We start from the raw sequence: 72,089 nt of genomic DNA, 5'->3' as shown, positions 1-72,089 counted from the left end.
CATACATATATACATACCTCATTCCATTCGAATTATACATTAGTTAATTCTTATATATGCATGCATCATATATATATATATATATATATATATATATATATGCACACTTTCCTCCATAATTATTTTGAGATTCACTCTAGTATTCTACACTAGCACAGGGGCACACTAGCATTCATTTGTGGGGTACATACTTTCTTGATTATTGAATTGGTTATATCCCAATTGGGCTAGTAGTGCATTGAAAGCTTTCATTCTTGATAAAGGTGGATAATAACCCCTTTTCACTAAGTAGCCGGGATTCTAACCTCATCAAGCACTGAATTTCTCGCACCGAAAGGTAGAGGGCCCAAACTCTAGGTTAATAATTGAACTTGCTTAAAAAAAATCAAAAAATAAAATAAAAAGTTGTTGCAAAGGTAAATAAAAAAGTGAGGACTTCTCCCAAAAGTTGAGAAGTGGGAAATGAAAAGATAGAGGTTGTTTTAATTTGTAGCCTAGTTGATTTGAGCTTGTAAGTCCTTAGGGGTGTTTAAACACCTAGTGCCCTAAAGTTGTCTGGTTTGGGAGTCATTGACCTAACGCTCGACCTCATGGATCGCTAGAAAGCTTAATAGATCAACACATTGCACTATGCTTCTATCTTTGATTTAAAAAAAAAAAAAAAAAAAATCAAGTGAAAAGAATAAGCGCACCTAGTTGAGTAAGCTTTAATAAAAGGTCCACTCGTTGTCTTGGTGATCGGTACTAGATTTGTATGCTAATTTGAGGGTAAGGATGTGATCATTTCTTAAGTTAGCTTAGATAGCAACATATTTGATACCGGTCCACTCAAAAAGGATTCTAGAGTTGTTTTGATTTACATGATCATTTTCTTGATGTGTGGAGGACCATACTTGTTTGCTTAATGTTGAGACCTTGGGAGATTGCATGGATATGGTTAAAAAATTGCATACTTGAGGTAGTTTTCTCCCAATGCTTGTTTGCAATATTGGTGCCTCTTTTGTGAGAATGAGCTTAATGTTTGTGGGTATCATTTATGGAAACCCTCATGAGACTTCACTCATCCACTAGGGGTAACCTAGGGGTTTAAAAGGCTTATTGTATGTGCTAAATGCAATCGTGTTCCCTACAAAAGTGGCGTTATCCATTTATTGTTTTCTAGATCATAGTTATATAGATGTTCATTTCATTCATTTACTTTGTAGTTCATTGCTAGGGACTAACAATATTTAAGTTTGGGGGTGTGATAAGCGCTGAAAAGTGCGCATTTAAACCCCTTAAGATCGAGTATTTCAGGACATTTATCTATCTTTTTTTCCCGTTTTAGACTAATTTCATGTTATTTCCCTTTTCAAGCGCTTATCCCCAAAATAAGTCAATTCATCCAAATTAGAGTATAAAAGAAGCAATCTAAAGCTAAATAGAATAATGGAGCAAAGTGGTGGAAAACAGCAAGCTTCGATCGATCAGACATATTTTCGATCGATCCTACAGTGATTGATCCAGCCCTGCCAAGATGGATCAAACCCCTTGTCCTTATCCTTAAGAATTTCCATCTTCGATCGATCCAACTTTCCTTCAGATCGATCGAACTTTCTTGATCTTATCCCCACCTACCACTTTTGTCTTTTTCCCAAAATATCCCAAAAATATCTCAGATCTATCGTATTCCAAAAAGGCGCTACCAAGGATTTATCAATCTGGTCATACTTCGATGGATCTGGCCACAGTTCAATCGATCTTATCTGAATTCGATCAATCGAACCTCCTCAAGTCGAAATAAAACAAAGTCCAGCTCATTAAAAGATGGCTCGTGGTGTAATCATTGAAAGGACCCTGGTGCACGAGTGTGATACCACTCGGATCCAAGACACGGGTTGATCAGGCCCAGGCCCAAACCCGAGGGAATATCAAACAATTAATACTTTAAAACGAACACAGATGATAAAATGAAATAAGAATAAATATTAAAAGCTGAAATGAATACTAATATAGAATCCTAAACTGATAAAACTTAATAAAATCCCAATAATCTAAAACCTCCAATAGATTAAACAACTCGGGAATCCATCTCTAGTGGGCCCCTAATAATAATCCAAACTGAAATAAAAACAACTGAAAGAAACATCTAACGACAAGCTATGGAGAGAGTCCTACGTAGTCGGTGGAATGAAAGTTTGTATCTGCTCTGCACGACCAACACGACCAACCTCTAACCCTGGAACTGGCGAGCACCTAAAAAATAAGAGAGTGGGTCAGGCCCACATGCAAGTCCTAATCTAACTGCAATTCATACAGTGACCCGATACGCAGATACACCCTAGATACCCTCAACATATCTATTTAGTCCATAAGTATATATATATCCACACTAAGGACATTCACTGGACTACAATAGGGGCCTCAACCTAAATAGAAGGCATCATGCGAAAACGCACCCAAAGGTGGGCATGAGTACCTAGACCTAACAGGATACACCTACCTACTATATCCAGCTACGCATCCACTGCATATACACACCCTAACCAACGACTCTGAGACTCAAGCTCATATCGTGGTACAATAATCATATATCTAAAATCCGTCCAAATCCATAGTATGTCATTCAATTATTTATTGAGGAGACATATAAAACACCGTCCAGATAAGCACTCAACTTATTCAGCTGATGTGACTTAACTACAACCAATTAATCCTGGAAGTCATTCAACTTAGTCAGTTAATTTGACTTAAACACCTTGATGGATTCAATATTTTACAATCCATCATTTCCGTCCGGTAGGTTAAGTCTTAGCGTTTTGAGCTAAACCGTCCATAATATGCCACAATCCCATACCGGTGCATACAATCCTCCATATCTATGTAAATTACAACATATAAATCATAACTGAGTAATTTACAATCCCAACCAGTATCCAAATAATTGCATAAAAGGGTTTCGTTATTCTAGCAATTAAAATTCAATAATAATCCATGTAATTGTAGAAAATGTTTACTATTTCAACAATTAACATCCCAAAGCATGTATAGACCAAAATAAATATATAGAGGACCCTACCATGCATTTAAAATAGGTTTTTATAAACATCCTACATCCCATTATATTGCTAAAATTTAGTTAGGCAATTAATCCATCTTTCATCCGTTAACAGTATAGAAAATTAGTAATTTTATACCGTTTATCCCGTTGACTAGAAGTAAGCTTTAATCAATTAAAGGTCTTAATAATACCTAAGATTAACTTTTTAATCATACTGTGAAGTCCCAGACTCAGTCCAAATAGTCCCCAACTCCTACAGTCTCAAAAATTATTCGTAAAAACAAAGTTCAGAAACTATATGTGAGTGAGAGCCTTCTCCAGATTTTGGAGCAGGCTCTAGAAACACTTGGAGCCACCTCCTAGGAGGGTAGAGCCGGCTCTACCTCTCCTAGATCCGGCTCTACAATGGGGGGAGCCGGCTCTTTGCATTCCAGAGCCGGCTCTTTGCATTCCAGAGCCAGCTCTCTCCTCCTCCGAGAGCCTTCTTCACCTTGTTACTCCTGCGACTTTCTGCAATGTTTCCGGCCATTCTCAACCGGTAAATTTGGTTTTAAACTATTCCTACAATGCCCTAACTATGTCCAGTATAATCCCCAAGATGTGTTTATAGCAGTTGAAACCAGAAACAGAGGCTACAAGTTCTACAGATTTTACATGCTTTAAAAAACACAATGATATCAAATATGCACAAACTGTAATTGTACAAATTTTAACACATACAGATCATCGATATAGCATCAATTATACATATAAATCCCAGTTAATGTTTAATTAAACTCTAGAGGCTATCTAGGTGCACAAAACACAGGCAAAAGAAAGGAGGAAGAAAAGAACTTGTCTGTGCAGAACTTGCTTGTTCCGGCAACACGAACCACTGTCCAGCCTCTTCTGGTTCTAGGTAGTCCACCACCACACCTCCTTGGTCCTCCCTATTCTTCCCTTGACAGACCCTAAATGCTCTGTTCTTACAAAACCCCTCTCTGTTTTCACTCTATAACCTTGAGACGCGAACAGAACTTTTGTATTATAAAACCCTAAATCAACACACTGTTCTATATAGAGAGAGAGACGTAAATAAACCCTATTCCTTGTATGTGTAGAGATAAAGCCCTAATACTAATCCTTGTCGACCCACAACAAAACCTACATTTTAAAACAGTGTCGGCTACACACGTGAATTCCATTATACAGTTAAAACTATAACCTAATTTAATAAATAAAACATTTAACTTAATCCAATTAAAATAAACCATGAAATTAAAATAATTAATCAAATGATAATTAACTAAAATAATCAACCAATTAAAATAAAATAATTGCTCAATTAATCAATTAAAGCAAAACAAAATCCAATTTAAATAACCATTAAATAAATACACAATTAATGCAACCCAACAAGCAACCAAATACTCAATTAAATAAAATAAAAATGCAATTAAACAATTTAAATAAATACCAGGACTACCCTTTTAAAATTAGGGGTATTACAACGAGACCTGACCATTGGGTGTGACACTTGAGCTACCTATATAAGGATTTTGAGCCATTCTTACATCATATTATCATATCTCATAGAATATCATATCATCATATACTATCTTGGAGAGGAGGCTAGAGATTAGAGAGACATACACTATTTGGGAGTTCTTCCATTCATCTAGGGTTTCCATCAAGAAGAAGATCATTCCTACCATAGAAATGGCCCTTGAGGGTTGGATGACTACATCAATGAGTGGCTAAACATCCTTATAGAAATGGCCCTTGAGGGTTGGATGCTTAGGGCTAAAGTTAGCCCTAAGCATGCCTTCTAGACCTTGATGTGTTGTATTTTGAGGGGATTTGTGTTGTAATCTAGTTTTGACACTTGATTTATATATGAATCTTGTTTTTACAACGATTTGTGTTGATTAATACTTCCAATTGATCATTTCATTCTATCCATATGTCTATATATGCTATAATAGATGTTCATGTGTTTATTTCTTGATTTTGTGATATTGATGCATGTCTATGTGTATTGATGCTATGAACCTAGAGATTATCAAGGCATAGTGCTTAAATAGAATACTCTTATGATTTGTTTGATGGTTCATACTCATTTCTTGATAGATTGCGCCTCTATCTTAGTTTAATTAGATTAATTTTCATGTCCTTAGCTTAGATGTAGTGTAGTTGCTTTACTTTCTTAGATGTGAGGACAATCCATACTTGTTGTTTGATATTCCATACTTATGAATGCAAGTAGCATAATTCTCTAACTTGGTAGTGTGTTGATTGTGAGCTTAAAGGAAGGACTAATGACTTAGTTTGATATAGTGTGTTATTCACTAGGTAGTTTAAACAATGTATACTTAATTAGTCAATCCATACTTGTTGATTCAATCAATCACACCTCTTTATATTGCAACACATATTTCCCCTCATTCATTACATATTGAGTATCTAGAATGGTGATATTTAGTGGGGAACTCTGGATCCCAAGACCTCTCTCTCTTGTTCTCTACCCTTTATTTATTTTAATTACTTTGTATTGAATCTATTTACATTCTAGTTTAATTAACCAAACAAACCATCTTTTGATCACTCAACCTACTAGTCTGACCTTGTTTCCATTTTAAACATTGCCCCCAATCCCTTGGGACGATCCCTACTCACCCTAGCTATATTAGTAATTAGAGGTAGTACTGGCACTTTACAAATTTAAACTTGGCCACACTTTCATTGCAATTTGGGGTGTTACGACCTTGGACGCCACCAAATATTATACCCAAAATCCATTTAAGTGATTACAACACTTAAAATAAAATTAATTAAGCAAATTAATTAATTGTCTCTAAATTTTCAAACATCTCCAAATGTGCTCAATTTAACATAGGTTAAAGAACATACCAAGGCCCACTTTAATGTCGCATTACAAGTTGATTTCATACTTGTTACAACTATGTGAATTAATCTTTCACAAAAGATAAATATTAAATAAAATTTGCAATTCTTATTCAAATGCACCCAATTTAATATATGTTGATAAACATACCAATGCCCAATTTACTAGCATGCCACAATTTAATTCCAAGTTATACACAACCATATGAATTAAATCTTAAACATAGAAAATAATTAAATTAAATTCTAAAAGTTGTACAAAGGCATGCTCACAAGTTATATATGCTTATAAAACAATCAATATAACTCCAATATAAACCTATAACATCTCCTACCTCAATTTGAGATGAAAATCTCAAAAGCAACCAAAATGAAACCGCTCTGAATCCGACGAAACTTTGGGGTTTTGTCGGGGACAACAAGGTGATCATTAAGCCCCAAGGGAGTCCTACCAAAATCCTAACTTGGCCTCAAACCCGAACTCAAAAAATGGTCAAAAATGGATTCTAATAAGGGGGAAAGGAAAATCTCATCAAGACCTACAATAAACGCTAAGGCACTACAACGAAGAGAGAATGGTGGCAGCCCAAGGCTACCATGGATGACCGGCCAAGAGAGGGAGGAAGATGATGAAAAAGTGATTTTTCACTTTAAGACATTCTATTTATAGCAAAACCCTAAAAGTGCCCCGAAAAAGTCCCACCAGGTCCGGAAAAGTGGAATTTGAGCAAACGCACTCAAATGGCAAAACTCCGTGAATGAAAAAGAACCAAAATGAGAAAATATGAACAACAGAAGAATCGGCGTCAAAAACCGAGTCCCAAACAGAGAGTTATGCCTTAAAGAAGTTTGGCGGCAACCGGGGCCGAAAACCCAAAAACTGTAGGGTTCGACCGCAAGACAATTCTAAGAGTACACGACTCAACAAAATGTGAAAATGAATCCCGTACGAGGATCCAGGACCAAAACGAGGTATTTTTGCAATAACTTTCATTAATTGCACAATGGCCCATCCAAAAAGGATTAACTACACTAATGACCTGGAATGAAAATATCATCAAAAAAAATTTTCTTAAAAACCGCTAAAATAAAATATCTCCAAAAGATATTTACAAAAAACACCTCAAGAAATAGAAATATTTTTGAAGAATTTTGCATCCATGCCCCTATGGACACCGGGAGCAACCAGAGTACTTTCCTACAAAAGTAAAGATACGTATTTCGTGAAAACCACTTAGGATGAAGGTACATGAAGTCGAAAACCAACTCCGAACATAAAAAGTGAGGTTATGCCAACAAAGTGACAAACGGGGAAAAGACGAAAAGTGAATAGTGTTAAAAAAATGAAAAATGTGGGAATGACGCGGTCCTTTAAGGAAGTTGTCGATCCAAAGGAAAGAGTTTCAGAAACCATTTCCGAGCACTCAGGACGACACTAAGTGACGAGAAACCGAACTCAGAAAAGAAATTTCAACGAAAAAAATTGATCCATAAAATTCTAAGGAAAAAAGAAAAGAAGGAAATGACCGGGTCATTACAACCTACCCTCCTTAAAGAGATTTCGTCCCCGAAATTAGGAACATTCCCAGAAGAACCGAACAAGGACCAAACACAAGGTCACACCAAGGAACAGATTCTAAAGTACCCAAGTACAATTCCAAGGTCTCAAGATCAACGAAGAGACACGAAACCACAAACCATGAGACACCTCTCCAACAAATTGACATACTAACCCAATGTCAATTACCCAAAGGAGATCAAGGTAACTACACATCGAAACAAGGAACACAACCAAAAGCAACATGGTGGTATAAACAGTGACTAGAACCCGCCCACAACGTACTCAAGGTGTGGTAGCATCGACAGCATCAAGTGCCCGCCCACACTCACATTACTAGCTAGGTAATGCAAGGTAGCGTCGACGGCAACTAGCACTCACCCACACATAACCTGTACGGTAGCATGACAATATAAAGCCCTAATTCGTCACAGCCCCCAACAAGCTTACCCGTGAAACCTATCGATACAAATGACATCAATGTCAAATGATCATTACCAAAAGCAATACGGAAACCAGGCATTTTGTGAGAGTTGTGATATGGTCCAAAAATGTCCGGCCGGACCATTTTGGCCAATCCCAAAACTCTGATAATAATTTCATAGGCACCGCTACGCTTAAGGCCTTAAATCCTCAATATTGGAAAAACTGACAATCCCAAGTCTCAAAACACCGTTGTCAACCACACTAGTCATGAATCCAAAGCCTGACAAGTCTATACCCTCAAGCCAAAGGATCGGACTTTAAAAATCAAACAACATCATCATCGCCCTTGTCACAACGACTCCCAACAAGACATTGCACCCAAAATCCTCCATGTCATCCTAAAGCTAACCTACTACAAGGCTACGCCTAGGAATCTAGACATTAGATCAAGCCCACACACAATCCCGACAACCAAGGTCATACAACCCCCAGCACAGTACGGAATGATGAAAAGGAATAAACTAATAAAACAATTAGTCATGAAACATATAAGTATATATATATATATATATATATATGCATGCATACATTCACAAATATACTAAGAAATATCGAAATGGAAACACAATATATATGTATAAGTATATATCCACAAGTATACTAAGCAGTACTAAATTCATAGTAGACAAGTATACAGGCTCAAGTATACTAAACCAAAACGAACTGAAATATACAACGTGCAAGCACACTAAGTCCAAGTATACTAAACGTAAATGAAAATCCACGCACCGAATAACCAAACACATAGTGTACAAAGGCAATCAAATATGCTACCTATCACATAGGGGTCAAGCATCAATGACACACTACACATCACCTATGACGCTAGCATGATAAGCAGATATAGTAAATGAAAAACACATCATCTATATCATCACATAACTACTAATAGTCACATTCCCTAACATTTTTCTAAGGCATGCTCAAAACAACAAGGCATATAAACATGTAGGAATGACTATGCAAATAACAATCCCGCAAAATCATAAGCAAGAAGGGATGAAATGCCTCTCAAAAGGACAAACTCACCGAAAGTAAATCCCAAAAACTCGAATGAGTTAAATCTCTCATCGCAAGGAAATGAATCATCTCCTAGAATGAACACTAAAGTCCCTGAAATAAAAGTCTACAAGTCTTTCCCAAGGCTAGCTCAACACAAGGTGGAATCATAACGTAAACAACGATGTAATGGATAGTTCCAACATTAACCATTAAGAGACCCCAACAAGAGAACTCAACTCAAGATGCCAATGAGTTCGATGAGAACTCTACAGGATCCAATCGAAACCCTAAACACAAAATCCCAAGTCTCCAAGGACGAGGGAGAGTAATTAATTACACCAATTCAATTAATTACATGAAACCACTCACACCCCAACCTTAGCTCATAAGAGCTGTCCAAGGCAAAACAAGAAGAATCCTAGGTCAACACATCTATCAAATCTCCAACCATCACTCTAAAAAGAAGAAACACGAGGACCTCGCCATTGAGGCTCACGAAAATAAAACTCCCAATCCCTAAGGAAGAACTTGAGTCAACCTGACCTATCATCCCATGACGCTAGAAACAAGACCCCAATGACGTCATCACATCAAGGTCACCACGAAACTCCAAGAGATGATGCCCTAGCATCAATCTGAACTAACCAAACTGGGACAACCAGTAATTCCTAAACAAGACACAAAAATAAACAGTTAACACGTAACATAGCAATGAATTACATACTTACACAAGTAGTAAAGAATCACATAAGGCATGTCAATGTATGCATCAAACAATCATGCTAAGAATAACAAGCACATGCAATACGCCAAAGCAAATAAGCATAACCCACATGCTAAGCAGACAAGCGTAAATCAACATGCTAAAACAGATGAGCATATACAATGTACTAAGGCCAACAAGCATATACAGTATGTTAAGGCAGGCAAGCACATACAATATACTAAAGCAACAACCATATATATCATGCTGAGACAGTTAAAATAAACTTCTAAACATACGTCCATATAAGCACGTAAATATGTTATCAAGAAGTAACTAAACATATAAAGCATGCCAAAATAAGCATGATATGCACCCAAAACCCGTCATCCTAAGGTTTTCGAACCTAGGAGCTCTGATACTACCTGTGACGACCCTGGATTTTTACAAACCCAGTATGTCCTGTGATGATCTGAAACGGGTCCAAACTACGGAAGCTAAACAGAAACATGGCCTCTAGAGATGTATACCATCCCTAAGACACAAAAGTGACTTCCTGAGGAGTCCCAAGACTCAACGGAAGTAAGAAGAAAACGAAGATTTTAAAACCCTACCGAAAATGGACCAAGGGTAAAATGGTCATTTCACCCAGAAATGGATGCTACCGTACACACCATTGGAAAGATAACAAAAAATTAATAAATTTAGACTGAAGAATCATTTGATTCGGAGTCCGGACGGAAGAGATATCAAAATAGAACAAAACGGCGTCCTCCGATTAAGAGATATCACGAACCTATCTCACTAAAATTGTCATAACTCTCACTATAGTTGGAGTTTTTATGTGTAGTTGGTACCATTGGAAATCTAACTTCAAGATCTTGAATTTAGGCTCAAGAATGACCTGATTTGGATCATAAATGAAGGAGATATGACCCTCTGAAGTTGACTTAAAAAATCTGTCCAAGAATTTGAAAAGAAACCAAACTTCAGGGAGGATCAGAAGGCTGACAAATAGTACCAGCAAGCTGAAACCCCATCATTAGCTAGCTGATTACAAGGATCAGACAGCCGAAATGCCCTGTCAAGTATGCAAACTCACTACAATTGGTCTCAAAGCTTTGTCAGCTAGCTGATGGCTCTCTGACACATCTACTGCAGCAGAAAAAACTGCTGCAATGGGTGTGAAAGGTGCCCGGTCCGTCTCTAAGGTTTACATGCTTTTGACATGATTTGAACAAATTTCAAAACATTCCCTAGGCTCATACAAGCAACCAAACATGCCCAAACAAAGAAGAACTTAAAATGATACCCCAATGCATGAATTTTTCATAAAAATTCATAAAATCACCCAAAAATAGTTCCAAAGTTGAAACTTAAGAGTTTTGTGAAATTTGGATATGCACAAAAACATAAAAAGACATTTAAGACGCTTCCCAATGGTCCGCGGCCTCGAAATACCCCCAATGCAAAATATGACTTCTCAAACCTCAATTTTGCATAAAATTGCCTTAAAATGAAATAAATGAAACCAAACTGTAAAACCTAAACAAAATGGTGTTTGGCCCTTGGCCACACCTCATACATGACTAATGAGACCCTATGCAAGAAAAAGAATGGAATTCCCACACCCAATACAAATATGGTGAAGCAATAACTTAACATATTCCATTATTTCCGTAATAAACCTTGAAAGTGAAAATGCATAGAATACAAGTTAGATATCATTGGCCTATGGCCTCATCTCGTACATGTCAAATACCTTGAAAGTAGTGTACTTATGTACACATTACATCTATGGAATCAGGGATACAAGTTTAGATATACAAGGCTACAAAAATGACATTTCATGCTAACATTTGCATGAAATGGAAACTTAAAAACTACAAGTCATCCAAGGAATGATGAGCATCACTAACCAAGTCTTCATACCTGAAAATTGTCCCTGGTAACTTTGGGGTGAGTAACATAAAGCTACTCGTAGGAGATGAGCATGCATAGACCTAATAACCTACAAGGTTATTACATTAATGTGAAACAATTCAAAAGGGGTCATACCACTTAACGTCTATGTCATAAGTGAGACTTAGGGATCATCCTAAGCTACTCATGCAATTTAATGAACTACGGCATACAAGTACACATGCTCAAGAACACTAAACCGTATTAAAACATTATACACGACATACAAACATACATGTTCAAGTACCTTAAATCATGTTAAACAAGATAAACAATATCTAGCATACGTACACAAGTATTCGATATATGTAGAGCACTCATAAATCAAGTATACAACCATAAGTATACTAAGCTAAACGAAATACACATAAGACAATTATACACGGCACAAGTATACTAAATGAAATTTAAACTCACGAAGCAAGTATACAAGTTCAAGTATAATAAATAAGATTCAAATACCCAAAGTAAGCATCAATTCTCAAGTTATAAGTAATCCATGATTAACAACTTGAAATTAAATACGAAATCAAATAGTAGAAAGACTATGACATGCGGTCACTAGACCAATCAAGTATTTTCGGGTAATTATGACTTACAAGGTACCACCTAGTATGCACTTATGACTTAGAAGACTCTTGTCTCCGTACTAAATCCAAACCCTAGCCATCACATAAATTATGTCCTCGCAAGCTTTCCAAAATCAATAAGTTAAACTTATACAAAATCAAAAAGCAAGCTACCACATTTCATGCACAAGTAAGGTTGAATCCACACAAACCATGTCCTAGAATTCAAGTCTAAATAGCATATGACATGTCATGTCCTCAATATGCAATTTATACACAAAGTAAAAATATTTTACAACAATTGAGCCACTTTACCATCCTAAGCCACAAGTATTAAATAAGTTTCAAATTAATAATAAGTTTTCAAGGTAATCAATTGTAATATTCTAACAAGCTATATACTTACACAAGATATGCTTAAACAAGTTATGCAAGTCAATGATATTCTATATCATGGTAAGTCCAATTACCATTTCAAGAGGCCCCAAGTACTAATTTTACATCTAATTAGTAATATGCTCATAAGGTAATTAATTTCACTACATTTCAAGGGATTTTCAACCTAACATGAAAAGTCTCTAAATTTCAAATCAATCCCAAATAAACTCAAATTAATATATGTTAAAGGACATAACATGGTCTTCACATATGTTATACCCAAAATCTATTTAAGTGATTACAACACTTAAAATAAAATTAATTAAGCAAATTAATTAATTTTCTCTAAATTTTCAAACATCTCCAAATGTCCTCAATTTAACATAAGTTAAAGAATATACCAAGGCCCACTTTAATATCACATTACAAGTTGATTTCATGCTTATTACAACTATGTTAATTAATCTTTCATTAAAGATAAATATTAAATAAAATTTGCAATTCTTATTCAAATGCTCCCAATTTAATATATGTTGATAAACATACCAAGTCCTAATTTACTAGCAGACCACAATTTAATTCCAAATTATACACAACCATATGAATTAAATCTTAAACATAAAAAATAATTAAATTAAATTCTAAAACTTGTACAAAGGCATGCTCACAAGTTATATATGCTTATAAAACAATCAATATAACTCCAATATAAACCTATGACATCCCCTACCTCAATTTGAGATGAAAATTTCAAAAGCCACCAAAATAAAACCGCTCCAAATCCGACGAAACTTCGGGGTTTTGTCGAGGACAATAAGGTGATTATTAAACCCCAAGGGAGTCCTACCAAAATCCTAACTTGGCCTCAAACCTGAACTCAAAAAATGACCAAAAATGGAATCTAATAAGGGGGAAAGGAAGATTTCATCAAGACCTACAATAAACGCTAAGGCACTACAACGTTTTTCAAGAAGGAAGTGGCCGGAAAAGAAGAGAGAAGGGTGGCAGCCCAAGGCTGCCATGGATGGCCGACCAAGAGAGGGAGGAAGATGATGAAAAAGTGATTTTTCACTTTAAGACATTCTATTTATAGCAAAACCCTAAAAGTGCTCTGAAAGGGTCCCGCCAGGTCTGGAAAAGTTAAATTTGAGCAGACGCGCTCAAACGGTAAAACTCCGTGAACAAAAAAGAACCAAAATGAGAAAATATGAATAACAGAAGAAACGGCGTCAAAAATTGAGTCCCGAGCAGAGAAATATGCCCCAAACAAGTTCGGCGGCAACTAAGGCCGAAAATTCAAAAACTGTAGGGTTCGACCACAAGATAATTCTAAGAGTACACGACTTGACGAAATGTAAAAATGAATCCCATATGAGGATCCAGACTCAAAACGAGGCATTTTTGCAATTACTTTCATTAATTGCACAATGGCCCCTCCAAAAATGATTAACAGCACTAATGACCCAGAATGAAAATATCTTTCAAAAATATTTTCTTAAAAACCCCTGAAATAAAATATTTTTAAAAGATATTTATGAAAAATACCCCAAGAAACAAAAATATTTCTAAAAAACTTTGCATCCATACCCCTATGGACACGGGGAGCAACCAAAGTACTTTCCTACAAAAGTAAAGATACGTATTTCATGAAAACCACTTAAGATGAAGGTACATGAAGTCAAAAATCAACTCTAAACACGAAAAGTGAGGTTATGCCAACAAAATGACAAACAAGGAAAAGAGGAAAAGTGAATAGTGTCAAAAAAATGAAAAATGTAGGAATGACGCGGTCCTTTAAGGAAGTTGTCAATCCAAATGAAAGAGTCTCAGAAACCATTTCTGAGCATTCGAGACGACACTAAGTGGCGAGAAACCGAACTCAGAAAAGAAATTTCAACGAAAAAAATTGATTCGTAAAATTCTGAGGAAAAAGGAAAGGAAGGAAATAACCGGGTCATTACAACAACCATATACAATTTAGTCATGTTTTAGACAAAGAGACCCCGTTAGATTTGATAAAGTTAACAAAGACGCCCCAATGGCCGTGAATTGACATTATTGTCCTTTAACACATTCAATTACTAATTCATCCAATACAATTCTTTTTTATTGACCAAAATACCCTAGAAACTCTACTCATACCAGTTCACACCCACCACCACCACCATTTCACAGCCCTACCATAGCCATCACCACCTCCACCACCATGGTGCTTGAAATAAAGCCATCAAATATCACAAAATACAAAATAGAAAGTGCAAAGATCAATTCCTAGTCTCTCTTTGTATAATATACACACATATATGTGTATTTATAACCTGTAATTCATCTTCTTCCCCAAATCCACTTCCCCCAAATTCTTGTAATCTATCTTCTTCCTATATATGTGTGTATATAGATTGTGATTAATTGAACCACCATGTTCTTCTCACCAGAGCGGCGGAGCCTCAGCATCGGGTCTTTGCCTAGAACTTCTCTAACCATTAACGTTGTCGGTATGATGGTCGCCTTCGTCGAAGCTTCCACTGGTCGTCGTCGCTGTCGTCGGGAATCGCGGTTGGATCACAAGCTTTTGTTTGGTGGTGGGTTAGCGTCGATGCGATGGTGGCGGCTGTTGTTGGCGTCGGTGTGATGGTGGTGGCAGTGAATGAGAAGTGGTGGCAGTATACGGAGGGAGAGGCGGCAGCTGTTGTTGGCGTCGGTGCGATGGCGGCGACTGTGGATGAGAAGTGATGGCTGCGGCTGTGGTTAAGAAGGGCAGCGACAACATGTTAATCAAGAGGCGGCGGCGACGACTCAAGACGCAAAGGCGACGACGACAACGGATCAAGATGGCGGCAGTGGCGGATGTGGATGGGGCGGTGGCAGAGGTGGAGGAAGGAGGCTTTAAGATTGGTTATATGTATATATATTTATATATGATGTATATATTTGAAATTGGTTATATGTATATATATTTATATAGGATGGTACTGATATAATAGTGAATATATATAAGGGCAAATTTGACTTTTCATGAGTTTTGATATTTTACCATAAAAATGAATTAAACATTGAAGGGCAATTTCGTCTTTTCAAATGTTTTAAGGGCTTGTTTGGATCAAAAATTCTCACAAGCAGTGTCTTTGTTCAAAAAATGGCTAAGTTATATATGAATGTTAATATGACAAACCTCAGAACGTGTCGTTGTAATTAACCCAATAATTTTTTATTTTTTACATACAATTATAACGAATTCATAATCAATTTCTTTGTCTTCGTAAACAACGGGAACTCTTAATGCACAAACCAATGAAATACATTAGCTTGAATATATAATTTACTTAAACTTTTTTCTCTTCAAGAAATGTAAAAGAATTAATTAAATATAGTTTTCTTTTATATATTTCAAGTATGAACGGCATGTTGTAGCTTCCCTAAATAAATAAATTAAAATAAAAAACTTGGTTCCACTTTGATGTACTGGATCAAAAAAAAAAAAAAAAAAGAAAAGGTAATTTATCATTACTCTATTATAGACCAAACTTAAAAATATAAGGTTATATTATTTTTATTTTGTTTTATTTGTCGACATATTATTCATAATTTCTAATTTTAATTTCTTATTTTTTTTGAAAAAATTATACAACCTGCTTAGCACATGGCTTTTTGGCTTTTGATAGTGTTGTGTATACATGTGTGTATATAATATATATATATATACACACACACACATACGTGTGTGTGTATTTACTAAAGTACAACCAGATGAGAGAGGCCGCCAACTCATGTAAAAAAGTTGAGCTACCTACCAGATCCTGCCCCATCTGTAACCACTCCACTTTTCTTACCAACTTTGTCAAACATCCTCTTCCTTCCCTCCACGAGTACTACTCCTCGTCACTCAAAAAGGATCCACTCTCATGGCTACTCCTCCTCCTTTCTCTCTCTACTTTCTCTCTCTTCCCATCCCCACATATATACCATACCCTCTTTGGCTCTTTGCCAACTTATTACTTCAATCAAATCTCTCTCTTATATATCTTTCTCTCTGTATATCAAGCACAGACAAAGCCACTTCCCAGATTTTCTCTCTCTCTCTTCTCTCTTCTCTCTCTAACATATATCCACAAAATAAAAATGGGACGTACACCTTGCTGTGATAAAACTCACACCAACAAAGGTGCATGGACCAAAGAAGAAGATGAGCGCCTCATCAACTACATCCATGCTCACGGCCAAGGCTGCTGGCGTTCCCTCCCAAAAGCCGCCGGTAACCACCACTCTACACATCTAGATCCGCATGTCTCTCTATACATACATAAATATATGTATATATATATACACACACACACATAAATATTCACTCTTCTTCTCAAAGCTTGGTGGCTTGTAAGAATAAAAATAAATTTTTTAAAAAAAAGGGAATTGACATATTCATATTCCTATGTAATTAGGGTATTACCCAATGATCTAGTTGGCATGTTTTTCCTTCCCCTAGTTTGTCAGAAATATATATATATATATAAGGCCAGATTGATGACTTAGTTTATTCTCTCCAATACTTTTTATTCTTGTTTTAGGATTGCTTCGATGTGGCAAGAGTTGCAGACTCAGGTGGATAAATTACCTCCGGCCGGACCTCAAGAGAGGGAATTTCGCCCAAGAGGAAGATGAGCTCATCATCAAACTTCACAGACTGTTCGGAAACAAGTATACTATAATTTTCTTCTTTTTGTTTGAATTTTTGAGGCTATGTTTTTTTATAGAGCGGAATGAGAAAAACTGTGATTCATGTAGCCGATTCCAAATAGATAGAAAAATGATTTCTTGAGTTTGAGTTGAGTACGTTGAATTTTCATACTTAATTTTCTCTCTATTTGGAAGCTGAGAAAACGTTAAAAAGTGGAATTTTTTTATATTTGAAATTTCAGATTAAGCCAATTAATCTACCATAAGAGTGCATTATTATTGGAGGAAAACACCTTGAATAAATTGGTTCATGTGTTTTTAAATTCCAAATTAATTAACCAAGCAATTAAATTAACTGGGATTGATTAGTGCTAATCTTATTGAATACCTAACAATCCAAATTCATAATTAAGATTGTAATTAAACTATATATGTTTCTAAGAGTTTTTTTATTAGCAACCAAATTGAAAGTAACAGAAACGAATTTTTGTCTTAATTACTTTTCTGAAGTTCATATATTTATATTTTTGTCAGATGGTCTTTAATAGCTGGAAGATTGCCGGGAAGAACAGACAATGAGATCAAGAACTACTGGAACACTCACATCAAGCGCAAGCTCGTGAAAGAAAACAGATGCAACAGTGGCACAACGGAGGATTTACAGCCGCAAAACAATCAAGATCAGCTAAACTACAAAGCACTCGACCTCAAGCTGTCCATAGGACTCATTCCATTTCAATCCGAGACTCGGAGTTCGTCTGCAAACTCATCAACTGAGTCAAAACTATAGAAAAAAAAAACTTTCATACAAGTTCCTTGTGGCGAAGCCATCAGAGACACTGGTAGTGGTGGGGGGCCGCCACAACGGCGGCGATTTTGTTTCCGGCTGCAGTGTGTTTGTGATGTTCGTAGTGCCAACATGGTAGCATGTCAATGTACGTACAAAATATGGATAATTGGATAAGCTTAATTGGAAGATTAAGGATTGCCTTGAAATGGAAAATTTGCCTACTCAACAGTCTCAACTAGGTTCTTATATTTATATTTCTTCTTCTTCTTCTTCTTTTCTTTTTTTTTTTTGTGTCTAATAAATTGTGGTTAATTTAAATTGTGCTGTTGTCTGAGTTGGAATTTGTAACCATTTTTAGTGGAGGATGATGAAATGTAATTTTGAACTTTTGAACCTTTGAATAATATTTAGGGTTAATTTCATTGATATCCCTCAAGTTTGATTAAATATCACATTGAAATATTTTTAAAAAATTACTATTAGTTAAGTCCAATTTTACTTTTCTGTAACGACCCAGATTTTCTTTAACCCGGTGGGTAAGTGATGAACCGAGGATTGACCCGATAACGGATCCGAAATGCGGAAGCGAAAGGTGAAACAACGGTTTCTAGAGATACAATGCGTCTCTAAGACACCAATGTGACCCTCAATGAGGTCACGGAACCCAAAGGAAAACAAATGCGGAAGTGTCGTTTCAAAAACGAACAAAAAGGAACCTAGGGGCATTTTGGACCTTTCACATCAGTTTTATTTTCTTCTTTTGACATGGTCGCTTAGAAAACATGATTTTAGGGGGGGTTTATTTTTCGTGTTTTTCCAGAAAATGTCGTCTTGGTACCGGAAATCGATCGCAAAGTTCAGCTTTCTATTTTTTTTTAGCAGCTTTTTGGACCTCCATGACCATATTTCATGGAGGGGCATTTCGGGCATTCTACATTACTTTTTTTTTTAGTTCTCTCGCAAGTAACGTAGAAAACTAAATTTTGAGGTGGATTTCTTCTTTGTGTTTTTCCAGAAAAATTCATCTTCTAATCCGTTTTTGCTCTCTATTGTGGGCAGATTCTGAAAAAAAACTCATGTAGCAGCTTTTTGGATCCATCTTGACCTATGCTGTTCAAGGGGCATTTTTAGGGACTTTACATCGTGTTTTTTTTTTGTTTCTTTTGCGATGTCGGGTAGAAAACGTGATTTTAAGGGGGATTTCTTCTTCATGTTTTTTTCAGAAAAACTCGTTTAAGGGTCCGTTCATAGCCTCAGTTCTGGAAAAAAAAATCAAATGTGACTTGCTGTTAAAACACTATTCATGCCCAGATTTTTGACCCGGAAAGTGAGTCTATTTTTTGAAACTTTGAGGCTTCATATCTTCGTCATCTGGACTCCAAATCAAGTGATTTTTGAGTCTAAGTTTATTAACTTTTGCTTGTCTATCCAACGGTATGCACGGTTGCATCCAATTCTATTTAAAAAGACCATTTTACCCCTTATCAAATACCCTTACCGCATTGATTTCAAACCCAAAAGTTTGATTTTATAAAACTTTGGAATTTCATATTTTCTTCATCCGGACTCCGAATCAAGTGATTCTTAAGTCCATCTTGATTAGTTTTTCGTTTTCCTTCCAGCGGTGTACTCGGTGGCACCCGAGTCCACAGTTTTTACAAATAACTTTTTTGCCCCTGGGGGCTTATTTGTCATATTTTTGGTCTTTTGCTTCCACGTCAGTTTTCATTAAGTTCCACGACCTCATGGAAGGTCATTTTGACTTCTTAGAGTCTTGTTTTCTGTTTTCACTTCTGCATATCGGATCCATTATCGGATCAGTATTCGGTTCATCACAGGACACGCTGGACTAAAAATCAGGGTCGTTACATTTTCCGTCACTAACACTATAAAAAAATGCAAAAAGATAATTTCACCCTTAATTTTTAATTTTTTTGTTTTAAAATATCAGCAATCTGAGGACAAGTACTCTTTTATTTTATGACTCACTTTGAGGGAATCAAATATCACTTATGTTGTATTTGGCAACATTCAATTGACTCTTTGAATTTGAGATTTGAATAAATTTTGAACTAAATTTTCTCCAATTTCAAATCCAAAACACCGATTTGATATTACCAATCATAACTTTAATTTATTTGGATTGAAATTTTTGAAATGCTTAGGACTTGTTTAGAAAGTGTGTATTTAAATTTGGGTTTATATTATGCTTGAGACGACTAATATTGGTTTAGAATTGTTCATAACCTATTAAATTTTTTTTTTGCTGAAACCCATATCACCGAATTGGCGATATTGTGTGTTTTGGAACCATAGCGAATGAATTAAAGAAAATTTCTGAATTTTTCAAAACAAAATTTCATTACCAAATATGGTTTCGATTTCTACTCAAAACACTCCTATAACAAAACAATTGTTTTAATATTGACAAAAAATATAACGACTAAATCACATCATATGCCAAACGAGCCCTTAATGATGTATACAAGATTTCATGAAAAATGGTGAATCCTCCTCCATCTAAAAATATCAACTTTGTAAAGAATTATACTCTGTATTATTGCATGAGTTTACGGATTTTGAGGAAAGAATTGGTGTTTTGGCATCTATTGAGAGTGGGAGGGAGCATGTGACATGTTTGTGTGGTAGGTAAACGAATCTCATATAATAAATTTTTCGTTCCAAGTGTTAGGCAAATTACAACACATTAATTCTGTTTTTTAATATATTTATATATATTTTGTTTTTTAATATAGTAAATTTTTAACATGTTAAATTTATTTATTTCACTCAAATTTAATTATGTTGAAAAATTTTACAGCAACCGTCACAGCATCATATACCATGAAGGATCCGGGCTCACATCTTTGAACCTGGGTAACGTTAGAAATTGCAACCACCTGTCTCTTCTCATCAAAATGGGGTCATCGCATAACTAGGATTTACAGCCATAATTGTAGTACATTGAGATAGTGAGATATAATATACCTACTAACATATATCTACACATATAAATATGAAATATATGGTGAAAAAAAGTGAGACTGATATGGACCTTCTTCTAGAATGCCAGGCAATAGCCCACGTTACTCATACCTAACTCAGTTGGCCTTTTCCTGCCCAAAAATTGTAGATCTTTGTCACCTTAATTTGGAGTTATATGTTTTGCCAAATAACACAGATCCACTTTGTTCATATAGTATTTTAACCCTTCAATCTTTCACTTTGAGAGGTAAAACATATAAGTTCATTTGAAATCACTTCTGCTTCGGTCATTTTTGCTCCGATTTGAATAGTATTAAAGTGTTCTCAAAAAAGAGGCCAAAATCCAAAAAAAAAATGATATTTGTGGTTGCTTCCGCACAGGTAGCAAAAGCACTGTTAAAATAAATTAAAAAAATAAAATAAAAAAAAAAACTCTAAAACATTTTTAACTACCTATTTAAATTTTCAAACTTGTAACACTTTTTTACAAAATTTATTTTCATATTTTTGCTTCCAAAAATCTTACAACAAATATACGGTACCAAACAAACACATTAATTCTTTGGGTTAAAGTAAAAGCACAAAATAATTGTGATTGTCAAACGGGCCCAAAACATTTAATTACAACATTTGATATGCCTCCAGGTTAAGGGTCAATCAATTGAGGTTTTTTTTTCTTTTTGAAAACAGTTCTAAATTTTTTTTTTTAAACAGATTATTATTTAAAAGAATAACAATACATTCTTCGAATTTAGAATATGTATCCCAGTGAGTGAGTTCCATCACATAAGTTCAACATGATACAATGTAATGGAGCCTTGAGAGAACTCTTGTTTTAACATTTAAATTCAACGAATGTATAACACAAGTCACTAGCATATACAACATCAGAATTGGATGACAATGTACATATATTTATTTTATTCACATAAATTTCCACTGTCCACCATATGATAAATACAATCTGTACATGCCCACAAAAAAGCCCATTCTATTGATTCTGAGCCGGGAAAAAAATTGTGTATGGCAGCAAAGTGGATAAATCACAACCCATGAATTGGAAGGAACATCAGCAGGAAGCACATTTTAATGGCCACTTGTGCTGGGCAGTGCTCTGGAGTCTGGACAATTATGAACCTTAAATAATCAGATTCCAAGATCAAACGTTGGAGAACCCAGAACACCAAGATTTTGCGGTGACGGTTCAGTAATTATCGTTCTTTTCTGCATTGAGAACTCGGATTTGTATCCAAGTAGTGAGGCAGCTTGTTTCTCTACTGCATCAAGATCAATGCCTTCATAAAATTGATCATCATCAAACACATCCCCATTTGCTTCGATATGTTCTGCTTGACCCTGCACGGATGATTCTTTACCTGCAGCTCCAGGAAGAGACAAGAATTCCTGCTCCAAGTTGATTGCAGGAACAGACCCAACTTGATAAAAACTCAATTTTCTTTTCCGGCTCTCCGTCCTCTTCTCGTTTTCTGTCGGAGCACCATTGGTTGTGCATGGCATGGCTCCTGAGGAGATCCTCTCCACATTAAATTTAATGGATGCTGAAGCAGACTCCAAGCCGGTTTCAGGTGTTCTCAGGGAATGATTTGTAGTCCCCAATGAGCTACCACTTTCACTTAGCCGGGTCTTGGGAGCCATAGTGTCGGGACTAATATCCATGAAACAGCTTGGCAGTATCCCTATTGGTGATTGACTCAGTAAAGATCGCCTGTCAAAAAAGATTAATTAGTTCTGAACAAAGCAACACAATGCAGCACTACCAGAAATACAGTCAATGCATCCAGAATATTTTAGAAGAGAATATGAAAGATCATTTGAAGCTTTTCAGTATGTTGGATACAGTTGCTGAAAACATGTTACATGTATTCTTCTATATACTTGAAATTCTCGTGTCAGACATTCCACATCTGAGTATGGAATGTGATACGCGTCCATCATCAGAATGGACATTCACCCAGCAAGCATGTCCAGCACTTTATCTCATATTATGTTATTTTGTTGTATTATTACTTCAAGAGAAGTTAAGTGCCTTAGTTGAAGTCTCGATGACACATAAAAACACCAGGGAAATTCTTTGTTCAGTTTTTTATCTAATCCGATCAATTCTACCCAGAGCCAAACTCAATTCTATTACATGGATCTCATTTGATAGTGTAATCAAATCTTAACCGAGTCAATCGAGCTGCAAATTGGATCTTATCCAACCAGATGGCAGCCCTACTAGGACATACAGATATACAATATCCAATACCTTCAGGAAACTAATTCTTGTCCAATTTAACAAAATCACAATAGGTATGCATTTTAAGCATTGGTCATGAGGCACCACGCCAGAGATGGCTTTCAGTTGCTAAAATGTTGTTTACAGACTGACCCACTATCTTTGATCAGATGTCAATCCAAATTCTAAGATCTCTATTTTATGTATCCAGTCTCTTACAGAGGTCCCACTTCAACATCTTATTCTATACTTCTTGGCACAAGCCTATCACCTTTCCCAAGCACTGCAGAGAGATTAATTCAACTGATATAAAGGAACGACGTTGTGCTGCAGCATGGCTAGCCTCCCATCCATTTCTCTCAAATGTTGCATACTAGACTTAAAATGGATGTCACATCCTAGTAAGAATAAGAACTCCAAAAAAATGCATCCATCCCAACCAAAAGCAGAGAAGTCTGCATATAATTTAACAAACATGCTTTCAGAATTGAGTTTCATCATGTGGGATCTGCCACCAAATGCATTAACAATAATCTATTTTTTTTGCACAAGCTTCCAGATGTAGTATTTAGCTAAAGAGCATTCCCCTTCTCCACCCCTACCCCAAACATACTAGGTAACAGTACATCTTTGTTCTGGATAGGTTTGAGCAGATGAGTCGCAATTTACAATAAGAAATACCCCCACAAAACTAGGGTTTTAAACAAGGGCAAATGCAATGTCAACCATAGATTGCTCCACCTCATTCCAAACCAAATGAGACACGGATTTTGCTACATCACCATTGTGGATATCATGCCTAATTTTTCTGTGTCTAATCAAAAGCAGATGAGAAAAGAAACCTATTTCAAGAAATTGCGACTATTTGGTTGGTGTCAAAAGTAACAGAGGCAACCCTCCAGGAGTTCTACCACCAGTGCACCAATAGCATTTATATCACTTCTGGCAAATATCACCCAAAATGGTAGATTGAACATCAAACATCTGTAAGACACAACAGAGACACACAATGGATTGAATAGTTGATTCTCAGACAGTGTCACCAAACTTCGTAACAAGAAAACTCGCATTCTGCCAATATGTCATCAAAATTTTATCCAAGCAAAAAGACCTATATACTTCATCCTTTGACTAAAGAAAAAAAGACACGGAACATTTTAGGAAGTAGGAAAGCGGGGCTCAGGCAGGCTACAATTTACTACCGCAAAAACTGTAGGTCTCTGTCTGACCATTAGTTAACATTACAGGCATGAGTAGATAAAGTAGTCACACCACTTAACCACTGCCATAGAATTGTACACCACTTCAAGAGGCTGCTATTCCCAACATATTATTCCCAGACTTTAAACAAGCAATTAGAACCCTGAAATTTTATTTTATTTCATAATTAATTCTAACCCTGAATTTCGACATTTATGAACTTCCGAGCACCAAAATTCTCAGAATCCATTGGAGCAGTTAGGACATGATAGCAACTACAACAACTGTGAACTTGGGAGATTCGAAGAAAATAATGAAAGAATGTTAGGTAAACATGGTTGTTAAAATCCCGCTCCAGTGATCCCAAATTGCTAAATCGATCCAGATTGCTTGGAAGCAGGATTGAGGTAGGATCGGAGAACCAACCGATCCTACTAAATCGTCTTGTTTTGTTCTTTTTTTAAATTTATTTGGACCTACAATCCATTCTTGGCAAAGAAATTTAAGATTTTCAAGTATACAAGTCCAACACTTTAGCCTAATTGCATTTAAAAAGAACAAAAGGCAGAACCCACATTGACAGGTAAACACAATCCGAGCTCTGAACTTCAAAATTTTCTTCTATTTTGATCTATACTTCTTTATTTTTATTTTTTTCCATCTTTTTCAAAACAAAACAAAGAGAGCTCACTTTCCCCACCTATTATTTGTGCATTCTGAACCAAAAAAAATACTGTCTTTTCCCCCTTTTTTTTCCCTCTGTTTAGTTCTTCTTCTTAGACAAAAATAGTCTTTCCAACAAAATTGCTCAGATATTAGGCAACTATATTTCTTTTCTCTCTATTTCTCTGTTCCTTTTTGCTCTTTGTTTAGGCTTCGACTTAATTGCTCAGATAATTAGGCAACTAAATTGTTCTTTTATCTCTCTATATATATGTTCCTTTTTTCTCTTTGTTTAGGCTTTGCCTTAATTGCTTCTGTGAAATTCTGCTCGACTGTTATGTTGAAGTTCTTGCAGAAAGGAAATCAAGAAATTTATTTAAGCGTTTGTCATGTGTCTTAATTTCTTACTATCTTTTAATGTTAATTGATTTTTGCCAGAATGTTGATGATATTTCATTTAGCATTATTCTCATTTTATTTGAAAATATTGATAATATTGTGCTTAGCATTATTCTCTATATATTTGAAAATAGTTTTATTTAGAAAGTTAGTTAAATTATTTTTATAATAGTTTTATAGAATCTTATGATCCTCAATCCCAATCCTATGAAAATCCTATGTAGAATCCAGATCCTAACAACCTTGCAAGTAAAAATCATTTCAGAGAACAAAATGTACCAGGAAATATAAAAAATAGCTCCAAACTAAGCACTACTCAGTCACAGAATCTATTTTTTCCAACCAGGGATGATGGTGTGAGGAATACAAGAACAAATGCTAAAATTTACTTTTACCAGACTACTACTCATCTCACACATGTAATCAAATCACTCGATGACAACGTAAAAGTTCTATGAATTGGGTGTACAGTAATCGTTGAAGAAGTAGAGAAAAACATTGTTTTTGACTCATAAGTTCCTGCCCTCTCCGTACATATATATAAATGTGTGTGTGTGTATATATGTATTTATAATTTAACCTCAGACAGAACCTTGATAATTATAGTGTATATAATTTTTGAATAGTGATCACTTTTCTGATAAAAAAGAATATTATATATTCATGCAGTACAATTCAGCTCATTTGCAGTTGACACTTTGAGTACACAAATAGAACCATAAGAAAAATAAAATAAAATAAAAATAAAAATAAAATTGAAGAAGGAAAAGTAAATGTGGAACAATTAAAAGATAACAAATTCAGAACATGTTCCATCAATATTTTTATGTAGTTATAGTATTGGGCATATAAAAGCACGATGAACTTACAGTATTTGACTTGTAAGTTCATCCTTCTAACAACATAAAAAATTGGATTCTAGTAGTGCTGAAAATGTCTGAAAAAAGGTTAAAATCTTAATAAGATGCATGCACCGGAAAAAGCACAGCCACACACCAACAAGAGAGAGAAGAAAAGAACAGAAAGACAACACACATAAATGAGATAGAGGCAAAGCAAGTAACAAACCTGTAAATCGCCATCATGCCACTTCTACTAGCGTCAGCCTGAGTGCTTGCTTCCGTAGGATATATCCTGTCATCTATGAAACTATCATCAAATGAACTAGTGTCCTGCTCATATTCCTCATCATCAGAAACTGCAACTTCAGAAGATACCCTGAACATAACCAAATAATAGCAAATCAGGAACAAAAAAAAATACTGCCACAAAAATTTTTTATTTACTGTTAACCCCCATGAGAGAGCTGAGTTGGCATGAGGCCTTTGGCAATAACCTGCGACTCCTGGGGGTTGTTAAGAATCCATCCTGAAACTTACCCAATACCTGATGTTTTAGGGTGATTGCGGGTATCCAAATGGATTATTAGGTGGAGACACCCTTCATTCCCCAAAAATAAATAAATAATCCTTATTACTTTTAAAGAGTAAATTTTCATCTGAGTTTGGTCATTGAACAAATTTTTTCACCCATCGATCCACTAAATGTAAAGTTCAAAATGGTAAGCATCATCTGACAGCATGCTATCTTAGTTAATCTAACCATAGACTTACTCAGCTTCCTCTTCAATAAAGGCTCTGGCATCCTTTATAAGATTCTTCTTACCTGAATGCAGCAAAAGATGCTATATTATTTATCAGGAAAACAGGTCCACAGACTACTTGCAATTCTAAGCAATTCAAAAATTATAAACCTTCAATTAAGCGGGAAAGATAGACAAAACTACAAGTTCCTAGGAAAAGATGAGATACAATATTAGTGCCCAATACCGACAGGAGAAGGAACCAATGTAAAGATATAAACACTTAAAATGTACATCAAGCATGAATTTCAGTTTACCTCGGCGCCTAAGCAGGCCAGGACTAGTACTTGCACAAGATGTGGCTAGGTTTGCTGCAGGGACAATATTTTCTTCCTTGCCTTCTGGAGGCGTCCTTTTGCCAAGATCTGCAAACTTGCGCAATCTTTTAAACTTGGGTTCCTGTTGAACACTTCCTGACTTGTTTCCATAACTCAAACCCCAATCTTTGCTACAGCTATTGTTTGCCAAATTTGCTGAAGGTGTTCTGATTTCTTCAACTGGAAAAGCAGGGATGCATCCTCTTGGGGAACTATTTTTCACATTGATTAAAGGAATTTGAATTTCATTAATAACAGAAGAAACTGGAATGTCTTTTCCACTAGCACTACTGTCCGTAACTGGCTTTGCATTCTGAATGGGCATTGGAGACTTCAATAACAGTTCAGAATCTAATTTGGGGGGTGAAACAAGGTCTTCAACCATGAACACACTTCTCCCCTTATTTTTGGATATCCCTGAAAGATCCAGAAATTTTTTCAGTGAAGTCAGTCAGTATATGATAATTCAGATGTAAGCAACAGTACTTAGATGACAAATGCAACATGAATGTTTTAGATAAAAAATACTGACCAGCTTCATGTACAGGAGACTCTGGAACAACACCACTCTTGATAAAACTAGTTAGCCGAGGACTTAGCTCAAGTTCTCCAAAATCAATGTCGGACTCATCAGCTAATAGCATGGGGGTTTTGTTTACTGTAACATTAGGTGTCTCGCCAGTGCTATCTCCTTCATTTGATATATTTCCTTTAGAAATTGGAGTCACAAGAATTCCCTCAGTCACATCCAGTAATTTCTCTAGCTGGGAACCAGGGTTGCAAAATCTAGATGTTGGCAGATTTTCAAACTCCATGCAAATTGTATGAGTGGAAGCTATTGGGTCACAAACAGCTTTTACTTGCATAGTATTTTCTTTGCAATTTCCCGGTGAAGCCTTTAAATGAAAAGAATTTTCCTTCAAATAGTTTAACAACGCTGTACTGCTTGCAGTTGTACAGTTAGAATCTGAATCTTCTTTCAAAGGAAGAAGGGGTACAGATACAACCAGTACTCTTCCAAGAGCATCAACAGACACAAAATCTGATCCAAACAGGTAGGAGTGGGTGGCAGGATTTTGATCTTGAAAACTTGGCATACAATGCTTCTCCTGAGTTCTTGTGCACTCCATAGGTACATCAGAATCTGATGCTACTCTTAGTGAATGCTCTTCTTCCTGGGAATTGTTACAATTCTGTAAATCTGAAACAGGTTTTTGTAAGCAAAATACTAGATTTGAATCTGAAAGAATGTGGAATAGCATACATCTTCCAAATAATATTGTACAAATTTTGGGGCAGAAGCTGGCAGCCATCATGCTATAAAGCAAGACACAATTTACAGCCCAAAATTTAAAGCCATATTATCAATTCTAACCAGCAGGAGCATAACTTGAAAGGAATAGGAAAGGAAAAAACCAAGCACTGCATAATGTTGTGTTAAGTTACTAAGTCACATGTAGGCAAATTCCTACTCAACATGGGATGTAAATTTTGCTACATGTCTTGAGTCGTTTGTCTATAACCAAAAGAAGTTGAGACCTTAGAAACCATTTATGACTTAGTTATGATCTTTAGAGTTTAAAGGCTCAAAGTATTGTTTCAAGCATGTTTCTCAAAATTAGGATTTTGATCATGAAATTTTTTAAAGAGATTGAATAAGATTTTGAACAGGAAATTTTTGCAAATTTGAAAAGGTTCAATCGAAAAAATATTTTCAGAAAAGTTTTTATTGTTGAACTATGCATGCTTCCATTGAATGCTCGATCGACCGAAATTGGATAGTGGCGCTCAATCAAAGTGTTGGTGTTCAAAGCAATACCAGTATTGCTTGATTGAAGTCCAGGTTGATCAAACATCATGATAATTATGGAATCTATCTCAAAATTGAAATTTTTTTTTTTTTTTTTTTTTTTGATAAGTAAATTGTATTAAAAGCGTTCAAAAGGGGAACGCGTCCCAAACTATACAAAGACAAAACGGAGCCTATGAACTCAAAGAGCTCATAAAATCAACAATATCCTCAAGAGAGGAGTAGTCTCTCCCCTGACCCCAACAAAACAAATTACAAATGATAGAAAATGTTAACACCCCAATGGAGGATTCCTTTCCCTCAAAAGATCTTCCATTACGCTCTCTCCAAAGGCTCCACCAAATACAAAAAGGGGTCACCCTCCAAAAAACTCTGGCCTGAGCCCCCACCCATTGGCCCCTCCACATATCTAACAACTCCCAAGATGACCGAGGCATGACCCAATGAATACCAAACAGGCCAAACATCAAACTCAAACAATCATGAGCCACAGGACAGTGCAACAAATGATGATCCACCGACTCCCCATTAATCTTGCAAAGACAACACCTATTAACAATGATATGCCTTCGCTTCCTCAAATTGTCCAAAGTCAAAATCTTACTCCAAGCTGCAGTCCACACAAAAAAGGCCACCCTAAGAGGCGCCTTAGACCTCCACACCGTCTTCCATGGGAATGAGGTACCATGAAAACCAGAAAGGCACACAAAAAAGGACCGGACCTGGAACATCCCCTGAGAAGAAGGCACCCAAATCAAGGAATCTGCCCCAGACCCCTCCACCTCCTGTCCGTAAAGGAGAGCCAAAAACCCAGTGACATCATCCAGCTCCCAATCCTGAAAAGCTCGCCGGAAACGCACATCCCAAGACAACCTTCCACTATCAAGGCGATAGTAGTCAGCAACCATAGCATGTTTGTCAACAGCAATCCTGAAAAGCCTGGGAAACAATAGGGCCAAAGGCCTATCATCACACCATGGATCCTCCTAAAACCGGACAGTTCTTCCATCCCGAACTCTGAATCTAATATGTTTGGAAAAGGCAACCCACCCCTTACCAATGGCCCTCCACACCCCCACTCCGCTAACAGACCTGACTGGTCTAACTGACCACCCTCCTCTCTCCTCCCCAAAGCGACATGAGATAACCCTTCTCCATAATGTATGTCTTTCCTTACCAAATCTCCAAAGTCACTTACCAAGAAGAGCACAATTGAAAAGGGCCAATCTCCTAATTCCAAGCCCTCCCAACCGAATAGGCCTGCAAACCTGTTCCCATTTGACAAGATGATACTTGAACTCTTCTCCGCGACCCCCCCAAAGGAAATTACGTTGGAGCATTTCTAGTCTTCCAACAATAGAGGCTGGAATACAAAAAAGCGAAAGAAAGTACGTTGGAAGGCTTGACAAAGTGCTCTTCACTAACGTAACTTTACCGCCCTTTGACAGATATTGTTTTTTCCAACCCGCTAATCTTCTCTCGACCCGCTCAATCACCGGGTTCCAACTTCCCACCCTCCTAGCCGAGTCCCCCAGTGGCAAACCCAAGTACGAGATGGGAAAGCGTTGCGTCCCACACCCTAGAACAGCAGCCAGAGTGTCCACCTCCTGAACCTCCCCCACAAGAACAGTCACACTCTTTCCCACGTTTACTTTCAAACCAGAAACAGCCTGGAAACAAACCAAGACACATCTCAGATACCTCAACTGGGATACATCAGCCTCACAAAAAACAATAGTGTCATCCGCAAAAAGTAAATGAGAGATCTCCAACTGCTGAACTGATTCAGGGCCAATCTTGAAACCCCTAAGAAAACCCAAATCCACCGCCCTTCTCATCAGCCTGCTAAGGGCCTCCATAACAATAATAAAAAGAAAAGGGGAGAGAGGATCCCCCTGTCTCAACCCACGAGAACTGCCAAAGAACCCCGAAGGAGAGCCATTCACCAACACCAAAAACCTGACAGTGGAAACACAAGAAACAATCCACTTCCTCCATCTCTCACCAAAACCCATCCTCTCCAATAGATAGAACAGGAAATTTTTTAAGGATATATTTTACTCTTCTATATAAGATTCCTATATTGGCTACAAATATGGGGTTATAGTCAGTCTAGGTTTTTCTCTCACAGACCTTTTAACTCTTTACATTTTATTGAGATGATTTACATCTTTTAGAGAGAGAACTTTGGGAATCAATCTAAGGTTATCAAACATCAAACTCTATGTGTTGAGAGAATCAATGCAAGAAGCAAAATAGAAACTACCAAACAGAGCATCAACCGGGTGGTTCATAAAAGAACAAGTTGAACGGGCATGACTAGTAATTGGATATAAAGCAGTAGAGGAAGAGTGGACGGTGTGAGGAGCTAGTCCGTTAACTAGTAACAGCAAAGATCGGGTAGGAATTCCGGCATGAGTCTGGATCAAATGTGAGTAGGGGATTCTTGTGTTATAGTCTGGTTAACCTAGTTGTAAACCATTCTTCATAGTGGGTTGATCTGCCTAGACTAGGTCCCGTGGTTTTCCATTTCTAGAGTTTTCCACACAAAAAATCTTGTTTCTCTGTTTTATTTTATTTACTGCTTTTATGTGTTTTTTATTGATGCTGAAACACGTGAACAATTAATCAAATGTAAAATTGATCATGAAAATTTGAAAAGATAGTTATTTCATAAATTTAAAATCCATAAGACATATCCAATCCCCCTCTAGGTCAATAAAAGCTGTCTATACTCTGACATATCACTGTATCAGAGCCTTGGGTAATGATCTCTACATACTCCATGTTGAAAATTTCCAAATTTAGGTAACACATCAGAGTAGCTAATGGATATAGAACTCAAAAACAATGGAATGTTGGCCAAATGGAGTAACTGAAGAACCAAATGGAGTAACTGAAGAACTAAATATGCAAGACCTTCGTTAGGGTTTGAAAATACATATATGATTATAATAACTGTGTGCGTGTGTGTGTGTGTGTGTGTGAATGTATGTGTTTAAAGGCATGTATATTAAAGGCACAACCAGCAATTCTAGTCAATTTCTAATTAGGTGGGCAATCTTAATTCTTAAATTGCCCAAATTGCCCTCCAATTGAATTAAATCCATCATCTTATATGAGCCTGGAATATTTAGCACAACCGTAGTACTTTCTTCAAAAGCTAAAAATAATAAGTCCAAATACTTGGTAGATAAAAGTCGCAATTTGCAACAAAAGCTTTCCCTGGGTAAGTAAATCCAAAAAGGTTATAAATCCTTTTCATTTGAAAAAGGAAATGACAGGCAATTGGAACAGCATACAACAGTATTGTCACACCTTGATGACTTGGAATTTCGAACTGGGCAACTTTTTCCTTTTTATATGAAACTCAAATGATGGGCAGAAATTGAAAATTTATGGAGCAAAACCATAAAGGTGACTTAAGGTTGCTGTGAAACTCTAATAGAGTATTTGGAGAATAGAAACATTTATTTTTCCCCTTTCAGCCTTTCCTCTTTCTGTAGATTAACATTGTTAAATATAAAGCAATTTGTAACTAGATTGAATGCAAAAATTCAAGTTCCCAAGAAAAGAAAAGGGGCAAGTCTCATCAAGTCATACAGAAATAGTATGCCCTTGGTCACCTTGTTGGAAGACAGTTTTTTTCTTTCTTTTTCTTTTTCTTTTTATTTTTCTTTTTCTTTTATTTTTGCTTTTGATTTTTTCTTTCTTATTTTCTCTTAGAAAAGTGAAAGGCCTATAAGTTGACTTGACCAAGTTATTAGTCAAGTTCAGGAGTGTGAAGCCAGTCATTAGAACTTTAGAAAGTTAGATAAGAAAAGGCATTTGAATATTGAACATGATTACAAATATTCTTTCACCAGTTGAGGGAACTATATTAAAAGGAAAGAGAAAATAATAATGCCTGCAATCCATGTTGCAGGGAAATGAACAGAGACAACAGTCCCAAGGCATGTTGGGCACACTGGTGAGCTGGGAAAGCGTATATGACAGAAAGTTACAGGAAATGGTGTAGTAAGCTGATAATTTTGACATATATCATTTATGTGCCCCCAAAAAAATGAAGCCACAGATTGAAGAAGAAAACTAGTAAGATATATATTCAAATACAGTTTCTATCTGCCATTTAAAACTTTTTGTAATTTGATAAAATCATTACGCAAAAATTATGATTTCTTTCAGATGAACAAGCGGCCTAAAATTCTAAAAACACCATTCAAAATTTCAAATCCATGAGCATGCATAAGTTTGAATGTAGATGCAGAAATTGAATAATTAAGCCAGTATGTTTTAATTCAGTTTTAATGGTTTCCCACCATAAAAATAGAATATAATAAAAAACTTTCTTATGCCGCGGCATAAAAAGATTTGCAACAATCCTACTTGAGACCCAGTATGCAATACAGTTAGTTTTCTGCAATCCTTTTGAGCTGTCAAATATGGAGTTACCTCTCGTAGTGTTGTGATGCGGCTCAACGGGTTCAACTCTCAAGCATAGATCTGAAGAGGCCTCATCCTGAATTATTGAGATATTTAATAGTAATTAAAATTAAAAAAAATGGAAAGACAACTCTTGAACAAAAATCAGCAGCAAACCTCAACAAAGGAAGCTTTGCTGTCACTAGAGAATGAGAATCCTTCCAATCGTTGCATTATATCAATAAGCATCCCCGTTCTGAATGAATGCATTACATTGTGCACTCTGGAGGGAAATGCTTGAAAATGAGGAAATGCAATAAGAGAGGGTCTCCATGTATTCCCTATGGTAGGGTGGAAATACTTTGCAATTAATTGAGTCTCAGAGTCAGTTAGTTTGGCTTTGAACTCAGGTGTCTGGACAGGATGATCTTCTTTTCCTTTCTTTCCACGAGGAATGAATTGCTCAATGGACATCTCATGGAATTGAACTTCTGGTTTGAAAATATGGGGAACCTACACATAGAACAAAATAGAATATAATGTTAAGAACACGGTAACAGCAAAATGCAGGAACTATTACACAACCTCATCTCATAAAGCTTACCATCCTTGGACTAGAATGGAAAATGAAGCTATTCATACCCCCATTTCGCATATGTTTCTTAATAGACTTGCTATTTGCTTGCTTTCTCATGTACCCCTTCAATTCTGACCCTTCACAAGCTAAAACTAGTAAAACTTGTTAAGGAATATTTTGAATAGTCATACCAAAACTTTCAAAATGTCTTAATGATGCATAAACCTGGAGAAGTGAAGAAATAAAATATTGAAGAACTGACTTAACGAATATATATATATATATATATATATATATATATATATATATATATATACACATATTTATATTGAAGAACTTGCACTCTTTTTAAATTACATTGACAATCTACTCCGGACGCTAACTAGATGATAGAAGGATATCAACTCGTCCATCATGCTTCCTTCCAGTCCTGCCCATGCGCTGGATCATTCTCAAAGGAGAGATATTAGCATCAAAACTTATGACAAGATCAACTTCCATGATATCTAGACCTTCTTCGCCAATTGATGTTGCAACAATTACATTGTATCCACCAGCTCGAAATTTCTGCAGAGGAATCCAGAGAGTCAATGCAAAGAGTTAAAAGGCAATAGAAAGTAGAAGCATTACCTCCAAAACAGCCTGTTGGACTTTTTGTGACTGCCCCTTTAATGTTTTTCCTGTAAATAACTATAATAAGAATCAGTTCACAGAAGATTAGTGCTATAGTGCCCAACAAAAACAAAAACACCAAAAACAAAACGCGTAACAAACAGGCCCTTAGTTGATGAACTTAGACCAAGTCTAATAATGATGCATGAGAAAAGAATGAGGCTAATCCAAACACAATTTAGCTAGGCTTGTAAATGTAAATGTTACATTGGATATCGCTGTAATTGCAGACTGATATGTTTACATGTCAAAGGTGCTACATAGATTAGGGGAGGACAAAAAGAAAAGAACATAGATTGAAGCTGTAAGAAAAGATAGGGTTGCCCATGGTACTATGTATATTACCCCAGACAAATGATGTGCTCATGCAGCCGATCCAGTTTGCGGGAAGGAAGTTTCATAAAACTGAGTTATATAAAAAAAATAAAAATCTAACTTAACCAATCATTACCAAAACTGCCAGTTCCAAATATACAAACGAGCTGTCACGAAAAAAAAAAAAAAAAAAAGCAAGCAAACAAACAAACAGGAATTTACATATTCTGGAATATAAAACACATCAAAGAGCAAAGGAACAGGAATACAAACCTGAACTTTGGCCAATAAACTGGGTTGCTTTAACAAACTCTCCAATTTTTGCCAATGCGTCCATTATGTCCCTGAAGTGATGTTATTAAGCCAAGGTAGATAAAGTTTTTTGTTACAAAAAAAAAGGTAGAGGTAGACAATCCATCAACAATTCAAAATGGTTGTCTGAAGTCAGCATGAAAACAAAATGAAGTTCTGAATATACCAATGTATCATCATCACCTGACACTTCCCCTAAAGTTTGAGAAAATGATAACCCTTGAGTTTTGTGGATCTTTTGTTTCTGCAATAGAACATTCAGTATAAAAATCTCCAGAAACAACAAATTTAAAATCTCCAGAAACAACAAATATTCTTTCTTTCAGTCAGATAAGAAAACCAAATTAGCATTGAATATACACCTATCTAATACTCAGCAATTTTTATTCTACCAATAAACAAAAATACATATTAGTTAAATCTAATGCTCAATAGTATTGAGCACAAAATCAACAATAACGAAACTCTTATTCTATCTTGAACAACAGGGTAAAGGAACATTCATATCGTAGAAAAATTGAATAGTTGAATAATGGTACATTCAAATGAGAAGATTTTCCAGGTGAAAGAGACACATTTAAATGCACGATGAAAGAAAAACAGATGACAAAGTGAATCAGTAAATTTGTTTTTTAGACATGACTGCCTGGTTATATTGGCTTAATAAACAGGTTTGGCATAGGGGTCATTGCTAGTTAAAATGGTAAAAGCTCATGCCACCATGCATGAGGACCGGGTTGAACAGAGCAGGCATTTCGTGAAAAGTAATGCTAAAAGTTAGGACTGTCTCCAGTCTTTCCTTCTCAACACTCACAAAGACAGGATCAGCATTAGGTATGATGACCTGTTTTTTGGCCTCTTATAATTTTAAAATTACTAAGAGAAATTCAGTTCAATTTTGTGAACTCTCAGATGCAATCCATAATTCAGTCACAAATTCCCACCATCCACCGATCAGGATGATTACTAAAAGTGAAGTGTAAGGATTTATGTGAACTGTTGAAGGATTTAAGTTACACCCTCTCTAATAGCTTAAGCTTTTAGAGTAGATGGTTGTTAACATGGTATCAGAGCCAAAGGTCTCGAGTTCAAAGCTCATCGTCACCCTAATTAAAAAATTGAAGAAAACACGTGTTGGACCAAAAGAACGCCACATGAGGGGGCGCGTTAAAGGATTTATATATTTAAGTTACACCCTCTCTAATAGCTTAAGATTTTAGAGTAGATGGTTGTTAACGTGAACAAACTAAAAATGTAAGTTTTGGTGATCCAGAAAAGAAAACTGAATATAAAACCAGTTAAGTTGGTTAAAAAATTGACTTCCATATTATTGCCATGGAACTTCTTACAAACGAACAAGTATGTGAGTAGTCCACAAAAATATCAGTATGACCTATGAAGTAGAGACAAAAAGCAAAAAACATTTGATCACAAATCCAAAGCAGCATTAAATGACATAATAGTAAGATGGCATGCCACATACTGAAATGATCAATCAGTACTTCCAACATTTTTGACAATTTCGGACTAGGAGCACCATGAGACAAGCTATGCTGCATTGAAAGCTTTGCTTTCCAGATAACTTCATTTCTACTCATAAGTCGTGCAAAAGACCTGCAAAAAATTGAGCTTAAATAACTACTCGGATGGTAGCAACCTTAACACTTTTTAAAACACTTGAAAACGTAATAGAAACAAAGAACATGTAACTTTTAAAGGAAATATGTAAAGGTCAACTCAAAAGCCTGTAATCAGAACTCAGTCTGCCTGGAAATCAACTCATATTTGGGAGATGGAAATATGCAGAACTTTCTATCCTCACACACCCCTCCCTAAAGAAAATCAGGGTGAAGACGAGTTCCAATCTCTTCCGCCGCAAGGAGGATTGGTCCCGTTCCCAGTTACATAAAACAGTCTGACCACATACCAGTAGCAATAAAGATTCTAACATTAGCAAATGACAAATTTCAGTGCTTGAGTAAAAGCTTGGATATCGAAGAACTTTTGCCAAAATGATTGTGAATCAACCTTACATGGGGAATTTGGGTAATAGCATAATAAGTAGAAAGAGTTGGGATTATTTTGTAATATTCAATACTTATGTATGTGATGCTTAGTGCTCTCACACCGGAGCACAAACTCAATCAAATAACTTCAACATGGTAAAAAAGGGATTATCAACTCTGGCCAAAACTCAAGATCTCTGATGGTCGGTTTTTACCAAAACCCTAGATAGTCGATTGACTTCCTCTAGGTTAGGGCGCAATATTTGATTTCAGTTCTTGAGATTTGGTCATCGCACAGCAACCATCATTTAACCGAAGACATCATCTATGTTTGTGGATTCCTAATCGATTCTTCAACACGTGATCATTGTAGCTTGATCCCTCTTTCAAAAGGTGATGCCCACTACAAAGAAGTCTTGGCTGAAAATTAGGATAGAAATGTTTGTCAAATCTACTCTTTGTATGAGAAGAATTTCTTTTTAGATAAGCAGAGAATAGTATAGGAGAATATTACGGTGCTTTCAAAGGATTGTTAGATAAGTCAATACACCCATTGACTAATTATATTGAGGTTTTAAAAAGACAGCATCAAGAATTTTATATCTCCATATTTCTTGTGGATTTAGATTCAGATCAACAGGCCATTCTTGGTCAAATACTTGCTAGTGATGGAGGACTCGCATCTCAGGGTAATCTTTATGCTAGTTTACTTCAAATTGTTGAATCATTACCCCAAAATCAGCTAAACGGGAAAATTCAGCACTATTGACCTCATCTGGTTGACAATATTCTACAATGAAAGTGTAATTTTGGTGGTAATTGTGGATATGAAGGAAATACGGGTGGCACACAAGGATATGGTGGTTGTGATCACAGTAGCAACAGACGTGGTGAAGCATGTTATTGTGGGTATTGTCATAGTACCAATCATAATATTGATATTTGCTAGGACTATATGAAAAATCCACTTGAGCAAATCAAGCAGTTATCTCTTTTGAAAGTGTCTCTTCTCATTACTCAGTAACAAATGATCATCCAGCTTCTAGTGATTCCATCTCACAACCTAATTTCTCTACTAGTAATATGTGTGTTTGATTTAGCGACTGGGAAAATAAATAAATAAATAAACTAAAATAAAAAATAAAAGCAAAATAGATAGGAGATTGGGCAGGATACCAAATAGATAGGAGATCTAAATCTAGATATTGCATATTCGTCGGAGGTAATTTGGTAATATAGAAAAGTAAGAAGCAAAATGTTCTAGCGAGATCAAGTGCATAGGCAGAGTATAGGGCAATGGCACATACAACTTGCAAAATGATGCAGGTAAAGTCTCTTCCGCGAAAAAAAAAAATGTGGTTTTCAAACAATAGGCCTATGAGAATGATTTGTGAAAATCGTGTTCTTATGGTAGTAATAGTAGTAATGTGAACTCCAAAGATCAATTAGGAGATGTGCTTACCAAGGCATTGGAAAAGTTACATTTTTCGGAATTATGTAACATGTTGGGAATGATAAATATCTATGCTACAGCTTGAAGGGGAGGGTTGGGTATTACCATAATAAGTCAAAAGAGTTGGAGATATTTTCTAATATCCATCACTTAAATATATAATGCTCAGTGCTCTCACACCAAAGCTTACGCATTCTTTTTCCCCTATTATTATTCTTCTCCTGCAGAATTTCTCCATCAAATAACTTCAATAGGGAAGGCTGTCGAAAATAAAGAAAACAATCTATCCCTTTAATTTGAAATTGATCATCAAACACAACTTCCTGGAATTGAAATGTTTGGAAATCGAAATAGTGCTTTATTTAAGGCTGAACGAAGAAATACCCTTGTTTCAATTTTTCTTCAAGCATCTCGAATGCCGGCCTTATTCCATGGCTTGAAAGTAACTTCCGAATATGGTAAAGTGTAATAAGAACTCCAAAACATCCTTCTACTTCTCCATATTTCATGTGGGACAGGTCCAGTGGCGGTGCTTGACGGAATTTGTCCCTTGAATTAAGTAAATCACACGGACTTAACTGTCATGTATAAAAGACAAATTTTTAAAAAAAGAAACTAGGCATGTAACACAAGCAAATATGCTAATTTTCAGAAATGCATGGAAAAGCAAGCAAAATCATCAGGGACGGACCCAGCAGGGGACTAGGGGGGGCAGATGCCCCCCCTGAATTTTTAATATTTTCATTTTATACCCTAATGTTTTTAAAATTTATGAAAATGCCCCCCCTAAAATTACAATTCGCCCCCACTGGATTCTTTTTTTTTAGCATTTTATACTTCAAATTTTGATAATTTATGAAGATGCCCCACTATAATTATAATTTGCCCCACTAATTTTTTTTTTTTCATTTTATACTTAAATTTTTTTAAAATTTATGAAAAAAACCCTACTAAAATTACAAAAATAAACCCATTATATAATTTTGTACCCACAAATTAAAAATTCGCCCCTCCTCACCAAATTTTCTGGGTCCGTCACTGAAAATCATATACGTACAGCCACAAATGGCTGGATGAAGAAAAAGAAAATAAGCTGGAAAATCATTGGCACGTAAGGGATAAAATCTTGCAATACACACACACACAAAAACAAAAAAAAAAGTCCCAATCACAGTGTTAAACAAGCAACTATATTTGAAGAAGTTGTTTAAATATTTTTTAAAAATCCTGTAAGTTACCTTTCATTACAGAAAACAATTTTCATAATAGTGGCTGGCTTCTAGGATGTGTGATTATATACAGCAAGCAACCACTTCACAAATGATTGATAGTTTTGAATTGAAGCATATCAAATTTGAATGTCGCCTAGTCACCTTGCCTCTTTAAATTGGTTTTCCTATTCCAAACAATTGTTTACAGTATAAAAATAATGAGCACATTCTGAGGTTTCTTTCATCACTTGATGAAATATCAATGCAGGTTTAGAAGTATCCTAAACTGCACGACATTGATACAAGATCTGTGAAGCAATCTCATAGCAATATGGGAGCAGTGCTTAGAAGTCTGGTCAATTTGGTAAAATCTACCAAGACTATCATCGCTATTGACAAAGGGTGGACTCCTGTATATAAAACGTTCACAGCAACCTTTTCTTTCAAGAAATCAATTAACACAACAAAATTTTCCAACAATCACAGCATAAGTGCAATTCTAACGAATGAAAGCAAGTGAATGCAACTGTACCACTCCACATGTTAAAATAAATTTATAATAATTATAGTATAAAAGAAATCTTACAGTCTGGAAGTCTCTATTTTGGAGCACCCCGATTGCACAAAGCCTAGCAACAAATGGGCGTATTACTTCCGAAAGCAGATTATTTATTTCATCAGCATCTTGCCCCATAGCGACCTAGCAGCATTGCGATGATAATTTCAAACTAATGAGATAATATGAATGTGGAAAACTAAATTTCATCAGATCCCAAATAAATGGGAAAAGATTTTGTTGAGTTGAATTAAATTGAATTATACAACTACAAATCTCCGCATAGAAATTAGTAGATACCTCAATTAATTCAATCTTTTTGCCATGCACATATGGACTCACATCATGGTCACTTTCATTTCGATATTCAAGTGTCGATATTTGTAAGTTATCAATAACATGCTGTATCATCTGCTGCTTCGCTGAATAATCACATTTAAAAATAAGGATCTAAGATGTCAAATCTACAAAAATATTGTGAAAGCCTAGCAAGATGATGAATAACTTACATCCAGGAGTTGCAGTTAAAGCTAATATTCTGAGCTGCACAGGTACAGCCATCAACTACAAATTCAAAGCACCATTAATATCATAATCAGTAAAAGATATCCATAGAAAATGAGGGCAGGCAGACAATAAATATGCTCATGGATGACTAGAAGGGAATGAAATGACAAACCTCACGAACTGCTACACAGTAGGAATAATTTCCCGATGCTCGGTGAGCCTCATCAATCACCAAGCACACTAGTTGTTTCACCAAACATGTACCTACAAATTTATTTTTAAAAAAATCATGCAATTATATTTCGCTTAAAAATGTTAATTACTCTGTTTTTGGTTAATTTTTAATTAACCTCAAATCCTGCAGCCTTTCAAAATCCTACAGCCGCAGACTTATTTTCAATTCAAAACTGATTTGATTAGTAGCAAACATGTCTCAAGAAATTTTATGTTTTATAACATATTTAAATCTTGTTTTCAAAAATAAATGGTTTGGCACTGTTCAAGATGATATTATATATATATATATATATATATTTTGTTGGGGGGGAGGGGGGGGGGGGGGATTACACTGACACCCCTTCAGGTTGGGTCAAATCTCACATAGATGAACATTTTGGTTTTAACTTTCAATTACATCCCAAATTATTTTTTGAGCTCTGACACATGCAAATTGACCTATTTACCCTTAATTTTTTAAAACAATTTAATAAAAAATATCTATAATCTTAAATGCCAAAAATGCCCCAATTTATTATTCTAACAAAACCCACACACCAAATAACTCTGTCTCTCTTTCTCTTTTCTCTCTATCTATTTACACAAACATATATATATCACTTGTAATCACAGTTCGAGCAATTGGAATGAAGTCACCGGAACAGATAGTGTTAGCATATATGATACCACGATTTATGGTATGACTTACCATAATAGCAGAGATTTGACTATGCATATAATAGCATATATGATACCACGATTTATGATATGACTTACCATAATAGCAGAGATTTGACTATGCTATAGAATATGCCATAGAATATGCTTTAGAATAAGTTGTGATTTGATTTTGATTTGATTTAGTTTCCTCTTTTGTAATATGAGCATGTGCTCATTTTATCTATAAATACTAGAGCTGTGAATGAGTAATTCATATCATTCAAGCCTTTATGCAATTCTCTCGTTTCTTTTCTTTTTATATATTTCTACTTGGTATCAGAGCCAACACCTTTCCACACCTTTCAGCAGCCTTGTTACTTGTGCGACAGCTACCTTAGGCTGTTTGTGACATCGTATGACGTTGCCTACACGTGTTTTTCTGTTTTGCTGTTTTGTGATCGAAAACAGGTATTTTTAAGTTTTAGAATTTCTTTTTCACTCTTCTAGGGTTGGGTAAATTGGGATAGTTGGTTTCCAACACCTAGAAGAGCTTGGGTAAAAAATAATTAGTCTACAAAGAGATTCCGAATATTAAGAAGGAGGCTGTCTGGCTATATGTAAGCGGGCAGCGCTCCTTAAAAAGGTATGTATTTGGATTTTTCGGGAATGGTCTGAGGAGACCCTTTGATTTATTAACAGAATTTGTGGTGTTTTTGGAGTTTTTTTATTGTCGTACGACAGATTATGGCAGATTCAGGGTCCTCGACAATTAATTCTCCTGGCTCACGTTTTGTGGGTGGTGGTGCCATTTTTCCCACCAACTCATTAGAAAATCCAGGACTTCAAATCACCACAGTGAAGTTGGATGGTTCCAACTATTTGATTTGGGCACAATCTACCAAGATGTTCATTGGTGGCAAAGGCAAGATTGGTTATATTACTGGTTCTGAGAAAGAGCCAGCTGAGTCAGAGAAGGCATATCCACAGTGGTTTGCAGATAATGCTATGGTTATGTCTTGCCTAGTCAATTCGATGCAACCAAACATAGCTGTTAGCTATACGTTTATCAAGACTGCTAAGCAGATTTGTGATTCAGTTCAACGCACTTATTCTCAGAGGCAGAATAATGCACGAATTTTCCAACTGGGGCGAGATATCACCAGGATTTCTCAAGGTGACTTGACAGTTTCAGGTTACATCGCCAAGCTTCGTGCTTTTTAGGAGGAGATGTCATATTATGATTCCTTCCACTCTTAGAAGGATCCAGATGATGCAGTTTTATATGCAGGAATTGTGGAGAAGAATCGAGTGTTTCAGTTTCTTGCCGAGTTGAACGACGAGTTTGAGTATGCTCGTGTTCATTTATTGGGCTTATCTTCATTCCCTACTCTTGAGGATGCGTACTCCTATGTGTTATCAAATGAGAGCCGCCGGACTCATCCATTAGGTGTTGCTTCTGTTGATCATTCTACTATGGCAGTTCGGGTTCCCGACCTTTCAGGAACTTCACCATCCCAGTCAGTTCAGAGCACTACCATCGGTCCTCCTCTGGGACGACAACGTGGACGGTGTGACCATTGCAGAAAAATTGGTCACATCAAATCTCATTGTTATGCTCTACATGGACGTCCACCGCAACAAAAACAACAGCCTCGATCCTCTGCACATTCTGTTACACAACCAGTCTCGTTGTCAACTCCTGACAACCCTGCCTCTACATCTTCTGCCACAGTTATCTTGACTCAAGCTGATTTGGACAAGTTCAAGCAATTCTTCAACCAAATGGAGGCATCATCTCAGCCAACCTCCACTTATGCCCACTCAGGTACTATTGCGTCTGCACATAGCGTATCTACATCTTCAACACCATGGATCATTGATTCTGGTGCTTCAGACAATATGACTGGTATGTCCTCACTCTTCCAATCTTATAGTATCTGCTCTGGCCAACGCATGGTCCGCCTTGCGGATGGCTCTCCATCTTTCATTGCTGGGAAGGGTCACATATCAGTTACTCCTTCATTAACTTTGTCAAATACACTTCATGTTCCAAAGTTGACTACAAATCTTATTTCTGTTAGTAGCGTTACCAAACAATTAAATTGTAGTGTAACGTTCTTTCCCTCTCATTGTATTTTTCAGGATCTGGTGTCGAAACGGACGATTGGCAGTGGGCGTGAAGTGGACGGTTTATACCTGTTGGATGCTCCTTTGTCACCTCAAGCACATTCAGCTTCTTTTTCTAATATTGTTTCATCTAATAAAGCCCAGCTTATGCGTTGGCACATGCATTTAGGACATATTTCTTTTGGTTATTTGAAACATTTATTTCCTTCCTTATTTTGTAACGTGGCAATGTCAGATTTATTCTGTGAAACATGTCATATGGCTAAACATGTTCGTTCCAATTATCCTGCTAATAGTAATAAATCTGCTTTCACACCTTTTGATCTTGTTCATTCAGATGTGTGGGGTCCTTGCCCAGTTACTTCTAGTCTTGGATTTCAATATTTCGTGTTGTTCATTGATGATCATAGTCGTGTTACTTAGGTTTATCTTATGAAAACCAAAAATGAGGTATGCACCATTTTTAAAAATTTTATGACAATGGTTCAGACTCAATATGGTCGTACCATTAAAAAATTCCGATCTGACCAGGGTACAGAGTACACTTATGGGGAGGTACAATGGTTATGTACAGAATTTGGGATTGAGCATCAGATGGCTAATGTTAAAACTCCTCAACAGAACGGTCGTTCTGAGAGAAAGAATCGCCACATCCTTGACTTAGCCAGAGCAATCTGCATTGGCATAAATGTTCCCCAGTCATTTTGGGGAGATGCAATTCTTACCGCTGTTTACATCATTAATAAGACTCCTTCTAAGATTCTTAACTTTGCAGCCCCACTCTCAATCTTACATCCCAATTCCTCTCTTTTTTTTATTCCTCCACGAGTCTTCGGGTGTGTGCGATTTGTTCAGCAGTTAGGGCAAACTCGTACAAAGCTTGACCCCAAGGCTTTGAAGTGTGTGTTTTTGGGCTATTCTCATTCTCAAAAAGGTTATAGGTGTTACCATCCTCCCAGTCGTCAGCGGTTTATATCCATGGATGTTTCTTTCTTTGAGCATACACCATACTATAGTGGTTCTGTTGGTTCTCAGAGTGAATGGTTCCCATTGAATATAATGGATGATCACCTTCTTCCATCTTCAACCCCTCTACCATTACCTGTTTCTTCTTCTATGATTCCTCCTCGTGATACCCCTCCAGCAGGGGGAATTGTTCCTTTTTCATAGGTTTATAGTCGGAGACAACAGGTACAAGCTTTTACTCCCACGATCGACTACCCTGTTCCTTCGGCACCAGCTCCACCTTCTCAAGCTATTGTTTCGCTTGATGATCGCCCCATTGCTCTTCGAAAGGGTAAACGTTCTTGTACTTACCCTATTTCTAATTTTGTTTCTGATTATGCTCTATCACCCTCCTATCGGAGTTTTCTTATTTCTGTTGCCTCGGTTCCTGTTCCTTCTAGTGTTGCAGATGCACTAGCACAACCTCAATGGCGTGATGCTATGACAGAAGAACTACAAGCACTTGAGAAAAATCAGACTTGGGACATGGTTCCGCTTCCTATTGGACGAAAGGCTGTGGGTTGTCGTTGGGTGTTTACAGTTAAGCATAATCCAGATGGGTCAGTTGCTCGTTACAAGGCCCGATTGGTTGCCAAGGGTTATGCTCAGACTTGTGGCATAGATTATCAGGAGACTTTTGCCCCTGTTGCCAAGATGAATACCATCCGTGTATTATTTTCCGTTGCTGCAATTCGATCTTAGACTTTATTTCAGTTAGATGTCAAGAATGCCTTTCTTAATGGCGATTTGCAGGAGGAGGTGTACATGGTTCCTCCTCCGGGCTTTCGTTCTCCTCCTCACTCTGGTATGGTATGTCGTCTTCGTCGTTCTCTGTATGGCCTGAAGCAGTCTCCTCGAGCTTGGTCTGATCACTTTGGCACTGCTATGCTCAAGTTTGGTTTCCATCAAAGTGCAGCTGATCATACCTTGTTTTTACGTCATTCAGGCGGTAAGACAATTGCTCTCAATGTGTATGTTGATGATATTATTCTTACTGGCGATGATACTACCGGAACTAATGAGGGTAAAAGCTATCTTGGTCGTCAGTTTGAGATTAAGGATCTTGGTCCCCTACGGTACTTCTTGGGCATTGAGGTGGCTCGCTCCAAGACTAGCATTTTCATCTCTCAACGCAAGTATGTTCTTGACTTGCTTTCTGCTTCTGGTCAACTTGGCGCTCGTCTTGCTGATACTCCGATTGAGCAGAATCATCGGTTGGCTGATTGTGAGGGGGAGTTGTCAAATATTGGTCAGTATCAACGACTTGTGGGGAAGCTCATCTATTTATCCATAACTCGACCTAACATTGCTTATGCCGTGAGTGTCGTGAGTCAATTCATGCACTCTCCTCGTGCCCCACACCTTGATGCAGCTATTCGGATCCTTTGCTACTTAAAAGGGTGTCCAGGCCGTGGTATTTTGTTTGCCAATCATGGTCACTTATGTGTTGAGGCTTGGACAAATGCTGATTATGCAGGATCAATTTCAGATAGGAGGTCTACTTTAGGTTATTGTACCACTATTGGTGGTAACTTGGTTACTTGGCGCAGTAAGAAGTAGGATGTTGTCTCTCGATCTAGTGCAGAGGCAGAGTATAGGGCTATGGCTCTTGGGGTAAGTGAGTTGCTTTGGCTGAAAAACTTGGTGACAGACTTATGCCTTCCAGTGTCGCTTCCATTCTCCCTCTACTGTGACAACAAGTCTGCCATTAGCATAGCAGCAAATCCCGTTAAGCATGACAGGACTAAGCATATAGAGGTGGACTGTCACTTCATTCGAGAGAAGATCATCTCTGGTCAAATTTGCACTCCATTTGTCATAAGCTCTTAGCAGCTTGCAGACATTCTTACAAAGGGCGTCAGTAAGATTGTGTTTGAGAATGCATTGTCCAAGTTGGGCATTTCAGACATCCACGCACCAACTTGAGGGAGAGTGTTAGCATATATGATACCACGATTTATGGTATAACTTACCATAATAGCAGAGATTTAACCATGCATATAATAGCATATATGATACCACGATTTATGGTATGACTTACCATAATAGCAGAGATTTGACTATGCTATAGAATATGCCATAGAATATGCTTTAGAATAAGTTGTGATTTAATTTTGATTTGATTTAGTTTCCTTTCTTGTAATATGAGCATGTGCTCATTTTATCTATAAATACTAAAGTTGTGAATAAGTATTCATATCATTCAAGCATTTACGCAATTCTCTCCTTCCTCTTCTTTTTATATATTTCTACTGATAGGATGACCAGAATTGAAATGGATTTTTGGCAAGTGATACCACGCCGTAGAGCTTGAACTTGCAGCCATAGTTGACACCTTCTCACACTTCCCTCCGCTTCCAATGTTCGACATGGATCCTGTTTTGGGCTCAGAGCGTTGAGGGAAGGTGATGAGAAACGGTGGAAGATGGAGAGGAATGACGAGCTACGAACAACCTTATGGCCAATGCAACTGTGTAGAGCAATTGATTGTACTTGCAGTGAGCTCCACAGCTGACTTTATCAAACGCTTTCTCTAGAAGGACACAGACGTCGTCTTCTTGGTCACTCGACTTGGAAACAGCACAACCCATCTCTGTTTCTCAGCCAAACCTGGATTTGGGTTACTGGGTTTTCGCTAAAAATGGGAAATTTTGAATCGAATTGAAGAAAACAGCACAACCCATCTATAAAGCATAGAATAACAAAAATATAGAATTTTTTCACTCGTATTGGTGAAAAAAAAAAAAAATTTAAATCCACATTCTACAGTATCATGACTCTCATCAATCATCACATAAAAAAAATATATTTAGAAATAGTGACCTGTTTTTTATGCAATTTAAAGACCATTTTTAGTATTAAAACATCAAACATAAACAAATTTTATAAGAAAAAAGCACACCTGGAGAATTCAAAGGGCTAAATCGGGCAAAAATTTAAAAATAAATAAGGAAGAAGCAATCTTTATCTCTTTGTGATTACAATCTTGGTGTTGTGGTTAAGCAGATATATATATATATATATATAGAGAGAGAGAGAGAGAGAGAGAAGGAGAAGAATGAAAACAGACCAATCTTAATGGAAGTAACAAAAAGTCCACAGGCCTTAAGAATGAGGCCACTACTACTTGCAGTGACTCCTTTGCCAAGACCGCTAACTACACCTCCTGTAACCAAAACGTACTTCATATTTTCCCTTTCCTTTCCTCTTTCTCTTCCAACAAGAAGACCCTTTTTGTCCCCTGTTCATCTTTTTTTTTTTTTTTTTCCAAATCTGTTGCCCTAACTAATATTATAACCTGCTTGAAATATTTGTTGTAGGTGGTGATGGGTGGTGGTCGGTTCTAGTGGTTTGTTGAGAATGACTATGATGGGTGCATGCACACAATATTTTCGGGTATTTTTATCATAAAAAAATTGAAACACCATTTTTGTAAGTCAAAGGGTAGCATAGTCATTTTGCATGTAAAAAGTACTCTGACACCTCTGAAAAGTGACATTTGGGGTGTAAGTGAAATATGAATCAACTCTTCAAAATGCGAGTGCAAGTTAAAATCAAAATGCTCATCTATGTGAGATTTGACCTAACTTGAAGGGGTGTCAGTCTAATTTACCCTTTCTTTTTTGCACAAACTGTTCAGGTTTGATAATGGGTTTAGAGATTGCAACATTCTTCCTTAATACAGATTTAAGACTACACAAACAAATTAAACTGGATTCGAAAATAGATATACTTCCTCCGTATTGCTTAATGAATTTATAGACACGTGTGTTTTCTTTCGAGTCCAATGGAGTATCAATCTAACAAATGTATGGCCATGGATACAGTTCAATGGCAAGATGGAACTCAGGTAGCAGAAGCCAAGTAGTTGATTTAAACCCTTCTTTAGCTAAAGTCAGTGTTATAACAGCTTTAAATAATGAATAAATTTCATTATTCAATAGATTATAACAATCCCCACCCGCTGAAGCGAAGGGAACAAAGACAAAGAAGTAAGAGGGAGGTGGGGAGATGTTCCAGTCATATTAAAATGTCTAATGGAACTTTCATATTTGTCACTGAGTACATTATTCTGAGTTCCACATCCACTGACAATTTTTTTACTAAGAACTTCACTTCAAACAGAATGTTTTCCAAAAGTTAGAATTGTGATTTGTATCTCTATCTCTATCCACATTGTCAAAGCATTAGCTGATACTCGGACAATTTCAATTTTCAACTAATCTTCTCTCTGAAACTGTGAGATACTCCTATAAAGCCTCAATAAAAAAATCCTTTCAGTAGTTCCCAAGCTTAAATAATAAAATGAGTATCATGCTTACTATAAAAAATAAAAAATAAAAAAATGAGTATCAGCCAGAACTAAAACTAAAGTCTTGACACGCACACCAACCAATGTGCCCAAATTTCAGACATGCCTCTACAGCATTTTAAAGTTACAAGATAACATAGCTATTCATAACTTACTCAATCTTCATCCAAAATATATTGAAACAAGAGTTTAGAGTCTCACCAGATTGAATATCCTTCTCCAACACCTGTGGAGTAACAAAGAAAACTCGTTTAGCTTTCCAAAAGTACGCTCTTCTCACTGGACTTGTTTGACCTGTCAAATCAATTGCCCATTCCTGCAATCAGTTTAATATGAATCTTCTTATGTAAATGATTCTGATAACGCCAATGTCCAACTGAAACAATAATTTAAACAAAGAACGTCACAGGAGAATGAAAATGTTGTCCTACTTGTGGTATTCCCACAATGTTATGGCACGCTTCTATTTGTTGCATTACGAGCGGTCGAGAAGGAGCGGCAAAAACAATTTTCCCTGCCATCAGAACACCAGCATGGATGTCAGTATTACATCACTCAAGCTCCCAAACTACTAGCAATGCATAAATCAACATAACCAATGCATATTATGCTTCATGCCTAATTAATTGAATATTAAAATCATTTACACACTTCTGAAGCCAAATGAAATAAACATATAAACAAACACTAAATTATCAGATAACAGAAATCAATAATGATTCAAATTTCTTGCATTTAATTGATATTCAGTACTTTATCAAGGATTCTGAAGTTATAGTAATTCAAATATATATATATATATATATATATATATATATTAACAGCATAAGCATTTAATTGTAGGTTATCAAAATTCAACTTTAGTTTCAATGCCAGTCTCAGAAGGTTGTACCACTGATCTAGTCTAGAGTTTTACTTTTTATGCAAGCCCAGGACCATCTTCACTGGTCAATTGCAATCAGTAATCACCTTTCTGGCCTTCGCATTGCATTGATAAGTAAAATCGTGAAATAAAAACTCGTAGGAAGCTGCTCAAAGGCAACTTTTTGAACATCAAGAATGAGCACAAGATCAGCTCTTGGGACAACAAACCACGGATGTGCATGTAAGAACAAATTTTCCTCTTATTTAATCCGTCTATGAATGGACCAAATATCCAGAAAAAGGTTTTGTTAGTCACTGTATTGATGCCTTAAGGATTAGTAAATTGTGCATAAAAGAATCTGACACCAAAACAATTATGCAGCACCTTTCCCGACTTCCTAGGGGACTCTCCAGCAATATGTTAGAGCCATTGGAAGTAGAAGGAATTCAAGGATTTTAAAATTGCAAATAAGATTTTGCAAAGGCAAAAACAAATAGCATCTTGCCTCTTGCCTTCCAAAAACTTGAAGGAGCTCGAGATACAAAAGTTTGTTATTTCTAAAGGGGAAATGATTGTAATTAAACTCCTTTTGGCCGCATCAAAATACTATCGCTATTTTAGAGGACAGTTTCACCTTCTTTGACATTTCCTAACACTTTTAATACATGAATGTAAGAAAACAAGAAAATTTATGGATGCACATATCTAATGTGATACATTCAACAATAAACCAATCCTATCATAGTGCAGAACTCAATGCATTCATTCATTGACCACTATCCCACACATTCTAAAACTTCTGTCAGCACATATAGAAATGATTTTCTTTAGGAAGACGCTAGTGCAACTCTGTGATAGTTGAAATATACTAAGTTGTATGCCAGTTTGTTAAAAGTTGTTTGGCACCAGATTGTGGTGTTATAACATAGCAATGTTCCGCATGATTTATTTATCAAATATATTTGTTCACGGCCATCTACTCTAAAAGCTTAAGCTGTTAAGCCCAAAGCGCCACTGAATGTCCATATTTGATTGTATCGTCTAACACACGTCCCCACACGTGTGGCCTTCTTTTGAACCAAAACGTGTTTCAATTTTAATTATCAGAGTACCAGTGAGGTTTGAACTCAAGACCCTGCTTGTTGTTATACCATGTTAACGACCATCTACACTAAAAGATTAGGCAGTTAGAGATGGAGTGACTTTAATATTTAAATCGTCTAACAACATCAAACACATAAATCTTTGTACATGACAATGCAATGCAAAGATAAATGTAATTACAGCCACAAAGCAATTGAAAATACTTTACCAGCTATCTCTGGGTTATGTAACAAGTGGTTGATTGCACACCCGCATAGAATGCCAAAGAACAAATTGAAAATATGTATATATATTGTGTTATTTAGAGGGTCAAATAGATAACTCTCATTTAGTAGGGTGCATAGAAAGCAATGGGAAATGTGATAAGACATTCCATCACCTTCTGGAAACCATCTAAAGTAATTATACATTACAACGGCAGCAATAAGAGTTTTCCCAAGTCCTGTTGGCAATGCCACCAATGTATTCGAAAACAGAGCCGTCTTGGTTATTGATAACTGATAGTCCCGAAGAGGAATATTCACTGCAGGCAAAAAAATAAAAGGGAAAGATTAAATACAAGCTTTCTGTAGCAGACCACAAAAAATAGATTCTTCATCCATAATCATTACCATACCAATGCAATTATTGCCATGGAATAAACTAAGGCGCACCATGTACGCCTAGACAGATAGATAAATTTATTGAAAACCCAAATATGCACATAAAAAATAAAATTTTAAAAATAAAAATAAACACACACATGTAGGTAATGATAAAAAAAATGTGAGTGTTAAAATGCTGGTGTGACAAATACTTTATAAAGAGAGCAATATATCTATTGCCCCCACCAAGAACAAATTCAAAGAAACAAAATTTGAATCAATTCAATAAAACCCATCTTCACAGAATAAGTACAAAACCAAAACCCAATTTGATACAACAACAACAACAACCAAAAAAAGAATGAACATTAAATTTGTAAGTAGTATTGTGTGTACAACCTGGATATATCCATGTTTTGGCCGCCTCGGCATCAATGTTGATGCAGCTGACTATTTCATCACTCTCAATCCTCTCTTGGTCTCTGTCCCTCACATCCCACTTCTCAACTCGGGGTTTTGGGACCGCTTTGCCGATTAAATGATCGAGAGTGGACTGCCGAGAAGACCCATGTTTCTTCTGGGTCTTGTTCTTTGTAAACACTTGATGTGGATGTTCAATTGGGAGTGAAGTGGAGGGTTTGGTCTTCTCGCAAGCGACATCGATCTCTCTAACAGCTGCTTCCCAGTCGAATTCCTAGAGAGAGAGAGAATAAGTCAGTTAAAGAGATTAGAGAAAGAGAGTGTAGAGAGACGAAGTGAACTCACATCGTCGTCGACAACCATTTCAGGAGCAATATCTGAGGCCATCGAATGATGAAATGGAACTGAATCCAAACAATTGTCCGTTGGCCTTCAAAGATGCCAACACAAAGAAAAAGGCCCCAGTACATACAGAGAGAGAGAGAGGGGTTGGGGGGGAGAGGGCGGCAAACTTCAAAAGCCCTTTCTGCACAAAACGGCACCTGTGCTCTTGCTCCCTTGTTTTTATTTTCCTTTTTTCTTTTTTCTTTCCTTTGTCCTATAAAATTTTTATTTTGATTAATTTGAGTATAATTTTTTTCTTAAATTGACATTATGTCATTTACCATGTTGAATAATTATACCATTCAGTGAAGTTTATGGTTTAGTGATATTTTCTCTTTTCAAAATAAAAATTAAGACAAAAAAAAATTAAAAATAAATAAAATAAAGAATCTTTAAGTATGGTATTTACTTTAAAATGTAAAAATCACAAATATTAGATTAAGAATGCAATATGCTTTTGTTTATGAAAAATGAAAAACACTCTTAATTCTGAAGATATGGATTAGGTGTTACATGAGTGAGGTGTATCTCTTATATGATGTGAGGATAACCTTATGGGTGATGGTTTTCAGTTCCAGGCCTATGTTATCTGGTCGGAATCCTTCTAATTGAGAGGATGTATCATTGCTCTTTGTTTATTGTACTTAAATATATATTTCTATTTATTTATTTATTTATTAAATATTTGACTCATAAAATTCATGTGGCTAGCCTATTTTTTTTTTTTTTCCTAGATGGGTAGTAACCCCACACACATCCACTTGGGCTCGAACTCTGGACCAAACCTTTTGAAAGTTAGTGTCGAGTATCACTGGGCCACTTAGTTCTTTGGCCATCATCTTGCCAACTTTATTCATAATGGGAGTAAGACCAGATGATGATGTCCATGACATATTATTTATGGTATAAAGTTTTTTTTATTTTATACTTAGTTATATTATTATTCACTAACTTAATTAAAATATTATTAGCATGCCCTTTTTAATAAGAATTACAACTTAAAATTAAAAAATAAAAAATTAAAAAATAGATTTTAGTGATCAAAACCTAAATAAAATTAGTGTAAAGTAAAGTAACCACAAAGTCAAGAAAATATGAATAATTTATTATATTATAAACTTAAATTTTGCGTTAGGTATTCAGGAATTGAATGGTATTCTCATTCTACTGTTTGGTTGCATATATGAAATGTGTATGAATGAAATGATAACTATTATAGCGTTTTGTTGAACCAGTTTAAAATTTAGAATATAATGAATTTCAAATTGAATTATCCAAAATACCTCTCTCAGTGACAAATAAATTAAATTAACAAAATAGCATTCTTCTATAAAAAAATAAAATAAAAAATAAATGGCTGCAGCGGTGGACGGCGGTGACGTTGGTGGCGGAGGTGGAAGGCAGTTGTGGTGTATGTGATGGTGGTGCAAGTGGAAGGTAACAGTGGTGTAGGTGGCGGAGTTAGAGGGTGGCAGCGAAGTGCAGCATAATTATATATAAGTGCTCATACTATGAGGAAGAAAATTGAACATTCTATTCCATGAGAATAATCGTTGGTTTCCAACTAAGTAATACTAAATGGGGTGACTTTTGTCACAGTCATCTAAATGAGGTGATCCAGAACCAAATATGTTAGCGTGTTTTCTATGGCCGAACTGATCGACGATAAGTTAAAAATTACTTGCACCATCACGAGTAATTTTTCTTATCAGTTACTAATGCAAGTTGACTCTTAATCCTAATAACTATACCGACTGGGGTTGTATTAATTATTTATTTAATATACTTTAAGTGACCTTCGGGTCGGACAACTTAAGTATTTTGGGTAAATAATTAATATATTCATTGCAGAATGTATTTTATCAAAATGAAAATTATTTTGGCTAGGTTTATTTGATTGCAGAAAAATTATATTTAATATTGATTTAATAAGTATATGTAATCAAATGGATAAACCTAGGTGACCAAATATGAATTAATTCGTATATTGGATTGATGGTAATATTTATCTAAATAACTATTTATCGTGGAGGGGTCGATTTATGGTATTAAATAATTGTTAGGGCTAGTTTGTAATTAACAATAATTATTTGTATCCTTGAGTACAGCTATTCCCTTTTAGTGGAACAAGAAATAATTAATAGGAGGTATTCTAATAGACTAAGGACTTAGTAAGCCACTAAAATATTCTATTTAAGTCTGGGATATGGATAAGTCTATCAGATCTCACTCCTAGTGGTAGATCTGAAGGTGAATTTGTGTAGGAAAATGAATATGTAATTATTAGGGACTCTACCACTATATAAGGGGAAGTGATGGCATATTTCCATACGCTCGTAATTATATTATAGAAATATAAATATATTAGATCCATTATTCAAACTTAGAGGATTAATTAATTGAAAGAGATATATATATATATATATATACACACACATTATATATCAGATTCTCTACACCAAATTCAGAAGGGGATATGAAGCTCACAGTTCTCACCGCTTGAGGAATTTCAAACAGAAAATAAAAGTGAAGATCAGAAATGTGCCACGGGCTGTTCGAGATCAAGGACCATGGACTTCAAATCTAGCAAACAACTGATTATTGATGGCAAACAATTATTCCACTGTCTTAAATGTATGTTGATCAAACCTTCTTTGGTAATTGAAAAATAATAATGATTCTTTAAAGTTGATTGAGACGATCATGTTACACTCTAAAAAATTATTTTTATTAAATTAAAAATCGCTTCTAATATATTATTATTTTCTTAAGTTATGGGCTACTACCTAGCAGAATGCTTAAATCTATTATGTTCATTGCATACACTACCCAACTTTTTGGTAGCATTTTTTATGATATACCAAAAGCAAAAATGATGTTGAGTGCCAAGTAATGCACACAACAATTGCAGACTCTTGGTCAGTAAAAATCACTTTAGATTATTTACCATTTATTATTTTCATTCATGTTGATATTACCTAAAAGAAAAGACTAATTTGTTTCATCAAATAAGAGTGCACCCCAAAACAACACAGTTTGTGTGAGGACCAGTGTCCTTTTTTCTTTTTCTTTGCATTTATTTTAATTTATTTTATTTCTTTTTCATTTTCTGGTCGCGTGCCCAGACGGGGTCAAGTGTTCGGGAATAGTTCCCGACACTTCATTTGTTCCATTGGGGCGTATTTCATCATCCATAGCATTTGTGGGGCATTCCATACACATGTAAGCATTTATTTTGCAATTGGGGCCATTAGTGTGATTTTGGAGACTTTGTGGGGCCACTTTGACTTTTGAGACCTTTGTTAGATATTTTATATATAGATACATGTATATGTTTGAGGGGATATCAGATTTTTCATCTTCTCTTTTCCCCTTTTCGTTTATTTCTTGTATCTCTCTTTCCTCTCTTGCTCCATCTTCTTCTTTCACCCCATTTCTTCATTTTTTATCATCTTCTATTGCTCTTTTGGTGTGGCCATAGAAGGGAAAAAGGTTGGGAACACCAAGGCCAACAAAACTTTTTGTTTTGTTTTGGATTTGGAGCTACTTCATCTTAGATTTTCTAGATTTGTTATCCTAGAAGTGAGGTAGGGTGTGTAATATAACTTTAAACTAGTAATTTCTCTATGTTTGGGGGTATGGTGTGTGTTGTGCATGTGTTGTATGAGTTATGAGTGTTTTTTATTTATAATTATTAATGACCTGCCTTGAAATGTGGTTTGAAAGCATGCCATTGATTAACTTAGTAAGTTGGTTAATTTCTTATGTTATATATATATATATATATATATATATATATATATATATATATATATATGCCTTTATACACTATACTTGTTAAGATTCAATATGTGAGGTATATTCATTTTGTAATTCTATGTAAAGTCTTATGAGTATTACTTGAAAATATGATTTTGTAGTCAATATATTGTTAGTATGTCATTATGGATGAAATGCTAGCATGATTATAACTTTACTTACTTTGACAATTTACAAATGCATTTTGATGTCATTATATTGAAATTCACCCCATGATAGTATTGGAGACTATAGGGCATGAATTGTATGACCATTGAATTTTAGTTTGCTTGTGAAGTGCATTACTTTACTTATATGTATATGATACATCGTGAGATTGGTTGATGATATATGGGAGACACTTGGTGTGATGTTTCCATTTTTCCCCATTTTTCTTTTTCCAGGAATTTTGTCATTTCAAGGGCATTTTCGTCATTTGCCGTTTTTCGTACCGAACACCGTGGGGTATATCGAGAGTGTCTGAGAGTTGGTAGGGGCATTTCATTGAGTTCAAGACTCTTTGAAATGCAAGATTTGTCATTTTGCATTTTTTCAGTCTTTCGAGCCGGACGGTCCCGTGTGGGACCCGTTATCAGAATTGTCGTGTACAGAGGTTATGGTTGGGTCCATTTGCATTCTATGCATTTTACTTAATATGTTATATGAGGTTATGGATTATTAAATGTGTGTATACATAAAATTGTGATTGAAATTAATGTTAAAAAGAAAAGAAAAATGTTTTGGTGGGGCCCACCCTATCCTCCCCCTTTTAAATGGTCAAGAGACCATTATTGGTCTCAAATCTCTCTCTATCTCACGCCTTCTCTCTATTTCTCTTTTCCCATTTTTGTTTTCTCTTTTATTCTAGTTTCAAATCTTGATTTCTCTCAAACCGTTGGGAGATTTTTGATGTTGTTTGCGGCAAATTAAAGAGCAAGCCGAGATCTACGTTTTAATCGGAGCCAATCTCTATTTGGCCACCAAATTGGGGATCTTAAAATCCTAGGGTTTGAGGTGATTTGGGGCTTTTCTTCAAATTAGAGGTAGAGGTCCATAATCTATGATTTCTTAGGCCTTAGTGAGTCTATTCCTTCATAAATTATGATTTAGCATGTTACATTTGTGTTGATTTCTTTCCCTAAAATGAACTATGTGTTATATATGAGTTGGATGCTATGTATATTAGATGATTTATGTGAGAAAGCATGTTTATGTAAAATTTCCATGCCTAGTATATATGAATTGTTGAAATTAAAGTAGGGAAGCATGTTGAATTTGTAGAATGTGAAATGCTTTACATGACATGGTATTGGAAAGCATGAGACATCCATGCATAACATTGGGTTTGAGATTGGGAAAGTTCGATTTAAATGAAAAGCAAATGATTTTAAGAAAAAGGTTTTGTGAAAGGTTTGCAAAAACCCGGACCCCAAGAAGGCGCCTAGCGGTCCGTGTTGTTAATGTAATCTAAAAGGAAGTTGAGCTATCTAGGCCCAGACGACGCCATGGAGGTGCCATGTGGTCGGGGATTGCTAGCCCACTCTTTCCTCGTGACGCCATAGAGGTGCTATGGGTCGGGTTACATTAACGGTTTTGGAACGAAGAAATGGATTTGGTTTTTTTTGGGAAATTGGGGAGAGACACGTCATGACATTACATTTCATTGCACGGCATGATTTAATCATGACTTGGGATGTTGACTTTGTGTTTTGTTTACCTGGTATAGTATGACCCTCCCTTCTTGACCAGTATTTTGGACCCCTTATAAAACTGTGATCTTGAAGTATTTTGGGACTCCAAACTGACTATTGTGTCATGTATTGACGTAGATAAGACGATGTTGACCATAGTTAACCTCGGGTTCAGGTAGGATCCAGTTAACGGTTCGGATCTTCGGGTTCGGGTCGTTACACTTGGGACCTTTGTTACTTTGAGAATGCGAGGGCTTGGCGCTCGCGGGTGAGCTCGGGTTCCTCAATTTATAGTGGCCACTGGATTAGTTACCTGCGGGCTAGTATCCCAAAACAACTATTTTACCGGTGCATGCAGTATGTATGATCGAGGGTGTGGGTGTGTCCAAGTTATCCCTATTATGTGATTTCAAGTTTTATTTTTCAAGTTGACATCTATGTATAGTTGTAACTTAGCTCATTTTGGTTTTATTACATTTCCTTGTATTTGCTTATACTTGAAATGAATTGTCATATTTATTAAATTGTTAGTTCTAAGTTATGCCTTCTAGAATTTCCCTTGAAGTAGACATTATGATGTATATCCTATGCTTGTATAGCATATGCTATATTTAAGAGGCCAAATAAACCTAGTTTACTTTTATAATGTATTTCTTACGGAGTAATTTAAATTACTTACCCTCGTTGATTTCACATTTTTCAGGAACCTAGTTTACTTTTATAATGCATTTCCTACAGAGTAATTTAAATTACTTACCCTCGCTGATTTCACATTTTTCAGGAAAGGATTTCCTCTATTTGGATGCACTTCTATCATAACTTGGATGTGCTTTGTTGCTATTTTTGAACTCTTTTTAGATAATGGTTACATGCAACGTGTTAAGTATATTTTAATGTAATATTATTTTGGATATGATGTACTTGGGATCATGTATATTTTCTAGAATGGAAATGGTTTGAAAACTCATCTTCATCTTCATCTTCATCTTTTGGAGTTACCGAATGATTTTCACTTCTTCCTTCCTTCTTGTAAACTTGGACAAGTGATGTAATGAGGCCATGAGGCCATTTTAGTGTCAATGTATGTTTTTCATCAATAATTGCACACCTTATATGTATTTTCATTCACATTTTGGCTCGCCATGTCCATGCCATGTATTCTTGACTTAGGGATGATTTTGGACCACTTTGAAAAACTTTCATGTGCCTTAGAATGGAGAAATTATATTTTCAGGATTTTTCACCAAATGGCTCAAGCCATTTCAAAATGGAACGAGCCATTTTTTTCCAAACTTTAGATTTGCTCACTACCTAAAATTGGATTGAGCCATTTTAAAATGGTTCGAGCCAATTTTTTTTTTAAACTTTAGTGTAGATATTCTAGATTGATTTGACCATAACTCATTCACTATAAATCCTATCTAGGTCATTCTTGAGCCCAAATTGAAGGGTTTTGAGCTAGTTTTTCAATGGTACATACATCATCCTCCATATTTAATATGAAATGACCATTTTACCTTTAGTTTCTACATTTATGACTGTTTTGACCTTAGCGCACTTCAGTATTTGTCTCTCGGGTTCTCGAGTAGGGTTTGGATCTACTTGGTTAATACCGGATCATGGGATTCGAGGCGTTACAATTTGATAATGATGATTAACCTTTACAATAAAAATAAATGGCATACCGTACCTATTTGTTCCACATGTTGGATTAAAACAAACATCTAAAAAAAAAGAAAAATGATAGACCATCATTGATCTAGTATCCCCTATAAAAAATTAGTCATCCTGCCATCTAAATCAACTTGAATGGAATAATAGAACTGTTGATGGCTGGTCTACTGGCTTTTAAAAAAATTCAAAACTACTTGCACATCTATATTTAAATTTTTTTTTTTTTTTTTGAATACTCAAAAAAATTCTTGCATATTTGGAAGTAAAACCAATGTTACAATATCCACCAGCTTCAAAGCTAAAAAGTTCATCATTAAATTTTTTTTAGGCCCGATTCACGCATATTAGGTAACATTTGACCATGGCATTTTTTTACCTTTTCATGGGATGACAGTTAATGTTTTCACTTAAAGTTACAAGACAATGAGTATGCTTTAAAGACAACAGATCTATTTTCTTTCTTAGTAACTGACATCAATGCTTTACAACATATTTTTGTTTTAGCAAATTATTTTTTATCCCTTCAATAACATTGTATGTTGCTTTTGAAAAATCTTGAAGTGAACAATAAAAATGATAACCAATGTCTTCTCTTGTCTTTTTAGATGTACGAGAAAAACTTTTTTTGAACACTAAATCCTAATTTAAACGTATATCCATTACAAAAATTAAAGGCCTCATCCAAGGATTTGAACTCCAAGTCAACATAAAGAACAATGCTATAATTTTATCAGTTTCAGTTATTTCTTCTTTTGGTTGATCATAAATGAAGTTATATCTGTTACGTTAAAATGGAATAAATTGTAACAATATATATTTTCAATTAATAACCCAAACACAAGTGTAATATATTTTAAATAGAAACTCAAACAATTAATAGTGAACAATATAATATAACAACACACACACACACACACACACACACACACACACACACACATATATATATATAAAAGGTAAAAGAAAGCTCTGGCCTGGGATATGGTGAGGTACGTGTTCGACATGTCTTAAAGTTGCTATTTCCTCCCTACGTACAGGTGGTGATGGTTATAACAACTCCAAGATACAACCTAATCGCTCACAACCATTGACTCATCTATCAACATGTTAATAAGAAGTATTCAACCAAGTTATCGATTAGTTGCCCAAAACAAACTACTTAAAAGTATTATAATAATGGTAGAAAATCGTAAAGATGAAAAATAAAAGAGAATAATTTTGATATGTTGTGTGTCTTTCTCTGAAATACTGGACTCTTATTTATAGACTATGAGTCCAACAATACTAAATAGAGTGTGAGAAATATATGCTAAAATATTGACAAAAAATTGTAACAAATTGCAACGTTAAAAGTCACAAAAATTGCAACTAAATATGATTCCAAATGAACCATTCAAAGATGTTTTGAAAATCTTTATATTATATTAACAATCCCCCACAAGATTTCTGAACATCTTAAAATTATATATATTTATATCTATATATATGTATATATATAAATAAAAACTGGGAAACCTATATACCGTGTAATAGGTGTATGTATTTTCTGGGTTTGAATCTATACTTAGTGTTAATAGTTTCTATTTGGAGGTCTAGAGTGAACTATGTCTTGAACTTGGACCTTTTAACCAAACTTCAACAGATTACACACATAATATTGATGATTGACTTGGTTTTGTGGGTTAACTCTATTAATGGCCATGCGCCCGTATATTGATTTTCATGAGAGTTATAAGAGAATAGCCCAATTCTCACGTTTGCAGCCTCACAACAACTCTTACTTAGGTGAGTCCTCCAAGTGTACATGTGACCTATACCTCGCAGAAATGATTACCTAGGGCTCATTCAGGGGTAATACCCTTCATAATGTCACATTACTTAGCACTAATGCGATAAGAATGAGCAGAAGAGTGTCTCCTCAAGATAGTGCTAAAATGAGTCACGCAATGTGGATTGTTTCTACCCGTTAAACCTCTCTTCATGGGATCTCCAATCATAAAGGTTGGGTTACCTCCATAGGTGACTCCCTTATGGGCTTAAACCCGTCTTCCTTGACAAGTCTAGGACTGTATTCCTAGATAAACCCTTGGTTAACTGATCAACGATATTCTTTTCAGATTTAACATAATTAAATAAAATAATGTTTTTATGTAATAAGCTCCTTACAAATTTATATCTCACTTGTATATGTCTATTCATCTTTTTATTTGTATGAGATTCTTTTACAAGGTCTATAACAGCTTTACAATCACAATGATATATCTAACAATATAACAACTGGTAATCCCTTATCTACTATTGATATATCTAACAATAAGCTCTTAATTCAATCAGCTTCACTACAAGTTATGTCCAATACTATAAGCTTGGACTTCATGGTATTTCTAGATATTAAAGTTTGTTTTTTTGAACTCCAAAATATTGCACCTCTACCTAGAAGAAATGCATAACCACTAGACTTTATGTCTATATTATCAGTTATCCAATTTGTATCGTTATATCCTTCAACTACATTAGAAAGTCCTTGATAGAATAATGATTTCTCTATAGTTTCCATAAAAATTAAAAAAACTTTCTCTAATGCATCCTAATGATCCTTACTAGGGTTATGTACATACTAAGTCTCCCAACAACATATGCAATATCTGACCTAGTTTTATTTGCAATATACAATAACGATCCAATCAATTGTGAGTACTTTAGTTGAGAAATGGGCTCTCCATTATTTTTCTTTAGGTGTATACTAGGATCATAAGGAGTCAACCCTAGCTTGTTATTAAAGTAGTTAAACTTTCTCAACATTCTCTCAATTATACTCGATTGATCTAAAGTGATACCCTTTGATGATCTTTTTAATTTCATTCCTAATATCGCATTTGTTTCTCGTACGTCTTTCATATCGAAATTTCTAGACATATATGATTTAATATCCTTCACTACACTCATATTTGTTCCAAATATCAAGATATCATCCATATATAAACACAATATAATAAGATCTTCATTGTTTCCTTTATAGTAAACACATTTGTCAGACTCATTTATCTTAAATCCGTAATCTAATATTACTTTATCAAACTTCTCATGCCATTGTTTAAGATCGTACAAGGACTTAGTCAACTTACGTACTTTATGTTCTTGTCCCTCCCCTATAAATCCCTCAGGTTGCTCCATGTAAATTTCATCATATAAGTCTCCATTAAAAAATGCAGTTTTTACATCAATTTGATGAATCACTAGGTTATGAATAGATGTTAGGGTACTATATCCTAATTGTTGTGATACTAGAGGCAGACGAATAAGTGTCAAAGTAATTTAAACATTTCTTTTGTGTGACTCCTTTAGCAACTAGCCTTGCCTTGCATTATCTATACTCCCATCTAGTTTTAAGTTCCTTTAAAGACCCACTTGTACCCTATAGCTTTATTTCCTGGAGGTAAATCCGTTAAAACCCAAGTATTATTTTGAATTATTGATTCAAACTTACTATTAATAGCCTCTTTCCAAAAAGGAGCATCTATAAAAGTTATAGCTTCTGTATAAGTAATATGTAATGACTCGATCATTTTCCCTTCCTTTCCTTTTCTCTGATTTTCACGGATATTTTTTTTCCGTTGTTCTTTTCCTTTCTGAGTTCAGTTTCTCGTCACTTAGTGTCGTCTCGAGTGCTCTGGAATGATTTCCGAGACTCTTTTCTTTGGATTGACAACTTCCTTTGAAGACCGCGTCATTTCCACATTTTCATTTTTTCGACACTATTCACTTTTCGTCTTTTTCCCTATTTTGTCTTTTCCCTGTTTGTCACTTTTTGGCACAACTTCACTTTTTGTGCTCGAAGTTGGTTTTTGACTTCACGTATCTTCATTCTAAGTGATTTTAACGAAATACGTATCTTTACTTTTGCAGAAAAGTAGTCTTGTTGCTCTCGGTGCCCATAGGGGCATGGATGCATAGTTCTTCAGAAACATTTCCTTTTCTTGGAGTGTTTTTTATAAATATATTTTGAAGATATTTTATTTCAGGGGTTTTTAAGAATATATTTTTGGAATATATTTTTATTCTGGGTCATTATTGCAGTTTTCACTTTTTGGAGTGGTTATTGTGCAATTAATGAAAGTTATTACTAAATGCCTTGTTTTGAGCCTGGATTTTTGTACGGGATTTATTTCCACTTTTTTTCGAGTTGTGTATTCTTAGAATTTTCTTCTGGTTGTTTTTCTCTAGTTTCAGGGTTTCTGGCACCAGTTGCCGCCAAACTTGTTCGGGGCATATCTTTTTGCTCGGAACTCGGTTTTCGACGCTGTTTCTTCCATTATTCATATTTTCTCATTTTAGTTCTTTTTTATTCACGGAATTTTTCCATTTAAGCACGTCTACATGAATTCCACTTTTTCAGACCCGGCGGGGCCCATTCGGGACACTTTTAGGGTGTTTCTATAAATAGGAGGTCTTAAGAGAAAAAGTCAGATTTTTTTTTCTCTCTCTCTCTCCTCTCTCTTAGCCGGCAGCCAAGGGGTTGCCACCCTTTTCTCTTCTTTTCCGACCACTTCCCTTTAGTAAAAAGTTATAGTGCCTTAGTGTTTTATGCTCGCCTCGACTACACGCATCTTTCCCCCTTATTAGAGTTCATTTTTGACTATTTTTTGAGTTCAGGTTTGAAGCTAAGTTTGGATTTTGGTATGTCCTCTTTGGAGTTTAATGTTCACCTTGTTGTCCCCGACAAAACCTAGATGTTTCGTCAGATTCGGAGCCATTTTATTTTGGTGGGGATTTGAGATTTCATCTCAAATGGAGGTAGGGGATGTTTTAGGATTTTATATGTATTGTATTGAGTGTTTTCCATGATTATACAACTTGTTTACATGCCTTGTATCAAATCTAGAAAATTAGTAATATTTAATACTTTGTAAAAGATTAAATTTACAAGGATGTATATATGATAAATTATGCTTTAATATGTTTGTTAACATATATTAAATTAGAATTATTTGAATAAGAATTGCACTTTTTATTTAATAATTATCTTTTGTGAAAGTTTAATTTTCATAGATGTACCTTGCATGAAATTAACTTTTAAATTAAGTCTTGACATGTTCTTTAACATACTTTAATTTGAGAGCATTTGGATAAGTATGAAAATTTAGAGATTTTAATTAAAATGATTAATTAAAATCTATTTTAAAGGTTCTATTGACTTAATTGTGTTTTAACTTGATATTTGTGATGACTAGGACTTGTATACTAGCATATGTTAATTTAGGACCATTTGATATTGTTTTAGAATTTAGGGATTTGATTATTATGATTTAATTAAATTTCATTTTTATTGTTCAAATGGCCTAAACAAGTTTTTGAATTAATATATGTAATGATCAAGCTATGTTTTATAACATGTATTAATTAGGGACCATTTGGTTGAGATTTGAAACTTAGAAAAATTAATTAGTTTACTTGATTAATTTTCGTTTCTATTGCATTATTGATTTAAATCATGTGTTTGACATTAGTATTATATTTGAAGCATGATTTTAGACTTGTATTAAGTCCTTCAGTTCATGTTTTCAAAATTAAATTATATTGTTATAGCGTGTAACGAATCGCACATTGAAGATTCGACAAATGATGTTATTATAGCGTGTAATGAATCGCACTCTGAAGATTCGACATTGTTATCCTATAGTAGTTGTGAATTTAGAGCATGTATTGTGTGGTTTCAACCTACTTGTGCATGAAGGTAGTTTCGTGTACTATATAATACGTATATAAGTTGTTAACTTATTTATTTTGGAGTCATTTGGGACATTGGTACTATGATATGGCTAGAGTTTGGCTCTAGTGCGGGAGGTATGAGTTCTCTCCGTTGAGATAATGTGCAGTAGGGTGGTCTTCCCAGCGGGTTAATGCCCGAAATAACCATTTAGGTCTTGGTACTCCGAGATTTGATGTCCAAGTATTCCACTACTTGATTTCGCATTCAATTCCAAGTTGACAACCAATGTTTAATTGTGATTTATAGTTTTGGTTATTAGCGATTTAATGTTGTTAAGTACATTTATGCATTATGATTTTGAATGAATCATAGCATGTTTTTAATGTTGTTAAGTACATTCCTGTTTTATAATTTTTAATGAATCATTGTAAACTTTGATGTTGTTAAGTACATTATGTTGTATTGTTCAAATATAGCTTAGGAATGATCCTATAAATTCATTTGGAACATAGATGTTAGGTGGCATGACTCACTTTTTTCGTTTTCGTATTTTAGATTTCAAGTCGATAACCTTGAGAATCTATATCTTGTTACTTTATATAGCATGCTTCTATGTGGTTTGAATTCCATGGATGATGTGATTTATGCTAGAAATGATCTAGGGTAGCTTAGGATGTTCCCTGAGTCTCACCCTTAACATAAACATTAGGTGGCATTAGCCCTTTAACATGTATCACCTTAAGGTGATAAAATTGTAAAATGCTAGGTCGATGCATGCTCATTTCCTACGAGTAGCTTTATGTTACTCACCCACGTAGTTGGGACATTTTTTAGGTACAAGAATTAAGGTTGAGATCCTCATTATGCTTGGGCGATTAGTGGACTTGAAGGTTCCATTCTTATAAAGGTTGGCTTGAAATGCCGCTTGTAGCCTATTGTGTCAAATGTGTATATTTGATTCCAAACTTGTAATGTGTGCTTAAGCACACTTTTTGATTCTCATTTTATATATGTATGATTTGAGGCCGAAGGCCACAAACTTTAAAGTTTAAGTGTATGTATTTAAATTTCAAGTTTTGTCTTTGAAATGTATTTTTTTCTAACTTTGAGGATTGGCATATAATTTAAAGTAAATGTTATGTAATGAGGCCATGGGACATTGTAATACATTTTAATATGTAAAGTACATTTGTTGGCATGCTTACATAGTTTTAAAGTTTGTTTTTGAACCATTTCATAATGGGGTTTGAGGCTTGGGTGAAGTCTTATAAATTCTAATGCATAACAAGAGTTTTTGCACTCTTTAGAGTCATTTCGGTCGTCCAAAATACTAGTTCAGTCGACCGATGGCTTTAGGAAACTTCATTGCACAGTAAAACACTCATTCCAGTAGCCATTTTCACCGTTTGGGCCCAGTTCGGTCGACCGGTGCCTTATTTCGGAAACTTCAGGAAATTTTTTGCCCAGTTCGGTTGTCCGAAACTCTATTTTGGTCTACCGAAATAGCCCTCATTCAGCTGCTTCTTCAGTTTTGTTTCAGCACTATTGTTCCGACTTCAAACGGTCATAACTTCTTCATTTCTAATCCAAATGGGGTGATTCTTGAGCCTAAACTCAAGGATTTTGAGTTAGATTTCCAACGGTACCAATGCCATTCTCAGATTAAAAACACAGTGGGAGTTATTCATATTTTAGTGAGGTAAGATCAGTTTTCGCTTAAACCGGGAAAGGGCAATTTTATGGGATTCTTGGCCAAAGTTCTTAAAATCTCTTGGAATGTTGTGAAATGACTAGATTATGTTGTATTCACCTTTTTTGACTTATTTAGAGTCAAGTTTCCCTCTTTATTTGTGAATTGACCATTTTGCCCCTTGGTTAGTAGATTTTGCCCATTCTGGCCTTTGTTTCTACTTTTGCTTTATTTGAGTTCCGTGACTTCATGGAAGGTCACATTGGTGTCTTGGGGATGATTTTTATCTCTATAGACTTTGGTTTTATCTTTTGCTTCGACATTTCAGATCCGTTATCAGATCAACTTTCAGTTCATCACTGACGCACCGGGTTAAAAAACTTGGGCCATCACATAATAGGATCAAGTTCTACTAACAGTGTTAGGAAGCTGTCTCTAAAATTCTTTTCTAATTTAGGTCTTTTACTTCTTCTTAGTTCTTAAGGTTTAAGTTCTTCTCGAGTGGAGGTAATTAATAAAGGACAATATGAAGAAGTTGATGGTCTATCAACCACTTGATTTTGAATTCTTGATTTAAAAGGAAATATATCTTCAAAAAATGTGGCGTCTTTAGATTCTATTATTGTATTGTTGGATATTTCATTTGTTTCAGAGTACACTACTAAAAACCTGTTAGCACTACTATTTTGCGCATAACCCAAAAGGATAGTATCTATAGTTTTAGATCTAATTTTATTCCTTTTAGGTTCAGGAATTGCCAGTTTTGCTAGACACCCCCACAGTTTTAAGATTTTGAGGTTAGGTGATCTTCCTTTCCATTTTTCATATGGAGTCTTTTCATCGTCACTTTCAGTTACTCTATTTAGTATAAAGCATGCAGTTAGCATTGTTTCCCCCCACAAATTCTCGGGTATGCCAGAACTAATCAACATTGAGTTCACCATATTTAACAAGGTTCTATTTTTTCGTTCAGCTACTCCATTTGATTGAGATGAATAAGGTGGAGTAACTTCATGTATGATTATGCTTTCCTCACAAAAATTATTAAGTTCTCATATACCATTCACCACCTTTATCGGATCTAAATCTTTTAATTTTCTTTTTTAATTGATTCACCACTTTTGTTTTGTAAACTTTAAATTTATCACATACCTTATCAAACACACATAACAATATATCGAGTAGTCATCTATAAATGTCACCAAATACTTATTTTATCCTTTAATGGGTAGTCGATTTGAGTCACACACATCACCATGTACGAGTTTTAAGAGATGTGTATTTTTTCCTTCTATAGACTTAAAATGTTTCCTAGGTTGCTTGGTTTGTACACATACTCGTACTTTTGTTTGAAATCAACATAGGACTTGTGTACTAAATTGAGATCCATCATTCTTTTAATTTTCTTTAAATTCACATGTCCTAATCACTTATGTCATACACTACAAGATTCAATAAAAAAACATGAGAAGTACTTTTATTGACTTCCAAAATTACATTCAATTTGAACAATCCTTCACTAATATATCATTTCCCAATAAATACATTATTTTTGTAACAACAACCTTGTTAGACTCAAAAACAACTTTATATCCTCGTTGTACTAAGAATGACCTACTAATTATATTTCTCCTCACTTCAGGAACATGTCGCCCTTCCTTTAAAGTTAAAATCTTTCCGGATGCCATCTTTAATTCCACATTTCCAATACCGTGTACTTGTGTGACTGTATTATTTCCTAAAGTTACACTTCCTCTACTTGTGTTCTGATAAGATTTAAAGCAAGTACGATTAAAACAAACATGCACACTAGCACCGGAGTCTAACCACTAATCATCATTATGATAAGTAAAGTTAATATCTACAGACTTAAGATACCTTATGGAGTGTTCAGATGAGTTTTCTTGGTCCATCAATATGTTAACTTGATCTCTTGGAACTCTTTTGTTCAAATTGGTCTTGGGCTTGTATGGCTCAGTCTTTTTGAAGTAGTAATCTCTCGTTACATGGTTGGTCCTCCCACAAACAAAGCATAGTTTGTCACATTTGCCTTTAGGATTTTTGGTTTTGCTATTATTACTACTATCGTGGCGGAAGTTTTGATTGGTACGATGATTGGTTTTGTTATTATTTTTGAAATTCCTCCCTTTAGGTTGGTAACAACCTCTATTATTGGAATGATTGGAATTTGTTGCATTTTCAACTAGGTTCACCTTAGTTGACTTATCACTTTGGTTGATTCTTGACATATGGCTTTCTTCAATTCTGATGGAGTTAATAACTTGGGTTTATGTCAACTTTCCTTGCTTATGTCTAAGGGATCTAGAAAAATTAAGCCAACTAGAGGGAAGTTTCTTAATTAGATATGACACTTTGAAATCTTTACTAAATTTGGTGCCATTTTTCTCTACTTTTCTCAAATGGACTTGGAATATATGTGATCACCTACAGTCATATTATCTACCATTTTGTAATTATTACAATTAGACAGCACAAATCGTTTTATGCCAACATCGTCAATCCCATACTCAGCTTCTAAAGTTCCATAATTCCTTAGCACTAGAGGTATTATGGTAGATATTGTGATACCCCTTGATTCTAGAGTCATGGGTGATCAAGTCCGAGCACAGATCCGAGGGATACCAAACAATCAAGTATATAAACAAGCATTTGATTACAAAAAAAAAAACTAAAAATAAATAAAATAGTAGAAAAAGAAAACTAAATAATAAATCCTCCAAATGAAATATCCAAAGCCTTTAATATCCTTACAACTCGGGAATCCATCTAGTGGACCCCTAATAATAATCCCGACTGAAACAATTGAAAATAAATAATCCGAAACTGAAACATAAAGGGAATCCTACATAGAATTAGAAGTGTGATGTAGATTGTCTTTACTCAGCACGAACAAGATCTATGTCTGAAACTGACGAACACCTGAAAAATAATAGTGGGTTAGGCCCACGAACAAGTTCTTTCTACGACAACCCAAACAAAGACCGGAGAAACTACATATCTATAGCTAACCCATGCAATAACTATATAGTCCATACTACATGTGCATATTAAAAGAACCTCACTAGACTATAGGGTTGCCTCAACCTGAATAATAGGTAACATGTGAAACGCATATATAGTAGGTATGAGTACCTAGACCTACCAGGGCACACAACCACACTATATCTAGCTACATATCCCTGGCAATATACGTACCCTATCCACTGATCTTGAGACTCAAGCTCATATCATAGCATATGTCTATATATACATTTATAATATATATTATATTCAATTTAAAGTAATCCACTATGTATCATCTAACTTATTCATTTGACTTGACACAAATATAAGTAGGACTTAACATTTTAGTTAATTCGTTCCCTTATAAAATAGGTAGAACTTAACTGATAAGTTAATCCATCCCTAGAGTGCCACCATCCCATACTGGTGCACTATATCTACACAATCCCATAGTTGATGTAACAATTAAAGAAGTACATCAATTAATCCATAAATAAACATAATAATATAATATCATATCATGTTATCACAAAATAGAAATAACTTATAATTTATTTAAGCTTCCTACATCACATATCCTACACAAATTAAATCTTAAACATGTTGATATTTTACTATACAGTCAAGTAAGCATTCTCCAAATATAACTCATGCTACATATTTAATCTTAATTATTAGCACAAACTAAAGATTAAATACATTCATTCCTCAAAGAATCAAATAGCATGCATTATTATATTTAAGTTTGTTTTAGAATTTATTTAAACTCCTATCCAGTCCTTATTTGATGTTTAGGATCCCTCAAATTCAATTAAAATTTATTCAATGTTGTTTACGAAACTTTTCTAGGTAAGGCTTAAGCTTTTGTCCTAATTGCTCGAGCATCCTGTTTCAGGCTCGAGCTTCCTGCTTCAGGCTCGAGTTTTTCACCTAATTGCTCAAGTTTTTCTTTTCAGGCTCGAGCTTTTCATCCAATTGCTCGAGCTTTTCCTGTAATACCCCTAATTTTTAAAAGGATATAACTGGAATTTCTTTATTTATTTTATGTGCATTTTATTGATTTATTGATTAGTTGATTTATGTGCATTTAAATATGATTTATCTGGCTATGTGTTTAAGGGTTTTTATTTGCTTAATTGATAATTGTGTTTGTTTAAATTCATTGTAATTGTTTTCAATTTAATTAGTGGTTAATTGTTTTACTTGTTTAAAATTGGTATTATGTATTTGTTTTATGTTGTTTATTTATTTTAACTTAATTACGTGCAATTGGGATTTATTTTATTTATTTGATTAATTGGTATTTTTATTATTATTACGTGTTTTTAAATGGTTTGTGTGACTTATTTGATTTAAGTTATATGGTTGTAGTTATATTTATGTTTAGGGTTTTGGTGTTAAGTATTTTGGTTGGCCGACTTATACTTGGGTTGGAATTAGGATTAGGGTTTTTTTTTTGCATGAGTCTATATATATAGAAAAATATTTGTCTGCAAG

The 72,089-nt window shown here is 35.3% G+C and overlaps 2 protein-coding genes across 2 annotated transcripts; one reads left to right on the top strand and one right to left on the bottom strand.

The window, feature by feature from the left end:
• The first annotated feature begins 16,532 nt into the window (after window positions 1-16,532).
• On the top strand, window positions 16,533-18,505 carry LOC132273281 (myb-related protein 330-like). The gene is made up of 3 exons (XM_059774273.1): window positions 16,533-16,833; window positions 17,144-17,273; window positions 17,787-18,505. Exons 1-3 carry the CDS (start codon window positions 16,701-16,703, stop codon window positions 18,040-18,042), a joined length of 519 nt encoding a protein of 172 aa, XP_059630256.1. The 5' UTR covers window positions 16,533-16,700; the 3' UTR covers window positions 18,043-18,505.
• Window positions 18,506-21,845: 3,340 nt separating this feature from the next.
• Window positions 21,846-53,221, bottom strand: LOC132273846 (DEAD-box ATP-dependent RNA helicase FANCM). The gene is made up of 23 exons (XM_059774929.1): window positions 52,967-53,221; window positions 52,601-52,895; window positions 51,997-52,140; window positions 50,080-50,162; window positions 49,850-49,964; window positions 41,501-41,592; window positions 41,331-41,385; window positions 41,122-41,243; window positions 40,852-40,965; window positions 39,439-39,632; window positions 37,079-37,209; window positions 35,779-35,839; window positions 35,557-35,627; window positions 34,927-34,976; window positions 34,698-34,863; window positions 34,324-34,451; window positions 33,897-34,232; window positions 33,750-33,816; window positions 28,020-28,688; window positions 27,428-27,904; window positions 27,142-27,193; window positions 26,597-26,746; window positions 21,846-22,753 (listed from the first exon to the last, which is right to left on the bottom strand). Exons 1-23 carry the CDS (start codon window positions 53,006-53,008, stop codon window positions 22,174-22,176), a joined length of 4,194 nt encoding a protein of 1,397 aa, XP_059630912.1. The 5' UTR covers window positions 53,009-53,221; the 3' UTR covers window positions 21,846-22,173.
• Window positions 53,222-72,089: the final 18,868 nt, after the last annotated feature.

This window comes from Cornus florida, unplaced genomic scaffold (genome assembly GCF_030987335.1).
Source record: "Cornus florida cultivar Cherokee Brave unplaced genomic scaffold, ASM3098733v1 CherokeeBrave_3.0.0_Hap2_Chr09, whole genome shotgun sequence".
Lineage (NCBI taxonomy): Eukaryota > Viridiplantae > Streptophyta > Magnoliopsida > Cornales > Cornaceae > Cornus > Cornus florida.
Note: the sequence above shows the minus strand (reverse complement) of the source record. Positions and strands in the feature narration are given on the sequence as shown.

Coding starts and splice junctions, on each gene's coding strand:
- LOC132273281 (XM_059774273.1), top strand. CDS start 16,701: ATGGGACGTACACCTTGCTGTGATAAAACTCACACCAACAAAGGTGCA. Junction 16,834..17,143: donor TTCCCTCCCAAAAGCCGCCG/GTAACCACCACT, acceptor TTCTTGTTTTAG/GATTGCTTCGATGTGGCAAG. Junction 17,274..17,786: donor CACAGACTGTTCGGAAACAA/GTATACTATAAT, acceptor TATTTTTGTCAG/ATGGTCTTTAATAGCTGGAA.
- LOC132273846 (XM_059774929.1), bottom strand. CDS start 53,008: ATGGCCTCAGATATTGCTCCTGAAATGGTTGTCGACGACGAT. Junction 52,896..52,966: donor AAATGGTTGTCGACGACGAT/GTGAGTTCACTT, acceptor CTCTCTCTCTAG/GAATTCGACTGGGAAGCAGC. Junction 49,965..50,079: donor ACATTGTGGGAATACCACAA/GTAGGACAACAT, acceptor AACTGATTGCAG/GAATGGGCAATTGATTTGAC.